Raw genomic sequence first — 72,089 nt, 5'->3', positions numbered from 1 at the left:
ACAATAAAGCATACTGTAGCAGCATACACAAAATAATTTAAAACACATCTAATCCAGCTTTTAAAACAACATAATTTCTTACCCTGTACTGTACTGTATGTATATATCTCTCTAGACATATATACATACATACATACAGTGGCAAGAAATGATATACCACAAAAAAAAAAAATACACATGTTAAAAAACCTATTGAAAAAATTAACAAGTTAAATAAAATACATTTCTTTACTGTAGTTCACTTACCATTACTTGCCCCCACCGACTCCCGTTGCGCAGCTTACTCACGAACCAATCCACGATCAGGAACCCATAAAATAATAAACCACAAAATAATAAACATTAAACTAAAAATCCAAATCAATCCACGGGTCTTCTATCTGTAATCCATCTTCATCTGTGTTCTTCTTTCTTCTATCTCCTTCCAGCGGGGCGGGGCGGGGTCTTCTCCCCGTCTGCGGCCACGCCCTGGTCTTCTTTCTTTCCCGGAGGTCCTTCCTCCGCGGCGTCTGGCTTCAAAATGAGACGACATAGGCTTTTAAAGGCCTATGACGTCACATTTTGCGTCATGGTTCCCACGGTCCTGATTGGACCGTGAAAACCATGTGTTTTGGCCGACAAAAAAAAAATGATGACATCAAATGATCACATGGTATGGTAGCCAATCAGAGCGTGGGAACTCCACCCCTACTCTGATTGGCTACCATACCATGTGAGGGCGGCCATGTGCCTTTTCATGACGTCATCTTAAAGGCAATTGAAGCAAAGCCATTCTGATTGGCTGTGCTTTCATTCCCTTTAAGTGACGTCATCATTTTTTTTTGTTGGCCAAAACACATGGTTTTCACGGTCCAATCAGGACCGTGGGAACCATGACGCAAAATGTGACGTCATAGGCCTTTAAAAGCCTATGTCGTCTCATTTTGAAGCCAGACGCCACGGAGGAAGGACCTCCGGGAAAGAAAGAAGACCAGGGCGTGGCCGCAGATGGGGAGAAGACCCCGCCCCGCCCCGCTGGAAGGAGATAGAAGAAAGAAGAACACAGATGAAGATGGATTACAGATAGAAGACCCGTGGATTGATTTGGATTTTTAGTTTAATGTTTATTATTTTGTGGTTTATTATTTTATGGGTTCCTGATCGTGGATTGGTTCGTGAGTAAGCTGCGCAACGGGAGTCGGTGGGGGCAAGTAATGGTAAGTGAACTACAGTAAAGAAATGTATTTTATTTAACTTGTTAATTTTTTCAAAAGGTTTTTTAACATGTGTATTTTTTTTTTTTTGTGGTATATAATTTCTTGCCACTGTATGTATGTATGTATATATGTCTAGAGAGATATATACATACAGTACAGTACAGGGTAAGAAATTATGTTGTTTTAAAAGCTGGATTAGATGTGTTTTAAATTATTTTGTGTATGCTGCTACAGTATGCTTTATTGTGAGTTTAAAGTATTTTAAAATTAGATAGATGTATTCCTTGGTATTGTATTGTGTGTTTGAGGAAGGTCAGGGATAGGCTTGGTTTGGAAAGGTTGTATTTTTGTCGGTACTTATATTTTTTCAAAGGCTTAATTGTTCTGCTCTAGGCGTGAATTTGTTAATGGTTTTATTGTTCGGGATCTAGTGTGAATTGTTTAGGGATGTAAATAATGATTGCTAATTGAGTTTTGTTTACTTGGTTGATTAATTTGCAGAATTTATATGTGCATAGATATTTAGGCATCATTTATATTGGAATGTAAGTTGTTTAAATGGCTTTTCAGAGGTTTAGTGATGATTTAGATTGAGAGATCAGTTATGAATATTAAAGGAAATTGATTTTAATTTAGTGTGTATATATGGAGAAGTGTTTGGTTGTAGGACAGTGCTTTTGATAACCCTTCTACATTTATTTGTACTGTATATTGGTTTATCATGGGTGTGTATATAACGTGTGTGTATATATATATATATATATATATATATATATATATATATATATATATATATATATACTGTATATATATAGCTCTATCTCTCTCTTTCTCTCTGTCTCTCTGTATATATAGCTTGTCCGGGATGGGAAGGGAGCGAAGATAGCAGGGATACACCATGAAAAATAAAAAATAAATGCATACAATAGTGTAATAAGTTCTTTTCAATCTGGATAAAACATGTATGTCTTGGCTCTATAGCAATGCCTACTTACAGCATGTCAAAAGGTAAAAAGCATTGATCTACACAGCAGGTAGAAAGGTGTCAGGATCTTCAGGAACAACAGCCCAGGTTTACAGCATAAGAAATCAGCACCTCAGCTCAGACGTCAGTAGATGTGAGTGGATCAGAGACATGCAAAAGAAAGGCAGACCATAGTGTCGATCGTGCATAAAATTTATATAAACAAACAACAAATTTTAGGAATTGTACTCACATTGTGTACATAATCATAGTTCACATAAGGCTTTACTTGAGGCAAATGGAGTGCTGGTTCAGTGTGGAGCAGCTCACCGGGGATCTTCTCCTTAGACTCACAACAGACCGGGTGGGAGATGGCGTCTGACGTCACATCCGCTGTTGGGGTGACGGCATCCGGTCTTGGAGGCAAACGGTGGGGGAACTCAGCAACTCTGAAGCCTTCAGTAGAAAGAGCAGCTGCAGCAATGAAAGTGGCTCTACGCGTTTCGTCGTACTAGACAACTTCCTCAGGAGCAATGAATAATTCTCAAATGAGTTGTGGGTTTATATATACTAAACAATTGAACAAATAAGCAATTAACCAATTTAATATAACAATTATATAATTGAAAATTTAAAAGATACACTGGTTCTCCAATAAATAGGTACATAACTCAGTGTTCAAAAACGGCGCAGTGTTAATACAAATAGGCATTTAAAACAACATCTAAGTAAATAAAATATCTAAGTAAATAAAATTCAGGATCTAATCATGATAATATTCTAGGTATTTATAGGGAGCCATAACTAATTGGTTCTTATGTACTCACAGAGCAAAAACGAGGGAGAGAGAGGGGAGAAGAATATAAGAGTGAATTAGTAACATATTAGTAACATATTATGATTGATTAAAATATACACTTATATGTATCAAAAGTAATAAAAATATAAATATACATAAAATATATATAAATATAAAAAAACCTTTGTTCATTTAGTAAGTGACCCAATATTGATAATAAAAGGCACCTGACATATAGCTAATGTCAGTGGGAGAGGTCGCAGAAAGGATATACAAAGATAAGGGGCCCGAGCAGACCGTGCATTAGATAAGAAATGGGATAATCTCAAATTCTGCATTAAGCCCATTTGGCATTAATGTTTTTAATTTGTGTATCCAATACATCTCACGTCTGCTCAGATCTACATCTCTGCTGCGACCCCTCCAGTTTTGTCGCACATGCTCAATGGCAGTGAATTTTAGTCCTTTAGTATTGGAATTGTGGTACTTAGCAAAATGTTTGGACACACTATGCGTTAGTATGCTTCTCCTAATATTGCTGAGGTGTTCTACAATACGTGTTCTGATGGCTCTTTTAGTTTTTCCCACGTATTGTAGTCCACAGGGGCATTCTAATAGGTATATGACATAGTCACTATAACAATTCATATATTGCTTTATTTTAAAGTGTTCTTTGGTTACATTACACATAAAGTTCTTTTTGTCTGTCTGTTTATGTTCACATGCCTTGCACATTGTGCAACCAAAGAAGCCCTCCAGATTCTGAAGCCATCCTTTATTTGTTGTTTCTTTCTTTTTTAGGGCACTTGGAGCGACAATACTCTTCAGATTTTGTGCTTTTTTTAAAATTATTTTTGGGTTCTCTGGGAGTGTGCTATTTAAAATTGGGTCACTCTTTAAAACATGCCAATGTTTTCGAATAATTTTACCACTTTCATTGCTGCAGCTGCTCTTTCTACTGAAGGCTTTGGTTGCACAATGTGCAAGGCATGTGAACATAAACAGACAGACAAAAAGAACTTTATGTGTAATGTAACCAAAGAACACTTTAAAATAAAGCAATATATGAATTGTTATAGTGACTATGTCATATACCTATTAGAATGCCCCTGTGGACTACAATACGTGGGAAAAACTAAAAGAGCCATCAGAACACGTATTGTAGAAAACCTCAGCAATATTAGGAGAAGCATACTAACGCATAGTGTGTCCAAACATTTTGCTAAGTACCACAATTCCAATACTAAAGGACTAAAATTCACTGCCATTGAGCATGTGCGACAACACTGGAGGGGTCGCAGCAGAGATGTAGATCTGAGCAGACGTGAGATGTATTGGATACACAAATTAAAAACATTAATGCCAAATGGGCTTAATGCAGAATTTGAGATTATCCCATTTCTTATCTAATGCACGGTCTGCTCGGGCCCCTTATCTCTGTATATCCTTTCTGCGACCTCTCCCACTGACATTAGCTATATGTCAGGTGCCTTTTATGACAAATCACTTTAAGTTCTCTCTGTATATATATATACAGTATATATATATATAGTTGCATGATGAAGCCACAGTACAAATTCATGGGTGAGGGTGGGTAGCTGGCCTGTGTGGCTTAACCCCTTAATCACCTTTGCGGTTATTATCTGATAAGGTGTTTAAGGGGTTAATTGATATCTGAATGTAATTGCAATGTATTGGCTTTTGATAAACCTTCTACATTTATTTGTACTGTATATTGGTTTATCATGGGTGTGTATATAACGTGTGTATATATATATATATATATATATATATATATATATATATATATACTGTATATATCTCTCTCTCTCTCTCTTTCTCTCGGTCTATATATACAGTATATATATATAGTTGCATGATGAAGCCACAGTACAAATTCATGGGTGAAGGGTGGGTATCGGTCCTGTGTGGCTTAGCCCTTTAATTACCTTTGCGGTTATTATCTGATAAGGTGTTTAAGGGGTTAATTGATATCTGAATGTAATTGCAATGTATTGGCTTTGTATTTGCTATGTATGTTGTGGACAAGACAAGGATTTTGCTGGCAACGGACACTTCGTATTGATGAGGTCAGTAGTACTTTATTTATTTGTATATGCTAGTTAATGTTTTTAATAATGGGCAATTAATCTATTATCCATATCTGGATAATAGTTATTTTGCACATTATTGTACTGTAGGTGTTGGGGGGGAGGGTGTATGTATTGAATGTATAGGCCAGGTTTATTATTTTTACATTCAGGGTTTGATTCCATAGTTTTGCGTGGGGCCTATGGAGACCACCTGTGGGTATCCTCGGGTATCCCAAGGGTATCAGGCTGGTGGTTCCACGGGTGACACATGCGGGGATGATGATGTGTGTTCCCACTTCTGTGGGGGCACCGCGGACCCGTAGGTGCGGGGATGATGATGTGTGGTCCCAATTCTGTGGGGGCACCGCGGACCCGTAGTGAGCACCCGTGAGTTCCCGAGACCCCCGAGGGAACCACCCGAGGCCTCGCAGACACCTGTGGGTTTGACCCGGGGCTCCCAGACATCCTTGGGCCTACCGTGGAGACCCAATTGTGGCCCACGGTGTCCCAAGGAGACCACCTGGGTGCCATGGTGCTGGCAGGATCCACCAGCAGGCCTCCAGAACCTGTGTAAAAAGGGCTGCTGGTAAACTGTAGGTCTGTCCAGGTGCCCTGCCAGCCCACCGGGGACTAGCGTGGGGCTGCATTATGAACCCTGTATGTAAAAGGATAAATCTTGTATTTATGGGGGGGCACAGGGGGTGGGTAATGTATTTAATAAATATAATGCTGTTTATTGTGGGTCATTGTACTGTTTTTATTGTGGGTACTGGGGGTGGGGTGTTTCCCCAACGGTATGTGGGTAGGCCTCCCTTGTGGGTACTGACTGGGTGGTTAGGCCTCACGGGGGGGGGGGGTTGTGTGGGAGGGTATGTAGGCATCCCGAGTGGTGGGTGAGGGTGGGTTAACCCCTTCATGACTGTAGCGGTTAATAACCGCTATGGTGATTAAGGGGTTAGGGGACATTACTTTGTATGTTTTAATTTTTGTGTCTGTTTTGCAGAAGCGGAGGGGCCATGGCCAGGATGGGGGGGTAACGGTATGTGGGTAGGGGGTGAGGGTGGTTAGACCTCACAGTATGCACATTGGGTCCCCCCCACCTCCCCACATTTACATACACTGCACTGACAGCAATGCAAGGAGGGAGATTTACTGGTAACAGAAACATCTCTCTGCCTTCAGTGTAATCTGTTTAAAGACCCTCCCCCCTAATGTGTGTTTCTGTAAAATCTCTCTCCCTTCAGTGTAATCTGTTTAACAGAAACATTAGGGGGGAGGGGGCTTTAGGCCTTTACATCTCTCTCCCTTCAGTGTAATCTGTTTAACAGAAACATTAGGGGGGAGGGGGCTTTAGGCCTTTAGGCCTTTACATCTCTCTGCCTTCAGTGTAATCTGTTTAACAGAAACATTAGGGGGGAGGGGGCTTTAAACAGATTACACTGAAGGCAGGGAGATACAGGGAATGTACTGTATTGTTCATCATGTACATTGCAATGCTGTGTATAATGTACAGCAGCGGCAGCTCTTATTCGAGCAAATGCCGCTGGCTGTATGAGGCTGGGAAGCGGGTAGCCGCGGCGCGTGGCGGGGCACTGTGACGTCACAGTCACAGGCGCGCCCGGCTTCCCCGTCTTCCCCGGCTTCCCCAGGCTTCCCCGACACCCCTGGACATCAAATTAAGGTAAGCGGGGGTGCGGGGAAGCAGAGGGGCAGAGCAGAAGCCAGGCTCGGGGTCCGGAAGGATAGTAAATTGCGCGCGAGGTGGAGGGGGGGTGCGTGTGGGAAACGCGGCGGCGCGCGGATATTACTGGCGGCAGCTGGGGTAGATCCCGGCATGCCGCCGGCATTTAGTGCGATAAAGTATGTCGCTACTGTATAAGATTTTTTACAATTAGATAGATGTAATCCTTGGTATTGTAAGGGTTAGCTTTGGTTTTAAATTGTGTTTTCTGGTTGGTACTTACAGTATATATTGATTTTTGTTTACTTGATTGGTTAAAATAGTTGACTTGTTTGGAAGTGTTTGTATTTACTGGTAGAGTAGCTTGCAATTATATTGTTAACATTCATTTGCAGAATGTATATGGTGCATAGATTTTATGCATCATTTATACAATGTAAATGCAATGTACTGTGTGGATTGGAATGTTATGTTTTATATTGTAAAATCAGTTAGGATTATTAAATGGATTATTATTATTGTCTGTATAGAGAAGCGTTATCTGTAGGACAGTATGATTTTGATAACCATTCTACATGTATTTGTATATTGGTTCATCATCTGTGTGTATATATACTGTATACTGTATATATCTATATATATATCTATATATATATCTATATATATATATATATATATATATATATATATATATATATATATATATATATATATATGTGTATACAGTGTATATATATACACAGTATATACTGTATATGTATAGGGATTGTTATTATATATATACTGTATATATATATCCAGTATATATATACAGTATATATTTATTTCTCTTCATGTATTTATTTATTTATTTAGATTTATTTATTAATTGTGGGGCTGCTGTGCGTGAATTTTTTTTATTGGGGGTGAAGGGGGTGTTTGGCCCTTGGTGTGAGTTTAGGACTTGCAGCAGCAGCACAATTAATAAATAAATCTAAATAAATAAATAAATAAATAAATTAATGAATATAAATAAATACATTTAAAATACATTTTTATTGATAGTGTAGATGTGCAGAGGGTCTCCAGAGCAGAACCGCACTGGTTTCAGGTCTGGGGACCCCCTGCTCCCCGAGATACAGGCCCCTTTAGGGGGTGCCGGTATCCCTCTGCTCTGCTTGGTTTACAGGCCGCGATCACATGGTCGGGCCCTTTAAACCAAGCAGAGGGATACCGGCAGTATCTCGGGGAGCAGGGGGTCGCCAGACCCGAAACCAACGCGATTCAGCTCCGGAGACCCCCTGCACATCTACACTATCAATAAAAATGTATTTCAAATGTATTTATTGTCATTTATTTAGATTTATTTATTTATTTTTTGGCGGCTGCTGTGTGTGTGTATTTTTTTTATTGTGGGTAGCGGGGGTGGGTGAATGGGGTATTAGCCCCAACGGTACTTGTTTAGGGCTTGCGGGGGGGTAGCGGGAGGGCTTAACCCCTTCATGACCGTAGCGGTATTAACTGCTACGGTCGTGAAGGGGTTAAGTGCACCCGCAACCCCCAAGCAAGTCCTAAACTCACACCAAGGGCCAAATACCCCCCTCACCCATCCCCACTATGCACAATAAAGCGGGCACGGTGGGTTAACCCCTTCATTGCCTTAGCGGCTATCCGCTATGGTAATGAAGCAGCATTTCTGTATTTTTAATAATATTGAGCAGGAGCAGGGGGGGTCCCTGAGCATTAATTTCTGGCTCAGGGAACCCCCTGCTCACTGTACAATATTATTAAAATAGAGAAATGCTGCTTCTTTACCATAGCGCATAGCCGCTAAGATAAAGAACGAGTGTTTATTTATACTGTATACTGTATGTGTTTTATTGATACTGTACATGTGCAGAGGGTCTCCAGAGCAGAACCGCACTGGTTTCAGGTCTGGGGACCCCCTGCTCCCCGAGATACGGGCCCCTTTAGGGGGTGCCGGTATCCCTCTGCTCTGCTTGGTTTACAGGCCGCGATCACGTGATCGGGACCTTTAAACCAAGCAGAGGGATACCGGCACCTCATAAAGGGGGCTGTATCTCGGGGAGCAGGGGGTCCCCAGACCTGAAACCAACGCGGTTCAGCTCCGGAGACCCCCTGCACATCTACACTATCAATAAAAATGTATTTAAAATAATTTTTAATGTGCCGATGTTTGCGCAGAGAGAGAGCAGCGGATCTCTCTCTGCTGCAAAGATATCTCGCCCCCGCCGCCCATACAGTAGTATCATTTATGTATGTGCATATACAGTACTGTATGTGTACAGTACTGTATGTTAGGGGTTATAGGGTAGTTGTTATACAGTATATATATATATATACAGTATATATACTGATATACTGCATTACAATTCATTATAGGGGACGGCTTCAAAGAGAACTGCTCGCAAGCGCCACCATGTGTTTTTACACGGCATTGCAGTATTTCAGCCAGCCGGAATAAAATGCTTAAATCCCTGCTGGGAAAATAAAGCAATGCACTCTGGCAGAAAACGATCAGAAACCTGAATACACCCGGGTATACCCGAATTCGCGGGACTAGCCGAGCGAGAATAAAGTGTGTCGCCACTGTATCACCTGAGATCAGACTCCAAACGACTGTTCATGGTCCCAAGTCTCAACAAAGTATCCGGCCGTTCCTCCTTCTCCTACCGTGCACCCCAAAACTGGAACAACCTACCAGAGACTCTCACATTCACCACCAGTTTAAGTTCTTTCAAATCTAAGGCTGTCTCAAATTTTTATCTGGTCTGTAACTGTTTCATACGCCCATAATATATATTTTCTTTAACTGTGCATGCAATGTCTTGTATATAATGTATACCCTGTTCATTTATGTAACTGTATTTGTAACCATGTGTTATTTGTCTTACTCTGTGCCCAGGACATACTTGAAAACGAGAGGTAACTCTCAATGTATTACTTCCTGGTAAAATATTTTATAAATAAATAAATAATAAATAAATAAGTACACCCTTAATGCTTCCATAGGAATTAAGATGCTAAGTAGCAGACAGGTGCTGCTAATCAAATGCCCTTGATTAATTGGTCATCAGCAAGTGTGATCACCTCTATAAAAGCTGACGTTTTAGCAGTTTGCTGGTCTGGAGCATTCAGGTGTGTGTTAGCACAATGCCAAGGAGGAAAGACATCAGCAATGATCTTAGAGAAGCAATTGTTGCTGCCCATCAATTCGGGAAGGGTTATAAGGCCATTTCCAAACAATTTAAAGTCCATCATTCTACAGTGAGAAAGATTATTCAAAAGTGGAAAACATTCAAGACAGTTGCCAATCATCCCAAGAGTGGACATACCAGCAAATTCACCCCAAGATCAGACCATGCAATGCTCAGAGAAATTGCAAAATACCCAAGAGTTACACCTCAGTTAGAATGTTAAAGTTCATGATAGTACAATTAGAAAAAGACTGAACAATTATGGTTTGTTTGGACGGGTTGCCAGGAGAAAGACTCTTCTCTCTAGAAAGAACATGGCAGCACGGCTTAGGTTTGCAAAGTTGCATCTGAACAAACCACAAGACTTCTGGAACAATGTCCTTTGGACAGACAAGACCAAAGTGGAGATGTTTGGCCATAATGCACAGCGCCACGTTTGGCGAAAACCAAGCACAAACACCTCATACCAACTGTCAAGTATGGTGGTGGAGGGGTGATGATTTTGGCATGTTTATGCAGCCACAGGACCTGGGAACCTTGCAGTCATTAAGTTGACCATGCACTCCTCTGTATACCAAAGTATTCTAGAGTCAAATGTGAGTCCATCTCTCTGACAGCTAAAGCTTGGCCGAAATTGGGTCATGCAACAGGACAATGATCCCAAGCACACCAACAAATCTACAACAGAATGACTGAAAAAGAAAAAAAATGTAGGTGTTGCAATGGCCCAGTTAAAGTCCAGACCTCAACCCGATTGAAATGCTGTGGCTGGACCTTAAAAGAGCTGTGCAACGGTGTTAAGAAGAGGGGGCCAAAATTCCTCCACAACGATGTGAGAGACTGATAAAGTAATACAGAAAACAATGACTTCAAGTTATTGCTGCTAAAGGTGGTTCTACAAGCTATTGAATTATAAGGTGTACTTAGTTTTTCACACATGGCTTCTCCATTTTGGCTTTATTTTTGTTAAATAAATCATCACGGTGTAATATGTCATGTGTTGTTGTTCATCTGAGGTTGTATTTAACTAATTTTAAGACCTGCTAAGGAACAGATGATTGTTATTATGCCCTGATATGAAAAACCATGGAATTCAAAGAGGGTGTACTTTCTTTTTCACATGACTGTATATGTATATGTGTCAAAAGGAGTGCTAGTGGGCGTGGCTAAATGTATACAACAAAAAACAGACAAAGATGCCCAAAGCTACTTCCAATGTGACAGAAATACACAATGCAAAACCTATATATTCTCTTGAAAAAAGGGTGATTTAATTTAACCCTTTGGCCAAAGGGTCTTAAGCCTGCTGCCACTTTCAAGGCATGTGCAGCTGGTCTCAACTGCTTTTGGGAGGTTAGTGCCCCCCCCCCCAAGGTTTAAGCTTGCCCCTCCCCACTTTCCCAGTTAGCAGGTCAGTTTAATTTTGCCAGGTTACGACAGATCCAATGTGATCATTCTTCCTGTAATTATACAGGTTAATAAGAATTTTAACCCAGGGAGTGTTAGGACCTGCTTTGGTCATGCCTTGAAAGTGGCAGCAGGCTTAAGACGCTTTGGCCAAAGGGTTAAACTAAATGACCCTTTTTCAAGAGAATATATAAGTATTGCACTGTGTATTTTTGTCACATTGGAAGTAGCTTTGGGCATCTTTGTCTGGTTTTTTTGTATTCATTTAGCCACGCCCACTAGCACTCCTTTTTACACACACACACACACACACACACACACACACACACACACACACACACACACACACACACACATACATTATGTGGTAATGTTAGGGGTTTCTCAAGCTTGTTGGGTATCTGTGTGTTTAGAAGCTATACTTCACAAGATTGCTGTTGGTATTAAAAACAGTGTGTCCCTCATTCCAATGTCTTACTGCTTTATAAACTCACAATCATCATATTTTATGTAATTCCCAGTAAAGAAATTGAAGATCTGTGATCTGAAGCCACAAAAAGTTGAATACGACTAAAAGAGAGGACATAGAAAAATATTTGTGTGCCGGGATCCCTTTTAACCAAGAGTGTTAATTTGACTCTTTATATGCCCAGATCCACAGAGCACCATCAAATGAGTTAACATTATCTTAACCTAAATAAACATCATAGTATGCCTTAATGTGCATCTTCAAAGCTCAAGAACGTTACGTTAAGTCCTGACCCCAGAAAAAGCTGTAGTTACAGTGAAATGTATGTAGGGCAGCATCATTACGTTTAGACGCTCTGATGTAACGAGTCACAGGGTCTGAGATTACCAGGGAATAAATGTTAGTGTACCTGCAGGATGGATTCTCCTTCTGGTATCCGAACAATTTTTTACTGCTACCGGCTCATTTACTACACACAGAGGATGCATCCGTTATCTCCCTGTTTATATGAGATATCCTTGGCACGCCAAGACTTGCCGTGGTTTTTCTGCAGGAGCGAGTTTACTAGTGGTTTTATCACTAGCATAAATTGAGATTTAGCTTTGTCTGCAATACGTCAAGAAACTCAAGTGGGTAATCGCAAGTTATTGTCTTAAAAAGCTAGTTGCAATGCAACCTGTCCTTCATTCCCGTTCATGTGTGAACGATCTGATATCAAACAGATGTTTTGTACATTACTGTACTTTAGTACTGCCGACAATTACATTTATTTTCACGCCTGATTTATACTTGCTTGCTGTAAGTAGGTTTTCACATTTTCCCCCACCGGAGCAGAGTCCACGTCACTACCCCCTGTATATGCTATATTATATTGTGTATGCTTATATTTGATTCATTTAATTAAATTAGTCATGTCTAGTTCATAAAGTGTTGTTTTGTATTACCATAACTGTTGTAGTTGTCTGTTTGAGTTTGTTAAGTGTTTTTTGTGTGTTTGTCTTAACAACAGTTTATCTGGTATATGCTATGATTGCTTGTCTTTTTCTCTTTCATATGTAGCGGTCATGTAAAATGCCTACAGTCATCTCTCCTGCTGGCAGTAAGGCCTGGTAAGTGTGGGCATGCCAGCAGTAATCATGGAGGCTTTCCCTCACACCCTGGTGGGGTGCTCTGTGTATGGCTGGGACTGGTCACATGCTCAGACTCCATGGTTAGTGATGTCAGAGGTGTGTCAGCCTCAGAAGCTTACATAAGGCACAGCACTGTGTTCTAAAGTTAGTTGCTGGAAAGTTCTACCTGAGTTGCTGTCTAGTTCAAGTCCAGTTGAGGAAGAGTTCTGTCAGTTATGATATAGTAACTCCATGGGAGGCTGTGTCCAGGGACCTGGCACAGGACAGTGATTCCTGCGGGAATAGTGAATCCCTGATCTAGGTGCTATACCTATCTAAAGGGAGCACTGGCGAGATGAGCGGCTGAAGATACTCCTTGTGGAGGGCAGCTACCCTGCCGTGTCAATAAAGATGAGTTCAGCCAGAAACCCTCTCGTGTATCTATCTGGAATGAGTGTACAGAGAGGAGCACCACGGAGGAGTTCCTCGCCAGGATCATCCCCTTGCGGACGCAGGGACCCTGGTGAGGTGGAGGCGCTGCACTGGAACTAGGTGAGACTCAGCACACTACCTCAGCTGCCTGTCTGACGGGTCCTCCCCACACACCATCATGCGGGAGACTCAGGAGTCCTGTAGCCAACAGGTGCACCATCAGGCATATCTACACTGTAATGGGGTCCGGTTAGACCACAGGGGCCAATGTGAGATTGGGTGGGTCAGGCCGGGCCAGAAATACCGTTACACATATATTGTGGTGCCATCTGCGAGATACATCTGAAGGACTTCAGGTTTACAAGATTGGACTTTTTATATGGTCAGATAAAATCTGTCACTGTATTTAGATTTAGAATTGTTTATGCGCATGATTATTTGTTTGTATTAGTCAAGAATGAAATGTTTTATTTGCACATGATAATCAAGTTAAAAAGAATAATACAAAACTAGAAAGTCGCATCTTGTTCCAAATTTAAAATGTTTATTCTGCGCATGTGTGTGTCAGTATGGAACTTTGTTGAAACGCACATGCGTGTAACTATGGAGCCGCTTGAACGCATAGGCGTGTCATCGCATTTCTGTGCATGTATGTGTGTCACTCTGGAACCTTATTGAAACTCGCATGCGTGTAACTAGATGTCTAGTACTACTGTCAGTGTACTGTATCTAAACAGTAAATTAGGTTTTCTAGAATTATACAGTATATACAGTATGTCAAAGCGATATGAATATATATTTCATTTACTTTAGTACTTTATGTATACAGTACTGTAGCACTATTGTCAGTGTATCTAAACAGTAAAAACAAATGATATCTTCTAGATTTAAATGTCAAAGCGATATGAATATATATTTCCTTTACTTTAGTACTTTATGTATAGTACTACTGTAAATGTGTCTACACAGTAAACGCAACTTCACACAAAAAAGTATTTTTAAAGAATAAAATGTTTTATTTGTACAGGATAATACATTTTAAATGCATAATACAAAAATACAATGGTACCTCATCTTCCAAATTTACAATCTTCTTGTCTTTTTCTTCTTCACATTGGCTGGCTCTTCTATGACATCTTGGTCGGTAAAGAAAGAGAAAATATTCAATATTAACAATCTCACCTTACTGTACATTATGCAATCCTGAGATTTTGGGGGTTTGGGGAGAAAGGACATGGCATGGGATACATTACTTTACATTATGACTATAGTATGACTACACATTGCTACACATGAAAATCATTATGAAACCATGAGTACATTATTAAATCCTCAGGTTTTTGGGGATTGGGGGAAAAACAGCATGCATGGTCATGTGGTATAGCACTTTATATTAGAACTAGGGGTTTACATTAGGTTTGCAGGGGTTATTCTGCCAAACAATGTGATCCAATTGTTCCAAGAGATCGCTACTGTCCCTAATGTAGGATGGTAGTTCTTTTACAAAACTCTGTAAATAATAATCTACATATCTTGATACACCATCTCCCAAAGATACTATACTAGAGACAATTGGCCTCCCAGGTGGGGAGACCAATGTCTTGTGGATCTTTGGGAGATGGTGGAAGATAGGAATAGTGGAGTAAGGTTGAAACAAAAATTCTAACTCCTTATGATCCAATACCCCCTGATGGCCTCAACTCTGATTGGGATCTGGCACCGTATTTACGCTAATTGACAATCAGCATATTGATGTTTAAATGTCATGTTTAGAACCAATGTTTAGAACTTAAACTGATGTTTCAACTCCCTATATATTTTTGGAAAGATTATCAAAAGTATAATTTAGAACTTTTGTTATACAACTGGAGGGACTGTTTATGATCATGACCTATATGTATTATCTCAAAGTTCTTTTCTATTTTGAACTCCCCATTATTATAATACACTTCTGTATTCACAAGTATTGTCTACACTTAAACACCTCTGATTATGTATTTTTCAATTTTAGTTGAATTTATTGCTTAGTTAAAGGGGTTTTCTTTCAATTTCTATTAGCAATGTGATTAATTATTTATTATCATATACATACATACATACATTAATATCTATAATTAATTAATAGATTTAGTTTTCATCTCCTTAGTATACAGCTAATTATGGGAAAAAAGAGTATACCGGCGCCACAGATAATAAAGTGAAAAAAACAAACCAAATAGTGTAAAGTCCAAATGGAGTCCTAATAGAGCTGGTGATGAAGGATTCTCACATCAACGGAGTGCAATATGTGGAAAAAGAAAAAGAACAAATTATGGTGCAGTATGTCAGTCACTGGGACTAAAAACATAGACAGACTAAAAACACAAAACAACAAGACAAACAGAGGAAAACACACTAGCAAGGCTTAATATTAATAACGAAGCTAATTTATTACTGGGTGTGGAGGGTTAAAAATGACACGCATCCGGAGGGGTAAAAATGAAACCCTACTCACAAGACGCTAGACAAATGCAGGCAACAAGCTGGAATCATGCTGCTGGGCTTCCAAGATGGCGACCGGAGCACTCTCACTGGCGTCCTCACGTGACAGAGGTGGAAGGTGAGTCACACGAATGACGGGATTTCCGGGCGGATGTGACGTCACGCCACACTAAAGTCCCACCGCAGATGTTCCTCCTTCACTGATTCTCCGCAATTACACCACGGCTCCACTTGCTGAACTGCAAGCTACTCCACAAGCCAGGACAAGGCTCTAAAAACACTCAAATCTTCCCAACGCGTTGCGTGCGCATGCACGCACTTCTTAAAGGGATGTGCCAACCCCTTGGACTCTATGGTACTGCTGCGACACACTTTATTCGAGCAAATACCCAGTATGTACCTGGCAGATACCTGGAATGCGCCGCTCCTCACCTCTGACAAGCCCCGTTGCATTTGCCTTCCCAGCCTGGGTTCATGCCTGGCTGATGGGCGGCTGATCTGTTAAATGATAATGATTAGGATTTAATAGGCTGCAATGCTTCGCGTGTCTACCAGATGGCATAAATTCATGAATTGTAATGCAGTATATATATATATATACTGTGCAGTATTGCAGCCAATGGGAATAAAATGCTTCAATCCCTGCCTGGAAAATAACTCAATGCACTCGGGCAGAAAACAGTCACAAACCTCAATACACCCGGGTATACCCGAATTCGTGGGACTAGCCGAGCTCGAATAAAGTGTGTCGCCAGTGTATAAATACCGTCAGTCCTTAGCTCCAATTGGTTGATTAATGATTGCAATATGTTAACCCCATGTTGGACATGTTCAGGGCGGCACATAGGATGGGCCAATGCTAGATAAGACAAGTATACAAACACAAAAACACTGAACAACATTAAAACAATGATACATTCAATACATAAAATCGTTAAAAAATAAATAAATAAATATTAAGAGGCAGGTTCAATACAATGATTCACAGAAAAGCCTTAAGTTCAAAGTCTATATTCATCCCTCTTGGGGAGAGGGTTTTTAATTCATATATCCAATATGCTTCACGCATACTAGCCTGCTGTAGTTTACTCCCCCCTCTTGGATTGGCATCAACTAGCTCAATAGCCTGACAACATAGACCCTTAGGGTTTTTATCATGACACAAGAGAAAATGATGTGAGACACTATGTGTCACCAAACCCCTTTTAATATTGTAAATATGCTCATAAATACGTCTCTGGAACGTTCTCCCTGTTCTGCCTACATACTGCAAGCCACAGGAGCATTGCAGTAGGTATATAACAAACATTGAATGGCAGTTAATGAATTTTTGTATGGGGTAGCTCCTATTGGTGATGTTATATGTAAACTGGCTGGCATTCTTACTATAGGAGCATGCTACACACTTCGCACAGGTAAAAAAACCTTTTAGGCTCCCTAATTGTCTCTGTTTTTGTTGTTTGACCGGACAGCTAGGAGCTAGCTTGGATTTAAGGTTATTGGCCTTAGAGAATATGATGTTAGGTTTTTTTGGAAGAATATCCACTAACACATCATCTTGTAACAAAATGGGCCAATATTTATTTATAATTTGTTTTATTTTAGGCGCCATCTCATTATATTGAGTGATGAAAGCAACCTTCTTATTACATCTTTCTAATGTGTCCTTTCTTTTAGCATTATATTGGAGTAAAGTGTCCCAATGCATCTTATTAACTTGATTAAAAGCTTCATCTAGATCAGACTCTAAATATTTTCTACTAATAAATTTATGTTTTAAGTCTTCCGCTTGTGTCCTAAAGGTCTCTTCTTCAGAGCAATTACGTTTAAGACGCACCAGTTGGCCCTTTGGGATATTTCACAGCCACTGTGGATTATGCTGACTATCTGCGCGCGCAAGAGTATACCGGCGCCACAGATAATAAAGTGAAAAAACCAAACCAAATAGTGTACAGTCCAAATGGAGTCCTAATAGAGCTGGTGATGAAGGATTCTCACATCAACAGAGTGCAATATGTGGAAAAAGAAAAATAACAAATTATGGTGCAGTATGTCAGTCACTGGGACTAAAAACATAGACAGACTAACAACACAAAACAACAAGACAAACAGACGAAAACACACTAGCAAGGCATATTATATTAATAACAAAGCTAATTTATTACTGGGTGTGGAGGGTTGGGAAGAGGAGTTTATTTGGAACAACTGTCCTCTAGGAGCAAACCTGGTGCTCTGGCGGCGCTACATTGACGATGTGTTTTTTGTGTGGTCGGGCACCCAGGATTCCCTGGATATTTTTTGCACATATCTTAACCTTAATCACCTTAATCTTAAATTCACTTGTAGTTTTAGCACTGAGCACATTGATTTTTTGGACCTTCACATATATGTCAAAAATGAAACACTGCATACTAAGACCTTCTTCAAGCCAGTACAGGCTAATAACTATGTGCGCGTAGCTCTCACCATGAGGTCAGGGAGCCGTACAACACTGTGTGTTGCTGCGCTCACCACAAACAGGACTAGACAGCGGGCTGAGGTGAGGATGTATATAACCGCTGCACAACAACCACGGTGCCGGGTCCGAAGTGCGTAGACTGAGGACTCTATGCAGTAAGCGCCGAAAAAGTCCTCTCGCCAAGTGTTCCTTATCGGCATGATGTTGCCGATTTTCCCTTGCCGTATGCAATAAGTGCCGAATCCCTTCCGAATCAAGCCGAAAACATTTGTTTCCACTCTGGCGATGATTTGCCGATCACACACAGGTTTATCGGCGTGCATGGCGAGGTGGTGTTAGGTTCGCCAATGAAACTTCTTTCTGAATCTGCCGAAGCAAGCATGTTTTTGATTGAGCGGCCCATTTAAAGGCAGCGTGTATTTTTATTCATTCTCTGTGTTGTTGGGAGAGAGAGAGAGACACACAGAGCTGGGCGATTTGCATATTTCATATTGACAGAGAGAGTTGCTGTGTATTGTGATAGGTTTGTCCTGTGTTGTTTTGTTAACATCTTTGTGTTGTTTTCAGTTTGTAAGTGTTCAGTGCGATTGTGTTTAAATTTCTTTTCTGTTCTTTGTGAGTGCTATAGGTATGGCCGAAAGGCGTGGGAGGAGTGATGCTGGTGTGAGTGGTATTGGTAGTCGTGTGAGTACGCGTCTGAGTGAATGTAGGATTCAGGGGAGTGCTGTTGCTACAAGTGTGACTGGTGTTGCTGGGAGTGCGAGTGGTGTTGCTGTGAGTGCGAGTGCTTGTGGTGGCTCTGTTGCTGGTGCTGATGGGGTGTCTGTTGCTGGTGCTGCTGGGGTGTCTGTTGCTGGTGCTGCTGGGGTGTCCGTTGCTGGTGGTGCTGTGATGTCTCGTGGTGGGGTGGTTGGTGGGGGGTCGCTTTTGGAGTCTCTTCCATTGGAAGAAGGAGAGTCCAGTCAGCAGCAGCCAAGCTATGTGGCTGCACGTGGTCAGAAGAAACATGTGCAGCGGCCACGTTATCCTCGTTTCAATGATGAGGAAAACAGAGTTCTTGTCACAGGGATTTTGGAGCACTATGACTCTCTGTATGGGCATTTAGTAGGTAAGTCAATCTTTGCATTGATTGTTCAAAACATTTTATCCTATCTCATGTGACGTGTTAATATCAAACTATTAATCTCTAATAACTATCAATTAAAGTTAATTGTTACACACATAATCCTTCATGCTTTATAACGACCATAACAATCAGTCAAAAAAGTTTGCCAAAGTTCATACAATAATCCTGCAAGCTTCCTTAGATTTGTATGTTTCCACGTAAATGCTCATGTGCTACACATATTCAACCTAAACCAGCATGTTTGGTATCTCTTGGAACAGGTAGCACTTTTGTAAAATGTTCGTCTTTCTATTTATTAGTAAGGTCATATATTTTGTATGTATTTCAAGGGCGGACAAGTTCAGCCTCAAAAAAAGAAATGTGGGAGCAAATAACATTGGCTATGTCTGCGTGTGGGAATCATGTCAGGGCCCGCAAGAATTGTCGGAAGAGATTTGATGATATCAAATGATAAGGCGAATTTAAAGAAAAAAATCCAAGCACAACGGATGCATGCTTCTGCACTGAAGGTGGGCCGCCAGCAAAAGCTCTAATGTTAACTCCATTGGAGGAGCAGATGCGTGAAAAATTTCTTCCTGTCGTCGTGGAGGGTTTGCCAGGGGACAGAGATATCGGAATTTATTAATCTCAATTTCAACAAGGTGACAAATGTTACTGTACTACGCGTGTCGTATGTTACAGTTCTTATCTATATTTCCGCTGCAACTTATAGTTTTTTCCAAATATAAGCATACTGTACCTACATATATATCTGTATATATGTCTCTCTCTCTCTCTCTCTCTCTCTCTCTCTCTCTCTCTCTCTCTCTCTCTCTCTCTCTTTATATATATATATATATATATATATATATATATATATATATTTATATATAGTTGTCCAAAAAGGTAAAAAACAAAAATTATATATATATATATATATATATATATATATATATATATATATATATATAAAGCAGAAAGTAGCCGTGTTAGTCCAGTTGCGATAGTGCAGAATAAATGAGTTCTTCAGTATTAGGTGATACCTTTTTTATTGGACTAACAATTTATGTCATAGGACAAGCTTTCGAGAGTTCTCCTCTCTTCCTCAGGTCAGCAATACTGATTTACACAGGAATCAATGCTAAAACAGTGTAGAGAGAAAAAAACAAAAAAAAACCCAGATATTTACTGTAGATAAGGTCGGGTGTTAAGTGTTTGAAGCCAGGGGACAGTGTCAAAGAAAGGTGGGGAGGGGAAGGGATGGGGGGGGGGGAGAAAGTGTGGATAAGAATAGAGGCAAGCAGGATAATTACAGACAATTTTGGTAGGGTGTGAGAAAACCCATGTCCACATTAAGTCCTTTGGTTTTGGTGTCAAAGAGTCTTATGAGCTCAGAATGATAAGACTCTTTGATACCAAAACCAAAGGACTTAATGTGGACATGGGTTTTCTCACATTCTATCAAAATTGTCTGTAATTATCCTGCTTGCCTCTATTCTTATCCACACTTTCTCCCCCCCCCCACCCCTTCCCCACCTTTCTTTGACACTGTCCCCTGGCTTCAAACACTTAACACCCGACCTTATCTACAGTAAATATCTGTTTTTTTTTCTTTCTTTCTCTCTACACTGTTTTAGTACTATATATATATATATATATATATATATATATATATAAATAAATAAATATATATATATATATATATATATATATATATATATATACAGTGTTCGACAAACCTATACATTTGCTCGCCCCGGGCGAGTGGATTTAACCCCTGGGCGAGTAAATATTGGCCCAAGCAGCACACATTTGGTACTAGGTGGCGAGTGGATTTTTTTGTGTGGCTTACATCATTATGAGTCAACATACACCACTTGACCTGCATGCAGGGATTCTGTGTAATGATCTTCCAAATAACACACACTTTGATAAAGCGCCTCCACGGCGGGAAACGCGTCAGAGTTTTAATCTTGTGTGTTTGTTTTTTTTGGCCATTATGCCCAATAAATAATCTTTAAACATAATTTTTTTTGCCCCAGTCTTTAATTTAATTTTTGGCAGTGCTCCGCTTTTTTCTTTTTTTCTCTATCCTGCTCAAGTGGTGTTGCAGCACGCCCCGGCACCAATCTCTGCAGATCAGCTGATGCTATCAGAGGATTTCCTCCAGGAGCTGCAGAGAGGATCCGGTCTTGGAACCTGTGTGCGGTCTACACCCTTATCCTTCACCTGCCTCAGGACGGACTACAGCTGATGGGGACAAGCGGCCACGGCCCTGGATTGCTCCCCGTTTCTCCTACATTGACCACCACCCCCCAGACTCCGTTGGATGTGACATCGCGGCATCTCCATCGTGCACCCGGTAAGGCGGCGGGAGACTCTGCTTGCAGAGGTCTCTACTACCAACAGCCAGTCCTGTTAACCGGGGAGCCAGTACCGCAGTCCCAAAGTGAGGAGTTTTGTTTTTATCATCTCGGGGGGTGGGGACCATCGGTTATGCAGGTTGTTATCCTGACATCTTACAGGTGAAGCGGGTGTTTCATAGACCCACACATCACATCTGGTTCATTACGGGACACTCAATACTTTATTTATTTATCTCCATGCCGGTTCATATGATTCTTTGAACACACAGCACTTGCCATATTTGCAGCTTCCACGTGGGGATTTTCCCCGTTTTTCTACAAATAACACACACTGCAACCTTCTACTTTACAAAGCATTCAACATCTTTCCCCTATAGTTGAAAGCTGAATGTATGTTCTAATCTTTTTACAAACAATGGGTTAACATGCATAACCACAAAGCACACCCGCAGTCATTCTTTGTCACAGTAATGTTTAACATCACTGTGTTCTTCGTTATACTGTGTCTGTGCACACAAATGCATAATTCACTATTTCATGTATGTGTCGATCCATATATACATATAATATATATATATATATTTGTGATAATCTATGTTACACCTATAAACAGGCCCTTACTGCGTAATAAAGTCTTGCATGGAATATTGTCAATTGAAAGGCGAACATGAATCATTTTCACAAACAAATTCCATTATGTATTATGAAAGCTCTTTTTTCGCTTCATGTAGAATAATGTGAGCATAAATAGGAACGTGTACCATATGGTATTTAATTGTGTTCATACTGTATGTAGCTCACTTCATATTTGTATTTCGCTCATGTACCGGTGTGTGAAACCAGCTGCAATTAATATGTAATCACAGCATAGAGGTGAACAGAGGGGGTGGTGTCGGGCAGAGAGCCAGATCACAGGGTGATGGTAGGGTCAAGTCTTGTGGGAGGGCTTACAGGTGGTAGAAGCAGCTAAGAGGTCATGGTGGTGTCAAGTGTTGGGGGAGGGACTACAGTTGTTAGAAGCTGATAAGGGGAACAGAAGTTCATCACATTCATTAGAAATGGTAATTATCTTACTACTTTCAACCACCAGTCCACAATATATTAAAACGTACGTTAGTCATTCGTTCAGTTATATATTATTGTAACGTTATAGATACGCCACCTTCTCACACCAGTACCATCTGTGAGCGACACACTGCATGTTTTGCTGAGTGTCAGCACATTGAGCGCTACACCTGCTTCTCTTAAATGTTCTGACAGATCACTAAAAACATTCATTCACATTTCCACAATTAGGTGCTGAAGTATAAGCAGAGTCAACTTTGCTTTCATGGTAGTGATGTACATTATTGTAACTATATTAATACCCAATATATGCAGTGTATGTACAACAGACCAGCTAATTTTATAACGCATTCCTGCATGAACATTGTATGTATGTTGTATGGTGTTTAAAAGAAATGTGACGATTAGTTTCACATGTACATTTATGTTAAGATGGATAATATACAGATTGCCCTAACCATAGAATTGTGATTTCGTTACGGGATGCTGATATTTAGCCATACATTGGCGACACACTTTATTCGAGCTCGGCTAGTCCCACGAATTCGGGTATACCCGGGTGTATTGAGGTTTGTGACTGTTTTCTGCCCGAGTGCATTGGGTTATTTTCCAGGCAGGGATTGAAGCATTTTATTCCCGCTGGCTGCAATACTGCACAGTATATATATATATATATACTGCATTACAATTCATGAATTTATGCCATCTGGTAGACACGCGAAGCATTGCAGCCTATTAAATCCTAATCATTATCATTTAACAGATCAGTCGCCCGTCAGCCAGGCATGAACCCAGGCTGGGAAGGCAAATGCAACGGGGCTTGTCAGAGGTGAGGAGCGGCGCATTCCAGGTATCTGCCAGGTACATACTGGGTATTTGCTCGAATAAAGTGTGTCGGTGCAGTAAGTACTCCCACTATAGATACTTAATGTTAATTATGTACACATGACAATGAAATTCTGATGTTATTCTTCTATATAGTTGGTCCGGCAGCTCCTGTGTCACCTGTGGCACGTGACACGGAACACGTCTTGTCACCTGTCTCATCAAGGTCATCATCAAGAATGGAAGGTGAGTGTATGAGGTGCAGCCCATATAATGTGAACATTGGAAGCATTTCATTTGCCATGCAAAATAAATGCCTTTCACATGTAATGAACTTCAGATCAGTTATTGACACAGGAGATGTAGTGTTTCATGACAACATGTATTGTGTCTGTTTTCAAGTATCACCTAGGAGTTGTGATGTTACAACAAACTTTATTTCATTCTTCTTTCACACTGAGTCTAAACTTCATTGTTGCTTCAAGCATCATCTTTTAATTGGACACAAATAATTAATTATGGAAACATGGTATGTGTTCCACTTGAGAACAACTATCATTATAGTAAAAAAAAAGTGAAAGTTCCATGTCAGTTCATAATGTCTTTATTTATTTGTAGAACCAGATGTTGCCGCTCAAGGACAAATTCACTCAAGTGACCATGAAGATGTTGACACTCCTGGATTAACACAGCATTCAAGTCCTCCTGCTCGTGACACCTACTCAGCTATTGCAGCTTCTGAAGAACGAATCTTGGGTGAAGAAAATCGTCGCCATTCAGAGATGATGTGAATGCATGAAAGGATGATGTCACTGCATGAAAGGATGCATGAAAGGTCAATCTCAGAAATGTCACATTTAAAAATGTCATCATCCAAGTTCCTAAAAAATGCAAAATCTAAACAGGACATTACAAGCACTAGTTCTGAATGTAAGCCAAGCCAATCAGTTTCGGAGTACAGCAAGAGAACAACAATTCCACTTTACCCCATCAGAGGATGGATCTTTACATGCTGCTAATTTTTCTCCAGAGTCATCACTTCTTCATTCCCCACTTCAGGATGATACCGGTACAGTAGGTGCAAGTTCTGTGCAGGTCCCTGCCAACATCCAACCACTTACATCATCTGTTCAAAATATAGAACCGACACCTACAAATGAGACATGCAAAAGAAAGTTTGGGCAACAATTACTAATCACCAGCTTTTGGAAGAAGACAAAAACATAAACACAAGAAAGTGCTCCACCACCACTGTTGCAATGTTTCTCAAGTGTTTCACAACTGCCACAGCCCACACCCAGTGCCCCTGAAGTGCCACAGCCCACACTCAGTGCCCCTGAAGTGCCACAGGCCACACCCAGTGCCCCTGAAGTGGCACAGCCCACACTTAGTGCCCCTGAAGTGCCACAGGCCACACCCAGTGCACCTGAAGTGCCACAGCCCACACTTAGTGCCCCTGAAGTGCCACAGGCCACACCCAGTGCCCCTGAAGTGCCACAGGCCACACCCAGTGCCTCTGAAGTGCCAAAGCCCACACTTAGTGCCCCTGAAGTGCCACAGCCCACACCCAGTGCCCCATAGGTGCCACAGCCCACACTTAGTGCCCCTGAAGTGCCACAGCCCACACCCAGTGCCCCTGAAGTGCCACAGCCCACACTTAGTGCCCCCCAAGTGCCACAGCCCACACCCAGTGCCCTTGAAGTGCCACAGCCCACAACCAGTGTCCCAGAACTGCCACAGGCAAGTACAAGTGCTACAGTTAAGGTGAGAGTACTTGGCACAGGGAAAAGGTGAACACAACAGCCAACAAGCAGGCATGTGACTCGCTCTCAAAAGGATAAACAAAAATAAATAAGCACACTCACTAAATTATTTTGTGTAGTGGTGTTGTTTACTGCAGACTCTTTCATGCATAGTGTATGTATGATCATGTACAGATGCTTGCAAACATTCAAGTATGTCCTTGTACACATGAATGTTTATAAATGCTCATTCACTGAATGAGTGAAGGCATATTTTATAACATATGAATATCTATTAATCATTAGTTGATGAATGTTAATACATTATGACACACTTTGCATGTAAATGGAAGATGACATTCACTTAGCTCTTGTACAGTATTAGATGTTTCAGGTGTATTATTGTAATTTAGATTGTCATCTCATGCTAATATTATGTACATACAAATTAATGTAATTACCCATGTAATTACCCATTTTAATGTACTGTTTACTTGTGTCTTCACTCTGTAAGACATTACTTACCTTAATCTTCATTCATAGTTCATCATGTTGGCATGTGATCATGTATGATTTGTGGTTACAATAACAGATATGTATGTGTGTATGAATATATCTGTAGTCTATCTCTGTATCTCTATCTATATATGTATACACACAAACATTGTCTATCTTTGTGTGTGTGTGTGTGTGTGTGTATACACTGGCGACACACTTTATTCGAGCTTGGCTAGTCCCACGAATTCGGGTATACCCGGGTGTATTGAGGTTTGTGACTGTTTTCTGCCCGAGTACATTGAGTTATTTTTCAGGCAGGGATTGAAGCATTTTATTCCCGCTGGCTGCAATACTGCACAGTATATATATATACACTGCATTACAATTCATGAATTTATGCCATCTGGTAGACACGCGAAGCATTGCAGCCTATTAAATCCTAATCATCCTCATTTAACAGATCAGCCGCCCATCAGCCAGGCATGAACCCAGGCTGGGAAGGCAAATGCAACGGGGCTTGTCAGAGGTGAGGAGCGGCGCATTCCAGGTATCTGCCAGGTACATACCGGGTATTTGCTCGAATAAAGTGTGTCGGTGCAGTATTTTTAATGATATATAGAGATATATATATCTCTGCCAGTGTTGTCTGCAAACAGCCCTTGTGTTAATGATATACAAATATTAGGACACTTGCTACAATTATTGTATCAGTATGAGTGAGCCCCTAATTCAGTCAGCTGTATTAAACTTTGAATATGATTACAACAAGGCCTGCTTACATCCATCAATGCCTTTAGTTTTGCACTCTATATAATATATATATATAATCAGAATCAGACCAACATTACAGGCCTTAATGGCTGCAAAGAGGCCTTGTTTGCTGTTAAATACAACTTCTACACAGCTGACTCAATTAGGCCCTCAAGCATACTGACCCAGTAATGTTATACACTTTAATGAACTTTGAAGATAATTACAACAAGGCCTGTTTGCACACATCAAGGCCTTGAATTTAGCAGTATATATATAGAAAAAGAACAAAAAGCACTCCATAATAATAGTCACTTGTGTGGGTGCAGATCCTATAATGAAGAATAAGCAATACAATACCGTTTGGAAACTTTTGTTATCAAGCGTCAAGCGACGAGCGTCTCAGGGCGAATTTCCCTGATAGCAAAAGTGCCTGCTCTCTATCTATGGCGATTCATATTATATGGCCTTACAGGTAATGGGGGAGGGGACACGGAGCACAGCTATGTTGAATACCATGTCTGATTGCATGTTGGTGATTGGTTCCCTTTGTTTGCACTTTACTATGGGTGGGGGTATATATGTTTGGTCACTTGCACTTGTGGGTTGCACGGCCCTGAGGAAGGTCTCTCTGTGAGACCGAAACGTCGGCTTACGTGTGTTTTATGTCGTGAATACATACTTTTGGATTAACCCCGTGCAGTTTGCTGTCTCTTTACTGGTCCCCAGATTGGTTCGTATGTTATGTGCTCTTTATGGGACTAGCATCTGCTTTTTTTCTCTGTTTTTCACTACAGTGTGCTGACTGAATTGCTTGTGGTATATATATATATATATATATATATATATATATATATATATATATATATATATAGAACACACAAGAGGAGAAGTTGCTCAACACATAATATATAAGGTTAACTCAAGCCCTTTAATAAAACTAACTATAAGGGTAAAATAAAATATATACCCCAATTAAAGTCAGTATATAAATTAAATAGAACCTGATGGTGCTAGGGGATAGTGAAAACTATATAAGACACACAGATGAAAAGAACATAGACAATCCCCTTAGTAGCACTCTAAATTACACCTAAACTAATCTATAAGATAAAGATGGTTAAAAAGAAACAGATGCTCCGCCAATTCAGAAAAAATGAACAAGATTTTATTAATTAAACAACAAGACACACTAACTTAAAAACATAAAAATACTAAAGACAGCCTATGAAAATATATATGTATCAAAAATATAAAGAGAGGACTACTAATCAAACACTTTCAGTATTACAAAGAGAAAAAAGAAAAACTAAAATGTGTCTAAATAAAGTTTAAATAATGACAACAAAGTTGTTTAGTCTAACATAATAGGCAATACAAAATATATTCCCACTGACATATGCATGAAAGAATAATAAATCATTGCGTTGGAAAAAGTATATAGTCAATGACCCAGTATATAGCCAGGAAAAATTAGTATGTATACCAAAAACAGAGGGGGGGAAAAGAAATAAAGCAACCAGGGAAAAATAATATAACAATAATAATAGTTATACCCTGAACAGCATTTCCCCAAAATGAAATCAATGAGAACTGATGCAGCAAATAAAGAAAAATATGACTAATAAAGACATATTAGCAAACAGAGTCATACATATTGAAAACACCACAAAGTGCACTGCACTGCAAGGACAGGTAATGCCCAAACAGTAAGAGGAGGGTAATACTCAGCTGCAGCTAGATTGTGTAGAGTTTGTGTCCATATTGATTGTACAGGATGTGTTTCCAAAGTCTGCTTATAACAGGAACAAAAAATAAAGTCCAAAATGCTGCATCAGATCCATCAAAAGTCCCTCAAAATAGAAGATTACATAAAGGCTGTAGTAAAGTAAACACTCAACATGTTTCACCCTGAGTGGGCTTCTTCCTGGACTTTATTGGCCTGGACTTTATTTTTTGTTCCTGTTATAAGCAGACTTTGGAAACACATCCTGTACAATCAATATGGACACAAACTCTACACAATCTAGCTGCAGCTGAGTATTACCCTCCTCTTACTGTTTGGGCATTACCTGTCCTTGCAGTGCAGTGCACTTTGTGGTGTTTTCAATATGTATGACTCTGTTTGCTAATATGTCTTTATTAGTCATATTTTTCTTTATTTGCTGCATCAGTTCTCATTGATTTCATTTTGGGGAAATGCTGTTCAGGGTATAACTATTATTATTGTTATATTATTTTTCCCTGGTTGCTTTATTTCTTTTTTCCCCCTCTGTTTTTGGTATACATACTAATTTTTCCTGGCTATATACTGGGTCATTGACTATATACTTTTTCCAACGCAATGATTTATTATTCTTTCATGCATATGTCAGTGGGAATATATTTTGTATTGCCTATTATGTTAGACTAAACTACTTTGTTGTCATTATTTAAACTTTATTTAGACACATTTTAGTTTTTCTTTTTTCTCTTTGTAATACTGAAAGTGTTTGATTAGTAGTCCTCTCTTTATATTTTTGATACATATATATTTTCATAGGCTGTCTTTAGTATTTTTATGTTTTTAAGTTAGTGTGTCTTGTTGTTTAATTAATAAAATCTTGTTCATTTTTTCTGAATTGGTGGAGCATCTGTTTCTTTTTAACCATCTTTATCTTATAGATTAGTTGAGGTGTAATTTAGAGTGCTACTAAGGGGATTGTCTATGTTCTTTTCATCTGTGTGTCTTATATATATATATATATATATATATATATATATATATATATATATATATATATATATATATATATATATATATATATATATATATATATACAGTGTTCGACAATTGTATACATTTACTCGCCCGGGGCGGGTGGATTTAACCCCCGGGCGAGTAAATATTGGCACAAGCAGCACACGTGTATTTTTTAAATTTCCCGCCGCTCGCGCTGCTGTTTTTCCCGCGCTCGCGCTGGAGAAAAAAAAAAAAAAGCCGGCTCTCTGATCACTGCCTTCGCTCCTCCCCGCCTCTCAGCAACTTCCCCTCCTCAGCTCTTCCACTCCTCCCCCTTCCGCCAGCCAGCTCCTTCCACGCCAGTCTGCCTCAGACCCCTGCAGGGCCATCTGTCACCCCCCCTCCCTCCCATCGGGCCATCCGCAATCGGGCCATCCGCCCCCCCCTCCCTCCCATCGGGCCATCCGCCCCCCCCTCCCTCCCATCGGGCCACCCGCCCCCCCCTCCCTCCCATCGGGCCATCCGCCCCCCCCTCCCTCCCATCGGGCCATCCGCCCCCCCCTCCCTCCCATCGGGCCATCCGCCCCCCCTCGCATCGGCCATCCACCACCCCCTCGCATCGGCCATCCACCACCCCCTCCCATCGGGCCATCCACCACCCCCTCCCATCGGGCCATCCACCCCCCCCCCTCACCCCAATCTCTCCCGGCCTCCGTGCCCCCCTGCCTCTGCCTGCTCTAAGCAGGGGAAATCCCCTCACCGGAGCCTCTCCCGGAAATCCCCTCACCGGAGCCTCTCTCTGCTCTATGCATGGGAAATCCCCTCACAGGGGCCTCTGTCTGCTCTAAGCAGGAGAAATCCCCTCACCGGGGCCTCTGCCTGCTCTAAGCAGGGGAAATCCCCTCACCGGAGCCTCTCCCGGAAATCCCCTCACCGGAGCCTCTCTCTGCTCTAAGCAAGGGAAATCCCCTCACAGGGGCCTCTGCCTGCTCTAAGCAGGGGAAATCCCCTCACCGGGGCCTCTGCCTGCTCTAAGCAGGGGAAATCCCCTCACCGGGGCCTCTGCCTGCTCTAAGCAGGGGAAATCCCCTCACCGGGGCCTCTGCCTGCTCTAAGCAGGGGAAATCCCCTCACCGGAGCCTCACCCTGCTCGGTCTAAGCAGGATACTGCGGTGTCGGCGTCCCCCTCTGGAGGGGGCACGGCCCCTTGCAGAGGCCCTCCTGCCGTGCGGAGGCCCCCGCTGCCATGTGCGACCCCCCTGCCTTGCAGAGGCCCTCCTGCCGTGTGGAGGCCCCCGCTGCCATGTGCGACCCCCTGCCTTGCGGGTGAGTGTTTGTGTGTGTGAGTGACAGACTGTGTGTGTGTGTGTGTGAGTTTGTCTGAGTGAGAGTGGGTGTCTGTGTCTGTGAGTGTGTCACCCTCTCTCCCTCTCCCTGTCACCCTCTCCCTGTGTCACCCTCACCCTGTGTCACCCTCTCCCTCTGTCACCCTCTCCCTGTGTCACCCTCTCTATCCCTCCCTCTCCCTGTGTCACCCTCTCTATCCCTCCCTCTCCCTGTGTCACCCTCTCTATCCCTCCCTCTCCCTGTGTCACCCTCACCCTCTCCATATGTCACCCTCTCCATGTGTCACCCTCTCCCTGTGTCACCCTCTCCCTGTGTCACCCTCTCCGTGTCACCCTCCCTCTCCGTATCACCCTCTCCCTGTGTCACCCTCTCCCTCCCTCCCTGTGTCACCCTCTCCCTGTGTCACCCTCCCTCTCCCTGTGTCACCCTCCCTCTCCCTGTGTCACCCTCTCCCTCTCCCTGTGTCACCCTCTCCCTGTGTCACCCTCTCCCTGTGTCACCCTCTCCCTGTCTCTGTGTCACCCTCTCCCTCTCCGTGTCACCCTCTCCCTCTCCGTGTCACCCTCCCTGTCCCTGTCACCCTCCCTGTCCCTGTGTCACCCTCCCTCTCCCTGTGTCACCCTCCCTCTCCCTGTGTCACCCTCCCTCTCCCTGTGTCACCCTCCCTCTCCCTGTGTCACCCACCCTCTCCCTGTGTCACCCACCCTCTCCCTGTGTCACCCACCCTCTCCCTGTGTCACCCACCCTCTCCCTGTGTCACCCTCTCCCTGTGTCACCCTCTCCCTGTGTCACCCTCTCCGTGTCACCCTCTCCGTGTCACCCTCTCCGTGTCACCCTCCCTCTCCCTGTGTCACCCTCCCTCTCCCTGTGTCACCCTCCCTCTCCCTGTGTCACCCTCCCTCTCCCTGTGTCACCCTCCCTCTCCCCGTGTCACCCTCCCTCTCCCCGTGTCACCCTCTCTCTCCCTGTGTCACCCTCTCTCTCCCTCTCCCTGTGTCACCCTCTCTCTCCCTCTCCCTGTGTCACCCTCTCTCTCCCTGTCCCTGTGTCACCCTCTCCCTGTCCCTGTGCCACCCTCTCCCTGTCCCTGTGTCACCCTCTCCCTGTCCCTGTGTCACCCTCTCCCTCTCCCTGTGTCACCCTCTCCCTGTGTCACCCTCTCTCTCCCTGTGTCACCCTCTCTCTCCCTCTCCCTGTGTCACCCTCTCTCTCCCTGTCCCTGTGTCACCCTCTCCCTGTCCCTGTGCCACCCTCTCCCTGTCCCTGTGTCACCCTCTCCCTGTCCCTGTGTCACCCTCTCCCTCTCCCTGTGTCACCCTCTCCCTGTGTCACCCTCTCCCTCTCCCTGTGTCACCCTCTCCCTCTCCCTGTGTCACCCTCTCCCTGTGTCACCCACCCTCTCCCTGTGTCACCCTCTCCCTGTGTCGCCCTCTCCCTCTCTCTGTCACCCTCTCTCTGTCACCCTCTCCCTCTCTCTGTCACCCTCTCCCTCTCTCTGTCGCACTCTCTCTTTGTCTCTCATTCTCTCACTGTGTGTGTCTCTCATTCTCTCTCTTTCTCTGTGTGTCTCTTTCTCTGTGTGTCTCTCTTTCTCTCTGTGTGGGTGTGCCGCTCTCTGTGTGTGTGTGGGTGTCTGTCTGTCTGTCTCTCTCTGTCTCTCTGTGAAGCGCCGACGTCCAGACACTGGTTAAGGGGTTCAGGAAACTAGTCATTCACATCTGGCTTTTATTTCTAGATCCGACATTGACACACACACACACACGACTAATTGTAGTATAATGTAATACAATAAATACATTTATGTCAAAAACGAATGTTGTTCTGACTAGGAATTTATTAAATGTATTTTATTTATATATTTTATTTTAAAGCAGGGTTGGGGGCGGGACTAGGGGCGGAGTTGGGGGTGGGACTAGGGCGGAGTTGGGGGCGGGACTAGGTGGCGAGTAGATTTTTTGGTTGGGCGAGTAGATTTTTGGGTGATTTGTCGAACACTGTATATATATATATATACACTTAAATACACTGTGTGTGTGTGTGTGTATATATAGAGTTAATATATTCAAAATGGACGCTCTTTACCTGCTGATACTATGGATGCATGTCACATAGGCAGGTGAGGCTAATTAACTGTGATTGGTTTTGTTGAATTGCACTGGGGTTTGGGGTATATATATATGTATTGTGCACTGCATTCAATTGCACCACCTTGAGAAAGGTCCCACTGGGGGACCGAAACGTCGTTTTTTGTGTCTTCCATCAAATATAGAACATTTTTGATTTACTTACCTGCGTGCTGTCCCTTGATGTCGTGTTGCAACCGGTATCGTATGGTCTATATTTATATATATATACACACTTACATACACTGTGAGTGTATGTATATATATATATATATATATATATATATATATATATATATAAAGAGAGAGAAAAAGAGAGAGAAAAAGAGAGAGAGAAAGAGAGAGAAAAAGAGAGAGAAAAAGAGAGAGAGAAAGAGAGAGAGAAAGAGAGAGAGAAAGAGAGAGAAAAAGAGAGAGAGAAAGAGAGAGAGAGAGAGAGAGAGAGAGAGAAAGAGAGAGAGAGAGAGAGAGAGAGAGAGAGAGAGAGAGAGAGAGAGAGAGAGAAAGAGAGAGAGAAAGAGAGAGAGAGAGAGAAAAAGAAAGAAAGAGAGAGAAAGAAAAAGAGAGAGAGAAAGAGAGAGAGAAAGAGAGAGGTGTATGTTGAAATCTGTTCATCATAGCACAGTTGATGATTTCACACACATTGTTATTGAAATTAAAAGAGTAAACTTGTTTTTCACATTTTGATTGCCTATGCAGAAAGTAAAGTTTTGATTCCTGTGAAAAGAGTATCTTAGACAAAGAATCTAAGCCAATTATTGTAACAAATTTCTTGTGGGAGAAAAACTAGGCGTATAAATGTTCGGTTGTATTCTAACCTTGGAAAATACCGCAAAGATAACATGTAACTATTCACACATTCATCAGACATCCTTATGCGTTCAACTTAGACACTGTACACTTGAAGAGAGAAGAAATGGCAGGAGCTTCCACATTGTACAGCCATCCACGTAAATCATACAAATTTATGATTTATGAAGCAATCGAGTCAACACCACAGAAAAAGGCTACCGTTGGGGAAATCTATGACTTGATCCAAAACAAATATCCATACTACCAAGAAACAGCCAATCAAAGAAATTTTAAAACTTCTGTACGTTTCACTTTATCTGCAAATGAATGTTTTGAGCGTGTCCCTCATCGTCAAGGTCAACGATACGGCTGCTGGCAGGTTGCTTCATCATTTAAACTTACCATGGAACATGGAACATATCTTCTGATAAATAGCATATTTTTGCCTAATACCAGTTACATTGAAGCCTCACAGACTGTCGCGTCTGCTGATATACCTGCACCGTCCATTCATGAAGACGAGATGCAAGATGGACATAACTACTATGATATGTCTCCAAACTTTTATGGCCAATACGAATGTGGAGGTGAAAACAACCAACAACTGTACGTACCTTCGGATGTCTTGTTTCAAGAAGCCACTGCAGATCCATATGCCGGCCTCACAGAGATGTGTCTGAATCAGGATTCAACGGTTGGCTCAACCATGGATGATACTGTTTTGCCTTCCTGGAGCGATTTGTTTCAGGCAAATCAGTTTTGACTTCTACAATAATGGTAAATACACATTTCGTTATGCCTTTACTCAAATTATATATGTCACAAATTTTACAACATAATCTGCATAATATACACAATTTGTTAGCCAAATGAGTGGATACAGCGTAACATTGCAGACAGCCTTACATGGAGCATTCACAAATAGATTATTTCCTATAACAATAGACTACATGACGAACCAGGAGTACACATTGGTGACGGAGTCCTAAATCATTAATTATTATCGATTTTAAACCATCTTTTCTAAATGTTACACTAACTGTAACACACACACCTCATTGTTTTGTATTCAACATATAAAAACAATGTGTCGCCCACATGTGACGTGGGAACGTGGTCATGTCCCAAGGCGTCCTTAAAAAGGTTACCGATGCAAGCCCCCACCCCCAACCGACGTGCGCATGTGAAACAGTATTGGCTGTGCCCATAGCTTATTGTTACGGTCAGTGCAGTGTGTCATGCGCGCGCGTCGGTGGGGCGGTGCGTGCACAGCGCTGGAGGCCAATGTTCATTCAGTGGGAGGGGTGTTTGCGTGCATTTCATGTTGCCTTCACATGACGTCACACGTATTTTGTTCGCTCATTGGCTCATCGACCGTTTTGGTCGTGGGCACACGTCCGTTTACAAAGTTTAGATATGTACGTTGGAAGAAGTGAATTTGTTTCGCTTCCATATCATAACTTTCAGCCATTATATGCGTACTGCTAGCAGCACCATGGAGGGACATGTTTTGAACGCACAGCGTACACATCGTTTTGCGCATGCGCTAAGACTTAGTCCACACATTATTATGTATGCAGACACCGGAACAAACATATCAGTAGTAATACGAACACCGGCATTTGAAACATGAGATAGTTCTGTATCTTTAGTTTGATCCTTGCAGTTTAAACATATACGTTACTTATGCGTGAATATCCACAATCATATAGAGATGTGTTAAGCGTTGTCATGCTGAAACATAGATAAATGTACAATCTTTGAACATCATGTGTTTGCTGTATTTCACAGATGTCGAGGATGAATACATGGGACCAATGTATGATTTCAGATGGGCAAATCGTTATATTAGATGATTGTGACGACTAGCGAACAATAATTATAATAAATATGTAACAATGCTTGCAATGATTGGTGCGCAGATTAACAATCACTACATAATGTTATCCTATTGTGCAAATATTTACTATGCACTTAATTATCATAATGATGTTGCTAAGCACTGAAGTTAGAACTTATATTGATATTTTTTTCTTTTCTACTAACATTATATGTATTGTCATGTGATATATGCAACCAACATTATCACTCAGCAAACACATTAATCTACTATATATTATAATCTCACGTGTGACTTGTCAAAGAATGTAAATGCTACATAACAACTCATAGACATTGTATCTGAACGTACACAATAACAATAGGGAGGTGATAGAAACTTTTTAGTCGTGTGAATGTTATATTATCACCTAGGTTGTAGTGCTAACCTAACATGCATGAGCTAATGAATGTTATGTACAGATTATTAAACCATGGACATTTGTGTGTACATTTCATTCACACGATTTACTATATTTTAGTGTTATTATTACACGTTAAACACATACATAGCTAAGTAACGCCGATTATAAAATCAACATTATTATGTAGGTTAATATTATTTCTGGTAGAAATACATGCATCACAGAAAAACACACACACACACACACACACACACACTATGTTGATGAAATGTGTGCGTATGTAAATGTATACTTCATTTATGTTCATATGTTGACAGTTGTTATAAAGGATCATGATCATTATTAATAAGTAACGTGAATGAAATAAAAAATTTCTTAGGAACATTGTCATTGTGTTGAATGATTGTGAACAAAATGTGAATCCAAAGAACTATACTTTGGAATGGTGTTAACATTTTGACAAATGTAACATGTACGTCAAATCAACACACATCTTTCACTTATACATACACATGTGACAATGTATTAATCAACATGAAGATGAATTGAGAGAATAAATAATGACATACATTGCAATGTTAATGATGTTTATCACATTTGGGTCATTTCATACAAACATGGATTGAGTGTTAACATCGATCATGTGCATGAATGGATGTTGTTACGTTGTAATAATGACATGTTATGTAATGTAGGTAATTATTTTTAAACACACTGTACAATAACCACAAAGTGTAGATAAACGCACGGACACAATACAGAAAGGACATATTTCAATTGTCACCACTTGTTCATTACGTTCTCTTTAAACATCCTCTAACTATACCTGTATCGAGGTTTGCACATCTTATTACAGATGTGAATTCAAATACATACCATGAGCAATCCTTGGAGTGATATACCTTGAAAAAGAAAACATCAATGAATAAAAATCATTGTCATGACATGTTAATTAAGGTAAGCAACACACAGAAGTGACACTTTTCTATGTGATATTAAACAAAATATAGAAAACGTCAAATATGATCTGAAATACACAATAGGCTACACATCATTGTGACACACATGTCACACTCCAAATGAACATTTCTATGTAACCATATTGCACTAGCTATTGGCTATCAACATAGTAGGTTTATTGTTTATGCATAACCAAAAATAGCATGTACAGAAAAGATTTATTTTGTACACATTATTCCCTCACGTACACACAAAACGTTTTAGTGGTAAGAAGTATAATACAACCTGTTGATGAATGACATACCGGTGGGTGCCACATGCATTTGTCCACACAGCAGAGAACAGAAAGGTGGGAGAACCATATTCATCTGTTTCCTAAGTGAATGATATTTGGACACATGTATTTATCATTACAATGAATTAATACATCTATGTAGTACTATGAACATATAGGTAGTTGCTTACATGAAAAATATGTGTTAATCACATTACGACATGTCTCCACACCACAGGCTGTTTGCTCAGTGTCAGCTGCTAAATGTACGGAATGCTCCTCCTCCAAGCCCTGACGTATGTCGGTTTCTAAATTATGGCGGAGTGCCAGATTGTGCAAAATGCAACAAGCAATTACAATATCTGACACTTTAGCAGGCTTATATTGAAGTGCCCCACCAGTTCGATCTAAACACCGGAGTCTTGTTTAAAGTAGGCCAAATGTCCTCTCGATGACAGATCTTGTAGATATATGTGCAACATTATACCTCTCCTCTGCTTCAGATTGAGGGTTTGGCACCGGGGTCAACAGCTACTGCCTAATTCCGCATCCTGAGTCACCTATAATCCATCATGCACAAATATGAAACAATTTGTGTAAACATTATTACATACACTGGCGACACACTTTATTCGAGCTCGGCTAGTCCCACGAATTCGGGTATACCCGGGTGTATTGAGGTTTGTGACTGTTTTCTGCCCGAGTGCATTGAGGTATTTTCCAGGCAGGGATTGAAGCATTTTATTCCCGCTGGCTGCAATACTGCTCAGTATATATATATATACTGCATTACAATTCATGAATTTATGCCATCTGGTAGACACGCGAAGCATTGCAGCCTATTAAATCCTAATCATTATCATTTAACAGATCAGCCGCCCGTCAGCCAGGCATGAACCCAGGCTGGGAAGGCAAATGCAACGGGGCTTGTCAGAGGTGAGGAGCGGCGCATTCCAGGTATCTGCCAGGTACATACTGGGTATTTGCTCGAATAAAGTGTGTCGGTGCAGTACAACATTTCATAGAAAAACAAGAGTTGTTTGTGAACACATAATATGTACTCACCCACCAGCCAACCAGGTCCAAAATAGCCTTGTTCAAAAGCATAGAACACTGATGAGTTTCTCAGGATAGAGGAATCGTGGCTGGAACCAGGGAATTTGGCTACCACATGCATAATCTTCATTGTGGCATCGCATAACACCTGTACATTCAGGGAATGGTAGTGCTTACGATTGCGGTAAGCATGCTCACTCTGACTAGGCGGGATCAAGGCAATATGGATGCAATCTATTGCACCCATCACACATGGTATCCCGGCTATGGTATAAAAGCCATTCCTCACTTCCAGCCACTCTGTGTGCTCTGTAGGAAAATTAATATTATTCCTAGCGCGTCTATTGAGTGCACATAGAAACTGGGTAAAGGCCCGCGAGAATATAGATTGCGAGACCCCACCCACTATGCCCACAGTTGTCTGGAATGACACGGAAGCAAGATAATGTAATGAGCACAGCATTTTAACAAGCCCAGGGACTGCACGACCTCTGGCTGTCACAAAATCTAAATCTACTCGTATCTCTTCATAAAGAGATAAGATTGCTGCTGAACTCAAACGATACCGACTTATGATCTCCTCCTCACTCATCCCATCTAACATGGTTCTCTCCCTGTACAAACGTGGACGAGGCACAACTTCCCTCCTCTCATCTCCTTGACCTCTCCCTCTCTCTCTCCACTCCGCATCCCTGTCCCTGTCCCTTCCTTGCCCTGTGACATCTTGTCCCTCAGCTAGCCTCTCCTCCAATAGAATCTTCCTCCGTCTCATGAACAATCGTATCATCTTCAGGTCTGTAGCTGTCAATGCGCAGGTAATTGCCCTCCTTTAAATACCTATGTGATGATGTCACGTGACTTGATGAAGTGCAAGGTGTTAAATAAACATATCCAAGTTGTGAACTCCAAACGGGTATACAGTACGAATTATACGGATTATTTATGTGTGTTCACCAGGCAATCATGATATTTGACTATGATGTTACGTTAAGCTTTGTACAACAATTTATTTGCAAGTATTTATGGAATGTGTAATGCATGTACCACTTATGAACGCAACACTCAGTCATCTCATTAGGATACAACCATGACATTGATGTTGAAAAACTACGTTGCAACATGTATAATTTGGCATGTTATTGTCACATGTTCACATGAACTAATTATAATGTGCATATGCATTATTTAATTCCATCAGGATACTTACTATTGATTATGTTTCAATCGTCTAAAAATGAGTAACTATTATAGATCTGTGTATAACTTAGCATGAACTGATTATAATGCATCGTGTACAATGTAAACATGCAATGTTATTGAGTGTCCAGTTGCGGACGTCATAAAAAGAGGGAGGTCACAAACTACATGTAAACATGAAAAAAAAACAGCTACATTTACATTAGATCATGCGTTACACATTCAAAGCATTCTATAATGTATACCAACATTACTATACGCTGGATCTGTTAGATGTGTGAAATCTGTTACATCATATAATAAATTGAAGCACACTTAAGTAACATGTTTCATATTATGTGACCTCTTCCTTTAAGCGTTTATTATAGGAGTTTCCCTTGACACATCATAACATTAAGACTAATGTGACACACAAAACATCATAACATAGACAAGTACAATGTTCTGCCAATAATAAACGTAAGCGGTGACACAATGAAGTGAATCACTGTAATGCCAAGCACATTTTTATTAGGAGCAATAAAACGTAAACACTCCTATAAAGTTATAAGTCCCCGCTCCATTGACTCCATTGATGTAGAGATGAGCTATTTTTTCTAAGTGCAGTCCCGGCTACCTTGCCGATCCTTCTCCCCTCCAACTTGCTAACTTTAGTTGGCGGGACAAATTGCCGTAGAAATCTCAATTTTAGAGTGCCGATCTGCACCGATAAGCTGATCGGGGCTACTAGAATACAGCCGATTTCAGAAAGTGGCGAAAGTGCCGATAAGTGGGTTATCGCCAGCCGCTAGCCGATAATTTTTTTTTGGGAAGACAAAATGCTGATTTTGGCCACTTATCGGCACTTACTGAATTGCAAATGCAATTTTGGCGGGAAAATGCTGACAAAAGCCTTACCGGCGCTTACTGCATGAGGCCCTGAGTCGTGAAGCTGGGTCAGGGTAGGAGAGTTCGAGTATGTTGTGGTACTTACCGTGGCCCGGGGTTGGAGAGAGAAAAATGGTCGATATCCATAAGCCATGGTCAGGGAGAGGAGAGAGCAGGAATCCAAAGACAAGCCGAAGTTCAGGATTAGAGAAGAGACTGGTCCGGGTACCAGCAAGGGTCAAGGCACAGGTTCAGACATAGCACTGGAATAGACAGACTTCAAGCAGTCAGCACAGCACATAAACCTTAGTTTATGCTCAGTAAATTGAAAGGGAAACAGGAAGGCATTTAAAGGGGAAAGCACCAATCAGGAGGAGTAGACAGAATTACATCATCAGATAGCAGGAGACAGCTAGGAGGAGCCAGGATTGGACTCAGGTGAGAGGTAGCCAATGATCCTCCTCTGTTTGGTTGTCACAATTCGTGCGCGGGTAGGTGGTGCACAGCGTGAAGTGGGCATGTCATTGATGGATGTGGATGCAGCACGACCGTGCCAGGGGTGCGCCTCCATGGATGTGCTCCTCTGCTCGCATAGAGGTGACGGCGTGAAGGAGGAGTGAGCCACAGATAAGAGGAGAGAGGGGGACAATGAATGGTGGGGCAGAGAAAGACTTAGGGGTAGGAGAATAAATAAAGGACGTGTGAGTCCGAAGAGGTGAGATAAAGAGAGGGATGGGGCTGTAAAAGAAAGTTAGTGAAGGTTGACAGGGCCTCCGAACATGGAGTGGGGCATGTAGAAACTCTAGTTCTGGGCCCCGGCAAAGCTGATGTCGGCCCTGCCCACTCCACACAGACTTCCATCGTCCACCGCTGCTGCCCTTCTACTGCCATCCCTGTGACAGCGACGGGGAGGGATGTGGCCCCCAGAATTATTTTGCCCAGTTATTGGCCCACGTGTGAAAAAGGTTTTCTGCGCTTGGTTTAGAAAATTAATATGTTATAAAACAAAAAGGGAAGTCCTCTTTAAAATACTTCCATGTAAAAAAAAAAGTTTTGTCAATAGAAAAAGTAGTGGTACTCTAGACTTGTAAATACAAATAAAAGCTGTTACTCTGTATCTACAACAACCCTCACATTTTCACTATAGTATACTAGAAAAGGAGAATCCAACCAATTTAGACCACAGCTACTGCACCGACACACTTTATTCGAGCAAATACCCGGTATGTACCTGGCAGATACCTGGAATGCGCCACTCCTCACCTCTGACAAGCCCCGTTGCATTTGCCTTCCCAGCCTGGGTTCATGCCTGGCTGATGGGCGGCTGATCTGTTAAATGATAATGATTAGGATTTAATAGGCTGCAATGCTTCGCGTGTCTACCAGATGGCATCAATTCATGAATTGTAATGCAGTATATATATATATATACTGTGCAGTATTGCAGCCAGCGGGAATAAAATGCTTCAATCCCTGCTTGGAAAATAACTCAATGCACTCGGGCAGAAAACAGTCACAAACCTCAATACACCCGGGTATACCCGAATTCGTGGGACTAGCCAAGCTCGAATAAAGTGTGTCACCAGTGTACAATATACAGTACTGGCACTATATTGACCTGACATTTTAAGTAAGTCATGCTGTAAGTTGTTTAATGGAGTAGCACTGCTTATTAAATAGGACCATAACTGATCAAATATAGCAAACATTCAATTAATTTCTCTATATTAAATAACCTACATGTACTGTAAAATATAGATACTCAAACAGCAATATTATATAGAGCATATATTTATAAATATACAAGGGGCAACAGTCACATGAAAATAAAGTTTGTATTCAACTTTTGCACTCTAGTTCACGAATTAGCATATATATATAATATATGTATATATTAATGCATGAACTAGAGTGCAAAAGTTGAATAAAGTTGAATACAAACTTTATTTACCTGTGCCTGTTGCCCCTGGTATATTTAAAAATATATGCTCTATATAATATTGCTGTTTGAGTATAATAATCCTATAAACATTAAATACAAAGTAAATTTGTATGCACATCCCACACCTTGTTAATGCAGCTCATAAATATTGTGAAACTGGGGGAGGCTGCAAACCAGACACAAGATATCAAATCAATAATTGAAGACTCCAAGGGACAGTGCTATTTTTCCTCAGAGAGGGTAAAGTTACATCACAGATACTGCGAATGTGGCCTCACTTGAATGCTGTGTTTTAGAAACCACAAGTTGAAAAAGTAGCCCTCAAGTTGGAAAATTGCTGTTCTTGATAATACTTCAGTGCAACCAAATGACTTGTACCGGCGCTAATAGACACCTTATTGTAATTAAGTGCAATAACTGAATGCAATACTTAAGAGTGGTGTGTATCCCAGAAGAACACACTTCTCCACCTTCCAAGGAATATGTACAGATTCCTTACATAAGTAGTCTTGATCCAAGGGGGGGGGGAGGGAAGGGAGCGGTATTCTCAGGAACACACCCAAAAAATAAAAAAATATACACAATAATGGTGCAGTATATTAAGGCAAAAGGGAATGGGTGAATATTGGCTCTAATGCAATTCCTACTTACAGCAGGTAAGATTTAAGCAGGCAGTGGTCTGACTCTGTCAGGATGATGTAGGTGTAGGGTTAACACAGAGAGGGGAACTTGATAGTAGATAACTTCATGCGGGATACTCTCAAGGTATAACAGCTCAGATTCACGCAGAATAACATAGGAAAGAGAGACGGACCATAGTATAGATCATAAAGTACAGATTTTATCCCATCAAGCAAGGTGCACAAACGTACTTACAATAAGTACTTGAAAGATATTCAAGTAGCAGTTTCGTGAGACAGTAGAGGGCTTTTTTGGCGATGGTGAGCTGGCTGGCTGGATGTCTTCCCCTAGCTTCTACCTCCCCGTCGCGGTATGGCATCTGATGTCACTTCCGGCAGCACGGGTGATGACATCCGGTGGAGAGCAGGGGAGATGAGGAAGCTGTTTGAGAACAGCGAAACGCGTTGAGCCAAGCCTTTAGTCCACCACAGTCCTGCTGTACGTGAAGACGTGTGAGGTGCCTGCTGTTTACACCAGCGATCGGCTGAGACTCATCTCCCCTGCTCTCCACCGGATGTCATCACCCGTGCTGCCGGAAGTGACGTCAGACGCCATACCGCGACGGGGAGGTAGAAGCTAAGGGAAGACATCCAGCCAGCCAGCTCACCATCGCCAAAAAAGCCCTCTACTGTCTCACGAAACTGCTACGTGAATATCTTTCAAATACTTATTGTAAGTACGTTTGTGCACCTTGCTTGATGGGATAAAATCTGTACTTTATGATCTATACTATGGTCCGTCTCTCTTTCCTATGTTATTCTGCGTGAATCTGAGCTGTTATACCTTGAGAGTATCCCGCATGAAGTTATCTACTATCAAGTTCCCCTCTCTGTGTTAACCCTACACCTACATCCTCCTAACAGAGTCAGACCACTGCCTGCTTAAATCTTACCTGCTGTAAGTAGGAATTGCAATAGAGCCAAGATTCACCCATTCCCTTTTGCCTTAATATACTGCACCATTATTGTGTATATTTTTTTTTTTTGGGTGTGTTCCTGAGAATACCGCTCCCTTCCCCCACCCCCCCCCGTGGATCAAGACTTGATAATACTTCAAACAATTAATTGTTAGTAGCATACTGTAAGAATTAAACCAGCAGTGTTTTTAGTAGTTGTAGCAGCAGCTGGCTGCCTGAGGTTATGAGTGTCAGTGAGTCTAAACACATACTATATGTTTTGATAATGCCAAAAATATTTATGATGCCATCTTTGATATATATTTGATTGGGACCAGGATTAGGACTGGCAACAGAAAATGAAAAAAAAAATGTTACAAGCTTATCACTGGTTATCTAAAGTAGCACTTAAAAAATAAACCCTTTAGTGGTTCAAGTGGCTAAAAAAAATGTGCGATACTACAGTATACCTAATTGAAAATAATTCCAAATGTATTTAAAATTCGTGAAAAGCTATTTCAACCATATTTAAAAAGAATGTTGGAAATATTTATAATTGGAAAGCAGAAAGAGAGAGATAATGCCTAAAATAAATGCATTTTTCATTCATTTGAAAGTGAGATTACTGAATCAGTGTGACAGTAACAAAGTAGTGGTGCTCTGAAGTTGTAAATAAAAAGGTAGTGCTACTCCATACCACCTAGCACCATCACCCTTCCATCACTGAAACCTTTACACTGACATTAAAGAATGCAGAAATTCCTGGTTCAGATCCCTGTCTTGTATAAGCACTAAGGAGATACATAGATACATTGGAGGCTTTGCATAACACATCACCATGTCAGGAAGAAGTCAAAAGCCGATGCTAGCACCTCGCCATTGCTTGGTACTTCATGAAACATTTTAAAGACATCACAAAGTCAGGTTCTTGACCATTTACTGTATTAATAACTTTAATATAGTAGGTGAAAGTAATGACGTAGTTTATTAGAACAGCTAAACAGTTTTTGGCCCCAGTGAAATTCTTAGAATGAGAATCTTGTGAACAGTATTCTTAGTCATGGGTGGGAACCACTTGATAAAAATATAGAGCTTAGTGCTTTCTGATTTTCAAGAATGTCAAGGGAATGAGAATGAGACACCGCCTGCGCATAAATCATACTACACACTGCATGTTAGGAATGCTACTTGAGGGATTAACTTGCTAAACCTTTTTGTCTTGAAATTACTCTTACTCCGCAAAGTTTTGGCAGCTGGGATCCAGGTGTTCAGTAAACAGACTGTAAACAGGTCTTCTTTTCTTTCACATCATAATAAGTGTGCCCGGTTTTAGTGCATTAATTACAGAGATTTAATTTGTTATAATATGTATGACATGTTGGATTTTTTTTTTTTACCCGGTGAGTTTTGAATCACAAGGACTGTACCGTGGTCTGGCTGTCGTACGTGATCGCAGCCAAGAGAACAGTAAGTCTGGCTACATCTGTATCAGCTCCCCACGAAACCAAAGATAGCTAGTGAAGACCTGAAATGCCAATTGATCTCTGTGGCTTAGATGGATCATCAATGTTAAATTGAATAGATGACGAAGCCCAAAAAACTATAATTATAAGCCATGGGGATACTACTGTAAGTTTGAGATGCATTTACTGTAAAACACATTTGAGTCAAATTGAAGGGTTGATGCATAATCACTGCATTTAATTTGTCCATGTGACTGAGTGTATACTCTGAAGAATGAAAGCACACATTTTACCTGACAAGTGAAGTTGTGTATATATATATATATATATACATAAATTGTCCTGAAACTAATATTTTCAGGACAATTTATTCTTTACAACTCCAAGTTAAAAAGGTTAGGATTTGTAGGGCGAGAAATGCACTAACATTTCCTCTGCTTTTACTTGCATATGGAGTGGGAGGGGAAATAGTCGTTGTTAGTACTGTAGTTCTTGTATAGGGGCAGAGGGAAATTATGAGGATACAAGTATTTAATGTTTTTGTTTCAAAATATATTATTTACAGGAAATAAGGTTTTTACTCTTTGAAATAGATTTCCCCCCCAGAAAACATTACCTATCTACTGAAGTTGTATTCAACCTAACAGCATTTAATTAGAAACCAACTGCATGGATTCTGTATGTCCTTTGGCAAGTAAGTAATATTTGCTATGTATTGTAAAATTTCTATTTATGCTTCGCAAGAAAAGTGTCTTTGTGTGTTTCACACGGACAGGAAACGTGATAGTCATTTAACTTTGTAAGAACAATGTATTGTACATGAGTATAGGAAACATGTATTTTGTTCTACAGTATACACTGTACTGAATTCCCAAGATAGACAAGATAGACATTTGCTCTTACCATCCCTAAATTAGAAATCTGGTTTTGAATTAGAAAGAGTTGGAATTTGTATGATGAGTAAGTAAAGGCTGCATAAAAAAGTTACATGGAACTAGATTCACTAAGCTTCATTAAATCAGGGCTATAATTTGACGTTACCTAAAACAGGAATATACAGGAATATACAGTATGTTATTTTCCTTGAGGCAATGCCTTTCTCACACCCAGATGGCCTCTCGCTCTCTCTTTTGGATAAACATTATTAAGGATGTAATGAGCTAATTTGCATATCATTTAGAATAACTACAAGCTTTTACAGTTCGGCCCTTCTCGCTTTACGAGTTGTGCAGGCCTGGTATATGGTGTTAACAGCATTAATGGCTTAACTGTGTGGGATCATTCGGGTTACTCCCCTCACCCTCATGTGATGCAGGATGACTATGCAGAAAGGGATAGCCCCTCCTTTGTATGTCTTATGACCATTGAAGTCACTATATGGAGGTAGAAGGGTATAAGTAGATCCTCTCTATGTTCTAGAAACAGGTTCCTCAGACTTCAGACTAAAGCCTCACCGTGTGTCCTGTAAATAGGGTTGTGTGTATAGTTATGTGTATTAGGATGTTCTGTCACCATTTATTGTTTTCAGTTAAAGAACGGGATCACATAGTTAGCCCCTATAGTAATGGCCCAAGATTGTTCTCAATCGGGAACAGGTGTGAGCATGTGCTTAATAGAAGTTCTCAGAGCAATAGCTCCGGAGCATAATCGGATCAGCATTATCAACGGATGTGAATAAAGCTTCTTTTTTTTTCTTCGATAAAAGTTCCCAACATTATTTGATCTGCATATCAGCGCTCAGCGTGCACGGATCCAGTGCCCTGAAAATGTATGATTATTGCCATGTATATGTTTATCAAACTTGATGAAAACTCATTTAGAGTCAGGAAAGGAGTGTTACACATAGTAGATGAGATGAGGTTAAAAAAATGCAAACAACAAGGTAAAAAAAATTGGTGCTCCCACAGAACCTCCATGGAAAGTATAAAGTGAATTAAGTGACAAATATATATGTGGTTACTATATGTATAACAAAGTGAACCAGTGAATAATAATAGTGACTTGTGAAAAAATAAAGATACAAATGGTACCGACTACCTGATTCCCACATATACTGTAAGAACTACACTGCCCATGATGAAACTTGGTTTGCCGAGTGAAACGCGTAGGGTTCACTAGTTTGTGCTGCTACCCTTTTCCAAAGGAGATACAAGGTCTTTTGGAGGACTTGGCAAACCGCTAGTTTTTGATGCGTGGCACATGACGTCAGACGCTGCAACATTGCTGTGACGGAGAACCCGGAAGTGCAAAGAGAAGTAAGGATGCCGGGAGCCCTGTTGTTGCTTGCAGCAGCATTCGTTCTACAGGCGCCTCTCAATGGGACTTCCCCAGGTTATATTTTCACAGCGGCGACAGTTTACCTCCACACCCTCATGTACCCTCTGATGCTGCAGAATCAAAACTTAATATGTACTGTAAGTGTGAATTGGGGCTTGTTGCCCACAATATATTATTGCATCTTTAAGCAAGGATTGTGCTTGTTTTCTTTTTTACAAATATATATGTGATGACTTTATGTATAACAAAGTGAACCAGTGAATAATAATAGTGACTTGTGAAAAAATAAAGATACAAATGTAAAGTTGTAACCCCCTGCTCTGACCCTCTGATACCAACTAACTGATTCCCACATATAAGAACTACACTACCACAGTTTGGGATTTGCCTGTATTGTATGTCTTTATTTGTATAGCGCCATAAATGTACATAGCGGTTCACAGTAGTAATACACACGGTAATCATATCAATAACAAATAATATAAATAACAGGTCATGGGAATAAGTACTTCTGACACAGAGACGTAACATTTAGGAAGAGGAGTCCTTGCTCGAGGGGCTTACAATCTAATTGGTATGTAGTAGGAACGTACAGAGACAGTAGGAAGGCCTTTTGGTAAGTGCTTCTGCAGGGGGCCAAGCTTTATGTATCATGTGTCAAATAATATCTACGGTGCTAATCATATGCTTCTTTAAGCAAGTGTGTCTTAAGGTGGGTCTTAAAAACTGTGAGTATGCATCACATAAGAGCCACGTTATTCCTGTACTCCATAATTTCAAGACACCTACACTTACATATTTTTTCTGTTCTTTTCTTGGTTGATTTCCTCCAATGCTCCCCCTGGATTTCGAAGTACTTGAGGTTGAAAAAAGACACACTGTACGTCCATCAAGTTCAACCTATGCTTCATTTAGACGACACATATCCTATATTTATAGTATATTGATCCAGAGGAAGGAAAACAAAAAACCCCAGTGAAATATCATCTAATGATATCGCATAAGGGCAAAATAAAATTCCTTTCTGACTCGAAACAATTGGCAATCAGATGACTCTTTGGATCAACATCTTTCCCATGTTTATGTATTTGGTATAGCCCTTTATACCTTTCCTTTCTAAAAAAGATGTCCAACCGTTGTTTTTGAAGATATCTATAGTATATGCCATTACAGTCTCCATGGGTAATGAATTTCACATTTTAACTGCCCTTACTGTAATGAACACTTTCCTTTGTTGCTGGTGAAATTTCCTTCTCTCCAACCTTAGGGGATGACCCTGTGTCCTTTGTACTGCCCTTGGGAAGTATAGTTATTTTGAAAGCTCCATGTACTGTCCCCCAATATGTTTGTACATAGTTATCATATCCCCTCTCAGACACCCTTTTCTAATGTAAACACATCTAATTTAGCTAGCCTCTATATCATAAATCATATTATCCATCCCTTTTATTAATTTGGTGTCTCTTTTGCGCACTTTTTGTAGTTCATAATGTATTTTTTTATGGAATGGTGTAAAACTGTACTCCATATTCAAAGTGTGGCAATACTAATGTTTTCTAGAGGGGCATAATTATGTTTAATTCCCTTCCATCTTATTCCCCATTTAATGCAAGATAAGATCTTGTTTGCATTTGCAGCTACTGCATGACTTTGGGCACAATTGCTAAGCCTGCTGTCTACAAGCACTCCTAAATCTTTCTCAATCAAGGATTCTCCTAATGGATCACCATTTCATTTGTAATTTGCTTGTATAGTCTTGTTTCCCAAATACATAACATTGCATTTATCTGAAATAAACCTCATCTGACATTTACCTGCCCAAGTTTCCAGTCTATCCAAGTCTCTATGGAGAGAAATTACATCTTGCTCTGATTCTACTACCGTACACAAATTAGTGTCATCAGCAAAGATGGAGACTTTGCTCTCTGTGCCAACCTCAAGGTCACTAATAAACAAGTTAAAAAGCAGGGTTCCCAGAACCGATCCCTGAGGTACTCCACTCACAAATTTAGCGCAACCTGAAAAAGTTCCATTTATGACAACTCTCTGTTGTCTATCCTTCAACCAGTTTTCAATCCTGTTGCAAATATATTTACAGAGTCCAATTTGCTTTATTTTGTACAGTAACCTCATGTGGAACCGTATCAAAAAGCCTTTCCAAAATCTAAGTAGACCACATCAACTGCATTACCCTGGTCTAAATTCCTTCTCAAAGAAACTAATAAAGTTAGTTTGAATATTTGTTATTACTTCTACATTGTTTGATATCACTAAATCCAGTATTGCTCCTCTCCTGCTTGGTACCCCAATTATTTAGGTCATGTATTGTCTTTAAGCACCACCCAAAAACCTGTTTCCTTTCATTGTAATGCTAATTTTATTGCCCCAGTCTCTGGATAATTAAAATAATCCATTATGCAAACATGACCTAATGTAGTTTTGATGCCTTCTTCATTCGCAAAAGCATTTTGGCTTCCTCAATCTCACAGATATTTGGTTGTTTATGCATATACACTGCTAATTTCTATCCACAAGGTCTCTGTATTTTGAACTTTCCCTTCATAAACATCTTCCTTTATAATACTCAAGGTTTCAGATCCGGTTTAACATATAAACATACTCCACCTCTTCTATTTGTTCTATCCTTATTCTATTTACACTACCGACCAACTTTATTCTTACTTGGCTAGCTACGCGAATTTCGGAATATCCCGGTGATGTGCGGTTTTGTATATATATATATATATATATATATATATATATATATATATATATATATATATATATATATACTGTATATATAGTTGCATGATGAAGCCACTCTTCAAATTCATGGGTGAAGGGTGGGTATCGGGCCAGTGTGGCTTAACCCCTTAATTACCTTTGCGGTTATTATCCGATAAGGTGTTTAAGGGGTTAATTGATATCTGAATGTAATTGCAATGTATTGGCTTTGTTTTGGCAATGTATTTTGTGGACAAGACAAGGATGTTGCTGGCGACGGACACTTCGTAATGATGAGGTCAGTAGTACTTTATTTATTTGAATATGTTAGTTAATGTTTTTAATAATGGGCATATCTGGATAATAGTTATTTTGCACATTATTGTACTGTAGGTGTTGGGGGGGGGGTATATGTATTGAATGTATAGGCCAGGTTTATTTTTTTTACATTCAGGGTTTGTTCCGTGGTTCTGCGTGGGACCTCTGGAGACCACCTGTGGTTTCCTCGGGTATCCCACGGGTACCAGGCTGGTGGTTCCACGGGTGACACATGCGGGGATGAAGCTGTGTGGTCCCACTTCTGTGGGGGCACCGCCGACCCGTAGGTGCGGGGATGATGATGTGTGGTCCCACTTCTGTGGGGGCACCGCGGACCCGTAGTGAGCACCCGTGAGTTCCCCAGACCCCCGTAGGAACCACCCGAGGCCCCGCAGACACCTGTGGGTCTGACCCGGGGCTCCCAGACATCCTTGGGGACCCAATTTTGGCCCACGGTGACCCAAGGAGACCACCTGGGAGCCATGGTGCTGGCGGGACCCACCAGCAGGCCTCCAGAACCTGTTTAAAAAGGGCTGCTGGTACCCTGTAGGTCTGTCCAGGTGCCCCGCCAGCCCACCCGGGACTCGCATGGGGCTGCGTTATGAACACTGTATGTAAAAAAATAAATCATGTATTTATGGGGGGGCACAGGGGGTGGGTAATGTATTTAATAAATAGAATGATGTGTATTATGGGTCACTGTGTTGTTTTTATTGTGGGTACTGGGGGTGGGGGGGGTGTTTCCCCAATGGTATGTGGGTAGGCCTCCCTTGTGGGTACTGGGTGAGGGTGGTTAGGCCTCACGGGAGGGGGGGGTTAGTGTGGGAGGGTATATAGGCATCCCGAGTGGTGGGTGAGGGTGGGTTAACCCCTTAATGACTGTAGCGGTTAATAACCGCTATGGTGATTAAGGGGTTAGAGGACATTACTTTGGATGTTTTCATTTTTGTGTCTGTTTTGCAGAAGCGGAGGGGCGATGGCCAGGATGGGGGGGGGGGTAACGGTATGTGGGTAGGGGGTGAGGGTGGTGAGACCTCACAGTATGCACATCGGGTCCCCCCGCCCTCCCCACATTTACATACACTGCACGCACAGCAACACAGGCAGGGAGATTTAACAGAAACATTAGGGGGGAGGGGGCTTTAAACAGATTACACTGAAGGCAGAGAGATTTAACAGAAACATTAGGGGGAGGGGGCTTTACACAGATTACACTCAAGGCAGGGAGATACAGGGGATGTATTGTACTTTATGTTGTTTATTGCAATGCTTCAATGTGTGTACAGTATAATGTTTTTTACAATTAGATAGATGTAATCCTTGGTATTGTAAGGGTTAGCGTTGGTTTAAATGTTGTATTCTGGTTGGTACTTATATATTGATTTTTGTTTACTTGATTGGTTAAAATAGTTGACTTGTTTGGAGTTATCGGTATTTTGCTTGCAATGATATTGTTCACATTCATTTGCAGAATGTATATGGTGCATAGATTTTATGCATCATAAATACAATGTAATTGCAATATATTGATTGGAATGTGAGTTTTTTCTTTGTCATTTGATGATTTAGATTGTAAGATCAGTTAGGATTATTAAAGGAAATTCATTGTAATGTAGTGTGTCTGTATGGAGTAGTGTTATTTGTAGGACAGTATGGTTCATCATGTGTGTGTATATACTGTATATATATATAGATAGATAGATAGATAGATAGATAGATAGATAGATAGATAGATAGATATATGTATAGGGATTGTTGATTGATATATATATATATATATATATATATGTTTATCTTCATGTATTTATTTATTTATTTAGATTTATTTATTAATTGTGGGGCTGCTGAGCGTGAATTTTTTTTATTGTGCGTTAAGGGGGTATTTGGCCCTTGGTGTGAGTTTAGGACTTGTAGGGGGGTAGCGGGTGCACTTAACCCCTTCACGACCGTAGCAGTTCTACACTATGAATAAAAATGTATTTTAAATGTATTTATTTATATTCATGTATTTATTTATTTATTTATTTAGATTTATTTATTTATTGTGCTGCTGCTGTGTGTGATTTTTTTTATTGTGGGTAGTGGGTAGTGGGTGTGGGTGTGGGTGTGGTTATTTACACGGGATCCCCCTCCCCACATTTACAGTACATACAGTACACTGCACTCAGAAACACAGGCAGGTAGATTTAACCGACACAATAGGGGGAGGGGGGCTTACACAGATAAGTCAAAGCAGGGAAGCTTAGCAGACACAATAGGGGGAGGGGTTTTTACATAGATTACAGTCAAGGCAGGGAAGTTTAACACACACAATAGGGGGAGGGTTTTTTACATAGATTAGTCAAGGCAGGGCACGGTGGGTTAACCCCTTCATTGCCTTAGCGGCTATCATCTATGGTAATGAAGCAGCATTTCTGTATTTTAATAATATTGTGCAGGAGCAGGGGGTCCCCTGAGCATTAATTTCTGGCTCAGGGAACCCCCTGCTCACTGTACAATATTATTAAAATACAGAAATGCTACTTCGTTACCATAGCACATAGCCGCTAAGGTAAGGAACGAGTGTTTATTTATATATGTGTTTTATTTATACTGTACAAGTGCAGAGGGTCTCCGGAGCAGAAACGTTTTTGTTTTAGGTCCGGGGACCCCCTGCTCCCCGAGATACAGGCCCCTTTAGGGGGTGCCGTATCCCTCTGCTTTGTTTACATGCCGCGGTCACGTGATCGGGACCTTTAAATGCAGAGGGATACCGGCACCTCATAAAGGGGCCTGTATCTCGGGGAGCAGGGGGTCCCCGGACCTGAAACCAAGGCGGTTCAGCTCTGGAGACCCCCTGCACATCTACACTATGAATAAAAATGTATTTTAAATAATTTTTAATTTGCTGATGTTTGCGCAGAGAGAGCAGCGGATCTCTCTCTGCTGCAAACACATCTCGCCCCCGCCGGCCTACAGTATCATTGATGTGCATATACAGTACTGTATGTTAGGGGTTATAGAGGTTGTTGTTATACAGTATATATATATATATATATATATATATATATATATATATATATATATATATATACATACATATATATACTGCATTACAATTCATAAATTTATGCCATCTGGCGGACACGCGAAACATTGCAGCCTAGTAAATCCTGAACCATTATCAATTAACACATCAACCGCGCGTCAGCCGGGCATGCGCCTGCTGGGAAGGCAAAAGGAGCCCGGCATGCTCCAGGTGAACAGCGTGGCATTCCAGGAACATGCTTGGTAAAAGCCGGTGATTAGTAAGAATAAAAGCTGCCACAGCAGTAGTTCATTATCTGTTTCTTGTCCCTACCTTCAATCTTTTTAACATCCTACCCACTAGCACAAAAGATCCCTCTTTATTAAGTGCAATCCATCCCTAATAGAAAGATTGCACCTCTCACAAAAGGAATCCCAGTTCTTTAAAAACCCCAAACTGTCTCCCTAGTGGAGCACATGGCACTGGTAGTATTTTTGAAAATACTACCTTGGAGATTCTCATGGGACTCCAGGAGCAGGTAGGACCTCGACGGCTGGAACAACAGGTAAGGAAAGGATTATTGGAGTCACGGGCTGAGGTTGGTGGCAGGCGGCAAGCAGGATCATCAGGGTTCAGGCAGGGGTCAAGGGCAGGCGACAAGCAAGGATCATCAGGGTCCAGGCAGGGGTCGGCAGGAGGAAGGCAGGAACAAGGCAGGGGAGTAGGAACTGAGTCTAGGGAGCAGGTACTAAGACCAGGGACTCACAAGCAGGAAGCAAACGGGGACAAACCAGAACACTAGCAAGGGCCTTTAATATGTATCAGGACTCCACAAGGAACAGAAGCAGAAGATGAAGCATGGGCATGGGCATAAGGAGTCAGGACACAAAACAAAGGCAAGGCAGGAAAAAGAAACAGGAAACTATAAGGACAGAGGACAGTAGCAACAAGAGAAGACAAACCCCAGAGCAGACAGAAAAAAGCAGCACACCCAGTGGACAGACAAGGAACAGAAGGGAAGAGGGAGAACTAGAAAACTATTTCAGGGCTATTCCTGATAGAGATCCTTGACTTAAGCTTGCGGCCTAGATCCCCAAATCATTTTTTAGGATCTTCTTTCTTCTCTAACTTTTGTCAACTGTTTGGTTCATGCGATCCTTGGATACCTTCTTTATAATGGAGTCCCCTACCACTACAATCTTTCTTGGTGTCTGAGCATCCTGAGTCCCTTCTGTGCTGAGGAACTATTCCCTGGCTGCTAGAGGAATCAGTCTCACCCAACCTTACCATTCCTGTCCTGACAGATCAGCAATTGGAGACTCCAAAGACACCACTGGCTAACACTTCCCACAGCAATATGCTCCCTCGAACAGCTGCTCCAAGTTCACATACAGTACATGTGGCAAGATGTGCATTGAGTGGCATTCTCAATCCTGCTCATTGTTGCAACTTTGAACTATAAGGGCTAACAATTTACTGTACTTCAATATACAATATCATGTTTCACACCTTCGTTGTTCCAACTCTTTATGGTTTTTACTCCACACAATACAAACAGCACTTGCAATCAAACAGTAATTCAATCACACAGATCAGGAAACACAAACATTGTATGGTTGATAAAATCTGTATGTATTTATGTGGACCAGATTGACATTTTTATAACCATTCACACAAAAATGAGTATTCTGAAAGTGGTACACTAAAGACAGTATACTTTTAGTGCAATTTATTTGTAAATGTGCAACTACTGTTAGCTCATAAAATATTAACGATAATTGTATTGGTGCTGTCATGTCATATAACGTATGTCATATAAAAATACATGTATGCCAAACTGCAGGAGGAATAAAAATGCAGCAAAAGTTAAATACAACATGCTTACCAAAAAAATAGATTGTTTTTTCAAACCAAATACTTTAAAAGGCTACTTTGGGGGAACGTAGAGGGGATTTTTAATTAAAATCCTTTTTTTCTTTAAAATAATGGCAAATTGATAATAATCCCTTGTCCTAGCTAAAGCAAATATCCTTGGTGTTAGAACAAGAGGCTCTATAAAAAAAAACAAATAAGCAGTGCCATGATATCAAGCAGAGATAAAGGAAGAAATGTCTGGGAACAGGTGGTGGAGTACCATCGAAATTCGATTTACCACAGATGGAGCAATGTATAATAAAGATATTTAAACTGGAATCAATCAATTTCATTGGGATCTCTTGAAACTGCAGCTGGGAATCCTGTTTTGTCTGCCAGAAAATTTAAACAAAAAATACAGTACATTAAAGCTATTTTTGTTAAAGTTTATTTCACACAATATGTAACAATTAACACCATCATAAATAATAATGATAAGGTGACATGAGGATGTGAAAATTGCTGAAACTGGATGTGTGCAGATGTAGTTACTGTAGCTTCATTTTCCCTTGTGGTACACCATAGGGGGATTGTCATGATATCTTGCACCATCACTATCATTGCATCCTAGTAGAATTCTATGATATTATTAGTAATTTTACCACAATGGGTTATATGGATCAACTCCCAGAAAAACTTGTTTTGACAAGCTGCTCCAGAATGGTGTCAAATTGACCAAACTTTACTGTTCCGGTTTCTTACATAAAGGTGCAGGGTTTTACGTAACAATGTTAATGTCACCTCAGACCTGGCGGATATTTTGGCCGCAGATTGATGGAGAAAAAGTGATATGCAGAGGTGCAGAATTTTTATAAATCTCATTACAAATCTGTGCATCATGTAACTTCTTCTATTGACACTACCTAAAAAAAAAAAAGGCAACATACATGGTGCAAATAGAGCAAAGTCCTTGATACATTGACGTAAAGAGGCACAGCACACAAATTATGCAATTTGCAACAATTCTGCTATAAAATTGCCCTACTACATACAGCATGTCCCAATATGTTGTGTTATCACTAGGAATAATAATACTGTCTTCATCGCTATTTCAAAGCTACATTTTATTTTTCTTTGCCAATGTGCAGACAGCAATCCAATGTAAATTGTTATAGCATCAGTCTGATGACAATTATGGTTGCAGAGCAAGTGATGCCCAAACACGAAGCACATACAGTACAAGAGATACAAGAATTAGCTGATAGCAGCAGTTGTAAATGTCCAATTTATGTTGAAGTTTCAAATGTAGCCAGACTTACAGTTCCTGTGACCACGCAATTAATTGCATGCCGTGGCTGCAATGCAGATGTCCAGTGGTGTCTTGTGGCTTCTGTAGTTCATGTAGTTAATAATAGGTTATGCCAGTGTGTAGGCAAGCTATTCTGTATTCTGAGGCTATTGCTACAGTACAGTGACTGAATGTATTAGATAAGTGCAAGTTGTTTTTTACCCCCCCATAACCATCTCTTCTCATACACTCTTTCATGCTAGAAAACTAAAGACACCAGACACAGTCATTGCAATTTATGACACATTTATTAAAATAAAGCACAACAAAATAATTTTCAATGCAAAACGATGAGTGGTATTGTTGTAAAGAGGGATTGTATTTGCTGGCTCGGTGAAGGTGTTACAACAATATTTATTAAAGTATACATAGAATCGAATGCTTAAAACAGCAACAACAACAAGAACAACAACAACAAAACAATCTTCCACCAACTGGCTTTGGCTGTCTCTTGTGAAGTTCCACATGTAAGGGAATTAGCAGATAGATGTGTTAATTAAATACTGGGCTGTACTGTAGATAAACTAGTACAGGGCTCTGAAAATGTAACATTCCCTACTGAACACCCCCCCCCCCTCCACCCCCTGAACTTTACAGTTGCTTACAGCTCCCTAAGCAGCCGTGTTTCTTCTCCTGTCTAAAAACTCACATTAGATACTGCAATAAATAAGTTGATTGTTTACCCTACATTAACATGTCACTTACAGTACAGATAGGATTACTCTGAACACTGAACAATAAAAAAAACTCTACAGGCCACATGTTCAGGCAAGTTTGACCTCCTACACCAGCTCAGGTTTTGTGTCTAAGTGTAAATGAAAATATATATATTATATTATTACAAGGTGTGGGTCATCAAGTGAGCACCTGCATCTGGCATGTTTCTGTAGTTACATCGCTGCACATGCATGCTCTATGCACATGTGTTCCATTGAATTGTTTTGCATGCACATACACTACCGACACACTTTATCACACTGCGGCCAGATCCGCAAGCCGGGAGATTTCCCGGCTTGCTAGTGGCCACCCCTCGGCGTGCCGCGCGTCATAGACGCGCGGTCACGCGTCTTCGGGAGTGTGCGCCCCCTGCACGCGCGTCCAGGGGCTCCCCGAGGGAGCCCTGGTGTCCCGCGATCGCGGGACAGCGGCAGGGGGTTCCGGGGGACCCGGCGGACCCGGCAGCGGTAGGGAGAGCGCCCCGATCGGAGGGCGCTCTTCCGCTGCTTCGGCGCGCGCCCGTCACTCTCGGGCGCGCGCCAGGCTACTGCTGCGGCCAAGAACGGGCAAATGCTCGAATAAACTTGGCCGCAGCAGTAGGATCTACAATGGTAAGAAATACGGAAGAGGCAGGTGTTATCTTAATTATACAGTACTGCTGTCTTGTGCTACTGGATGTGTTTAAAACATGAAGAAGGTGCTGAGCTGGAGAACATGGATAAAAACAAGGAAATATGTACAGCAATGCATGAAACCAACATTATTTACTAAACAATTCACCCAAACCACTGTAGTTATGTACAATAGAGTTGAACTGTGCCTGCAGGAGGAAGTCACAACCTCTATATTAATGCACAGTTGGTTAACTGAGGAAAACGTTCATAGGTGGCTTGATAAAATTAAAGTAAATAAGGCACATGGCACCAATGGCATACTGTAAATCCAAGAGTTCTTAAGGAGTTAAAATCAGTAATAGCCAAACCATTACATTTAATATTCAAGGAATCAAATTCCACAGGCTCAGAACCACAAGATTAGCGTAAAGCAGATGTGGTGCCTATATTTAAAAAGGGAGCTAGATCACAACCGGAGAATTACAGACCTGTAAGCCTGACATCAATAGTGGTAAGATACTTGAAGGTTTAGTACGGGATAATATTCAGTAATACCTAAAGAAAAACAAAATTATTAGTAATAGTCAGCATGGATTAATGAAGGATAGGTCATGCCAAACTAACCTTCTTAGTTTCTTTGCGGAAGTAGGAATTTAGACCAGGGTAATGCGGTTGATGCTGTCTACTTAGATTTTGCAAAGGCTTTTGATACGGTTCCACACAAGACGTTAGTACACAAAATAAAGCAAATTGGACTCGGTTACAATATTTGCACCTGGATTGAAAACTGGTTAAAGGATAGACAACAGAGAGTTGTCATAAATGGAACTTTTTCACGTTGAGCTAAAGTTGTGAATTTAGTACCTCAGGGATCGGTACTGGAACCCCTGCTTTTTTACTTGTTTATTAATTACCTTGAGGTTGGCATAGAGAACAAAGTCTCCATCTTTAATGATGGCACTACATTTTGTAAGGTAGTAGAATCAGAGCAGGATGTAATGTCTCTTCCGAAGGACTTGGGGAGGCTGGAAACGTGGGCAGGTAAATGGCAGATGAGGTTTAATACAGATAAATGTAAGGTTATGCCTTTGGGAAAGAAAAATAAACAGGCAACTTACAAATGAAATGGGAATAAATGAGGGGAATCCTTGATGGAGAAGGATTTAGGAGTACTTGTAGACAGCAGACTTAGCAATAGTGCCCAAAGTCAAGCAGTTCAGTAGCTGCAAAGTGCAAACAAGATATTATCTTGCATTAAACGAGCAATGGAAGGAAGGGAAGTAAACATAATTATGCCCCTTTATAAAGCATTAGTAAGCCCAAACCTTGAATATGGAGTACAATTTTGTGCATCACTCCTTAGAAAGACATTATGGAACTAGAGAAAGTGCAGAGAAGAGCCACCAAATTAATAAAGGGGGGTGGATAATCTAATTTATAAGGAGAGGCTAGCTAAATTACCTTTGTTTACATTAGAAGAGGCATCTAAGAAGCGATATAATAACTATATACAAATATATTTGGGGACAGTACAAGGAGCTTTCAAAATAATTTTTCATCCCAAGGGCAGTACAAAGGACTTGGGGTCATCCCTCAAGGTTGGAGGAAAGGAGATTTCACCACCAACAATGGAAAGGGTTCTTTACAGTAAGGGCAGTTAAAATGTGGAATTCAGCAAAAAAAGAGAAGTAAATCTCCATATGGGTGCTTCTAAAACCAAAAACGATGGCAGCAATATAGCTGATAATCAGGATATATAAATGACCATAACCCCCAAATATTGTGTGTATGAGGAAAATATTGCTCTCGATAAAGCCTAATAAAATAGACCTAATATTATAAATGGGGAACTACTTGAACCCAGGAATACGGAAGTGAGCCCACATATAGGTAAACCAACCCCATAAACCAGGTCAGAAGCCCCTAGGTCTATAGGCTAGAGCACTACAAAATCGTCACAAACACAATAAAAAGAATAAAGGGGCAAGGAAAATGAGTAAACTCACATATAAACTCCTTGAGGGTCTCCAACAATCCCAATGCTGGCGTGCGTCGATCCAAATAGTAACAACAGGAAAAAAAAGAGAAAATGATAGCGCACTGCAAAATGAAGGGCTGGAGGCCAAAAGTAGAAAAGTAAAAATGCTTTAATTAAGAAGCATAATAGCCTAAGCTAAAGGGGAACAAAAAAGAAAAAGGATATCCCTAACGCGTTTCACGCCTTAGTGGCGCTTTATCAAAGGGTATCCTCCGTTTAAAATTGCTTACCTTAAGTAATAGCCCCAATGCGGAAGTTCCTTCACGCCAAAAACCATCCGTGACGTCAGATGGTATGAGATCGGATAGTGAGCTACGGAAGCCCAGGAGGGCAAAAGTACCTCCGCATTGGAACGCAAAGCAAGGGAAACATTACGACATAAAAAATACAAGAAAATTAATAAATCATAACCTAAATATAATAATAACATAAATATAATGGTTAAACAAGAAAAAAGAAAAAGAGATAACATAGAAATGCATAAAAAAATAAAATGTAATATAAAGAAAAAACGAAACAAACAGTAACTTTGGTGATCAAATCCTAAAGACATATAAACAAATAACGAATAACAACAATATTGATATAAAGCAGAAAATGTAATAATGAAAACGCCTTTATTAATTTCCTAGTTTATAGACATAGTAATTAAGTTAAAACAATTGTTGAAAAGATTGGAATTTATTATTTCTAGATCCCAATTTATGAGAATATGTTGAATCTGGTCCATGATTTGTCTTCCGACGAGTCAAAACTTCTGCCAAATATATTTTTCCAAGTTACAGTATGCATGTTCTCTTCCTACTAAATCCCAGGGGGCATTACATATGTGGACACTGTGAGGCGTGTCCCTTTACGAAAACTTCCACTTCCATTTTTTTTTTCCTTGAGATTTTCTAAGAGATTTCACCAAATTAATTTATAAAATGTAATACTAATTTTGTACAGTAATGTACTTATCATGTGGATGTGGGATGCGATATGTGGGAAGAACGACCACATCTCTCAAAATACCCATTATGGAGCATTTCAGATTGTGAAAAACTGGGGATAACCAGCATCCAGTGTCAAGACATTTTTTGAAGTGTAACTTTGGAAATGTAAATACTTTCTGATTTCTGGGTGTTGAGCACATCTCAGTTAAAGAACGAGGTGGAGACATAATTAATGTTCTGGATCTGAAGCATTTTGGATCTTTGTATTAAAGAACCGGTCTCCTACAGGTTTAAATACTGATATTATATAGAGCAGTGATTCCCAACCTTTTTTGTTTGGAGGAACCCTTTAAGTATTTCGTAAAATTTCGGGGAACCTCTATCTGCATGACACATGTTCGACAGGGGTAAATCACAAAATAGACGTGTAAAGCAGTAGGGGTAATAAATAATAATGAACTTATACTTTTGAATAAAACATGTGCACATATTTTGTAATGATTTTGGTTTAAACATTTCACCCCCCCTTTATCTTACATCACCCCCCCTGCAACTCACATCACACCCCCCTCACATCACCCGCCACGGATCGATCGATCTCTCTCCTCCTCCCCTATCACTCTACCCCCCTCTCTCTCTCCTTCTCCTCCTTCCTCTCTCCTTCCTCTCCCCCTCTCCCCTCTCTCTCCCTCCTTCTCTCTCTCTCCCTCCTTCTCTCTCTCTCCCTCCTTCTCTCTATCTCCCTCCTCTCTCTCTCCCTCCTTCTCTCTCTCTCCCTTCTCTCCACACACACACACACACACACACACACACACACACACACACACACACACACACACACACACACACACACACACACTGTCAAACACACAAAGATTGCAGCATTAGAGCCTCTCCTCCCCCGTAGCCCCGTAGCTCACATGCAAAGTTTGAAGAAACAGCCTCTCCTCAACCCCCCCCCCCTTCCTGTAGCTCACAAGCAAAGATCTCCTTCTCCCATCTCATATGCTACCTCAGGCAACTTGAAGTGGCGAGGTCTGCACGGGAGAAGAGGGGTGGAGAGCAGAGGGAAGGGAGCCAAGGGCAGTAGTGAGTGCGGGCGGCCAGGTGGAACCCCTGGGACTACTCCACGGAGCCCCAGGGTTCTGCGGACTCTCGGTTGAGAAACACTGATATAGAGGAACAGCTGACTGCGGGTCAGCAGAAGATCTGTAACAGAGTGCTCACCACAAACAGGGCCGTGAGGCCGAGGTGGCGATTTGATATACACCAACCCACAGCCGCATGGGCATCTGGAGTGTAGATTGGTCGAGGTAGCCGGGTTGAGGTAGAAGAGGTCTGGGTGGTCAGTAATACTTGCCGAGGTCAGTGTTGGAGAGTAGCGGATCATAGGAGGTACTTAGTCATTGTCTGGATTGGAGAGAGGCTGATCGTCGTGGTACTTTGCCGAGGTCAGTATTGGAGAGGAGCGGATCATTGAGGAGCTAGCCGGAGTCGGATGGAGAGGTGCGGATGGTCATAGGTAGCCGAGGTCAGGTGAACAGAAGAGCAAAATCTGGAGGAAAAGCTAAGGTCAGGAGCAAGGATCTCTAAGCATGACAAGACTGTGGAGGCAAGACAGCAGTGAACACTTCGGTAGTAGGAAGGTTTATGCTCAGCCGATGAACCAGAGGAACGGCTGAGCATATAAGGCATACTGGGATCAATGAGGACAAGGCGAGAGGGGGCACATCAGGAGCGCCTGCACAGATTGGTTACGAGGTACAGGAGACAGGTGTGGGAGGGCTTACAGGCGGAGGCCCGTGATGCGGTACCTGCACGCGCAGAGCGCATGTCCCGCACGTACGTGATGTGTTGATGATGCCCTCGCACGGGCGCAACACGAAGGCGGGGCCAGAGGAGTCCGTATTAATACTCGCGCGTGACACGTGCGTGCCTGTAGACTGGCGGCTGGTAGAAGGCCCAGGTGACGTGCTGCAGGAGGGGGGGGAAGCGGAGCACCTGATAGCGGGCCGAGGTAAGAGAGAAGCATGCTGAGGGTAGTGGGACTCACTAAACAAAGTACATTTAATGGTGCACAACAGGGCTATTAAATGATGAAATAATAAGAAAACTACACATGCTGAGTGACAATGTGTGAATATATAAAATAATAAAATCACAAGAGGTGTGGCTGACTCAGTTGATGTCTGCTGGAAGAGACTTAGAAATCACTTTTCCTGAAGAGCTAGGTGAAAACAAATCGACCAAAATGTGGTGGGGTAGATATGTAAGTAACACCCGTTCCCTCAATGCTGGTTATAAATAGTAAACCAGTATGCTGTACTTTTATCCGCTGTATTAGTGCGCATCCAGTTCGCCACTTCTATAATTTTATAGTGGCTAAACAGTTTGTGAGTGGCTGTGTAAATAAACCGCAATTACTCCAGGAAAGCTTATAAACCATGAAACCCCAAAGAAGCACTATAAATGGTCACAGTGCATTGCCATATCATCATAATAGAGCATATGTAAACAGTAGAATTGATAACCGATCAAGCTGTGTGAATCACAGCGCAACCCTAACTTCAATAAACCTCTGGTTTCTCTCCGCTTTTTCTTTTTCTTCTTAATGGAGATGCAATTTTGGAAATCTATCTCAGTGGAGATAATCTGTTTGAATGGAGCCACAGATTCTTTGGCAGTTCTTTTTGCCTTTGACCAGGCCTTGTCCGTGGACTCCTTTTCCTCTAAAAAAAGAGAATCAGAAAGGTATCTGTGTCTCCTTTCTTGGGATATGAATGGTTCCAAGGGTTCTTGTGGTCTATATCGATGCCCATAATTTATGGGGGCCCTGGGTACATAGTCTCTCCATTTCTCATATTTCTGTTTTTGATGAAATTTTTTCTAGTTCCCTCTATAATTAAAACCAGAGACAGAACATAAAACACAGACAGAGCTCAGTGCACATCCAGTGAAACTCATACACGGTACAGTGCCTAAATATAGTGTATAGATATCTATTAAATAAAATGGTCTTTTAGTTTAACATTTTGGCCAAATTGTTGTAAGCCCCTGAGCCACTACACGGCAGACCACATCTCAAGGGTCCCTAACACTAATATAAATTCTTAATAACCTGTGCATTACCAGGAAGAATGATTTATAATACATCTGTTAAAATTAGTTGCATAGTTCTAAGTCTGACTGAAGCTTTTATTAACCTGTACATTACCAGGAAAAGCACTCGGTATTAGATTTGTCACAATCAAACTTCAAGCAAGCAAGTTCCCCTGAGAGTGGGAGATGCTATGAAGTGAGCTTTTAACCATTTATGGGAGGGGTGAGCTTAAATTAGGTAGGAGGTTGCCACCCTCCAATCAACTAAGACTAACTGAAAAAGAATTATGTTCAGTCTCTGGTTTTAAATATATATTACCATGCTCAGTAGCACTCCTCTGTGACACTTATATGCTTATATATATGTTGTGGTTATTTTGGGGGTTCAATATGAGCTAGTAGGTGTCCTGTATGTTTCACAATTCTTGTTCAGTTAGTCTTAGCTGATAGGTAGGAGGTTGCCACCCTCCAAATTTAAGCTCACCCCTCCCACATTTAAATGGTTAAATGCTAACTCCATAGCATCTCCCACTCTCAGGGGCACTTGCTTGCAGTTTGATTGTGACAAATCTAATACAGAGTGCTTTTCCTGGTAATGTACAGGTTAATTAAAGCTTCAGTCAGACTTAGAACTATGCAACAAATTTTAACAGATTTATTATAAATCATTCTTCCTGGTAATGCACAGGTTATTAAGAATTTATATTAGTGTTAGGGACCCTTGAGATGTGGTCTGCCGTGTAGTGGCTCAGGGGCGTACAACAATTTGGCCAAAATGTTAAACTAAAAGACCATTTTATTTAATTGATATCTATACATATATATTTAGGCACTGTACCGTGTATGAGTTTCACAGGATGAGCACTGAGCTCTGTCTGTGTTTTATGTTCTGTCTCTGGTTTTAAATATATATTGCCATGCTCAGTAGCACTCCTCTGTGACACTTATATGCTTATATATATGTTGTGGTTATTTTGGGGGTTCAATATGAGCTTGTAGGTGTCCTGTATGTTTCACAATTCTTGTTCAGTTAGTCTTAGCTGATTGGAGGGTAGCAACCTCCTACCTAATTTAAGCTCACCCCTCCCACATTTAAATGGTTAAAAGCTCACTCCATAGCATCTCCCACTCTCAGGGGAACTTGCTTGCTTGCAGTTTGATTGTGACAAATATAATACAGAGTGCTTTTCCTAGTAATGTACAGGTTAATAAAAGCTTCAGTCAGACTTAGAACTTTGCAACTAATTTTAACAGATTTATTATAAATCATTCTTCCTGGTAATGCACAGGTTATTAAGAATTTATATTTGTGTTATGGACCCTTCAGATGTGGTCTGCCGTGTAGTGGCTCAGGGGCTTACAACAATTTGGCCAAAATGTTAAACTAAAAGACCATTTTATTTAATAGATATCTATACATATATATTTAGGCACTGTACCGTATATGAGTTTCACTGGATGAGCACTGAGCTCTGTCTGTGTTTTATGTTCTGTCTCTGGTTTTAAATATATATTGCCATGCTCAGTAGCACTCCTCTGTGACACGTATATGCTTATATATACACGTTGTGATTATTTTGGGGGTTCAATATGAGCTTGTAGGTGTCCTGTATGTTCCCTCTATAATTATTAGTATTCCAGTATAGAGCTGGATAATGGTTATAATGTTGAGGATTGCAGGAGAAACATTTAGCCCAATTTTCATTCCCTGTTCTTTTATGCAATTCCCTATCTGCATAACGATTATAATTAAAATTCTGATGTTGAAAGTGTTGGTGTTTACATTTTTGTTGCCTCGTAGTGGATAGTGAACTTTAGGCATGGGAATCTTTAAATCATAAAGCCTATCTCTGCGCTCAACATTATTTGGGCTATGGTATGATTCTAAACGTGCAGAACCAACCTCATTTATTGTCAGTGATGGCTTACGATCCGATTCCTTCTATTCCAATTTTGCATTCGGCCAATTCCTAACCTGGTCTTTAATGTAGTCCTCCTTGTCTCTTTTAAATTTCTTTTGTTTAGTACTGATCACTGAATCTTCTAATTTATCAATTTGTGCTTGCGTTTCTTTGTCTTTAACTTTAAATTCAGGTAGATGCTCATACGGTTCTAGTAAATCTTTTAATTAATTTTCCTGAACATTAACACTAAAGCAATAGAGAATAAATAAGATAGTAGATTACCCCCTTGGAGCGGCAGTTCAAGAATTGTACAGTGGTGTATCTTAAACTATTGTATTCCCTTGCTGTCAGAAAAAATAGAAGTCTGCCATACAAATTTGCAGGCAGAACAGCCACTACATTTGAAAGAATCCTTCTTGTCGAATGAAGACAAAAAGGTAGGATTCGTATGTGCAATGTAGTGGCTGTGGACCAGCTTATCTCTAAGGTTAGGGGACCGCCTACTAGTCAAGTCTTCTCTCGGCCCTAAAATTTCTTTTAAATCAGGGTCCATCACGAGGATCGGCCAGTGTTGCTGCAAAATACTTCTCAAATTATTCCATTGTTGGTTAAATGTCCCAATAAACCTTATTTTATTTGGAGAATTTTTATCCTTAATCTTAAGTTTTAGCAAGGAGGCCCTACTCATGTTTTTGCTATATTCATAGCCTTGTTTTATTACAGATTTGCTGTACCCTCTTGATTTAAACCATCTCTGCTGCTCTTAACTCAAAGGTTCCAGGATTAGAGCAATTTCGCTTTAGGCGAATAAATTCGCCAACAGGAACTCCCTGCATTTGGTGTCTGGATGGGAGCTAGAAGCATGTAGGATTGCATTAGTGGCAGTTTCCTTCCTAAAAATATCAGTATTCAGCTGTCCATTGACGTCAATACTGATCCACAGATCTAGAAAATCAATAGAACTAGAACTGTGTTTTGATGTTAATTTTATATTCAGATTGTTGTGGTTGAGAATATCGACGAACATCCCAAAATCCTCCGCACTGCCCTGCCAGAGGATTAGGATGTCATCGATGTATCTCAACCACAACAAAACCCGATCCGTCATATCCCTATTTTCTTCAATAAAGACTACCTCCCGCTCCCACCAACCTAAAAAAAGATTAGCGTACGAGGGAGCACAAGCAGCTCCCATGGCAGTACCTCTTGACTGAAGATAAAATTTGTTCTTAAAAACAAAATAGTTGTGTGTTAAGATAAAAGACATCAACTCCATCAAAAAATCTACTAAGTTGCGTGATAAATTCGTCATGGATAAAAAAAATGGGACGCTCTGAGGCCATCCTGATGATGGATGGAGGTATATAGAGCCTCCATTCCCTTTAAATCTCTCTCCTTGATGATCGTGCAGTCTTCTATTGCGCACGACAAAATTGTTACGCCGATGCTCGCCACAAACCGGGACCGGACCGCGGGGCTGAGGTGGGGTTATATAATCACCGACCTGAGTCCACGCAGACTGATCCGGAGTGCGCAGTTCGTAGTCGTACATCGCAGGGTCAGGATTGGAGAAGGCAGCATCGTCGTTATGGAAGCAGGAGTTCGGCAACAGGTAGTCAGGATTTCCCCGCTTCAGCTTAGGAGCGTGAGCGCGGGGGTGGCTTCTGCGCGAGGAGCGGCCTCGGCCCATGACGCCGATCTCAGCAGGAGGAGACAGCAGGCTGGCCGAAGTTCACCGCAGGGCAGCGTCGGGAAGAACCAACGCTTCAGCGCAGAAGTCCAAGGCAGGTCACTGCAAGAGGATCGCAGCAAGCCGCAGGAAAGGAAGGGTAGCCACTGCTAGGAGGGAATGCAGCAGGTACCGGTGCTGGCAACACGCTTCAGCACAGACGTCCCGGGTAGGCCACTGCAGGAGAATAGCAGCAGGCCAGTGCTGGCATCAACGCTTCAGCACAGACGTCCAGGGCAGGCCACTGCAAGGAGATAGCAGCAGGCCGCAGGAAAGGAAGGGTAGCCACTGCTAGGAGGGAATGCAGCTGTACCAGTGCTGGCATCAACGCTTCAGCACAGACGTCCAGGATAGGCCACTACAGGAGAATAGCGGCAGGCCACAGGACAGGAAGGGTAGCTACTGCTAGGAGGGAATGCAGCAGTACCAGTGCTGGCATCAACGCTTCAGCACAGACGTCCAGGGTAGGCCACTGCAAGGAGATAGCAGCAGGCCAGTGCTGGCAACAACGCTTCAGCACAGACGTCCAGGACCAGGCCTCTGGATACTCAGGAACTTGGAAGGTAAGAACGCTAGGAGAGAGGCCTGGGGTGGTTTGTGGCAGAGACAGTAACATAGAGGTAGGAATAGTTATGCTCGGCCCTGGTTCAGAGCCAACGCCTAGAATATAAAGGGCGGAGATCCAATCACAGGAGGAGGGTGTGTGAGAATTCCTCCAATGAAGTAGCACAGGGCAGAAGCTGCAATGAGAGGCAGCACCTGTGCCATTGATTGCCAGAGGAAGCCTGCAACTGCACAGGTCTGCAAGGCAAAAGTCAAAGCCAGTAGTGGATTCCTTACAGTACCCCCCCCTTCAGGTGAGACCTCCGGACGAACAAGATCCATCACAGATTTGGGGGACATGGAATTGTTCCTAAACCTCCTTAGGCGAGAGGTGGCGTTGAAAGCCCATAGTTTGTTGGGATTCCTTACAGTACCCCCACCACTGGGTGAGAAGCCTGGGTGAACAGGACCATTCATAGGTCTGGGAGACATTGAGTTGTTCCTGAAGTGTCTCCGGCGAGAATTAGGTCCACAATCCAGATGTACATTGGCGAGTGCCATGAAAGACAGCGGTGGTACTGCAGTTCTTGGTACATGGACAATGGGACCTGAGGGCTCCGGAATGGGAACATCGGAAGGACAGTAGCCAGGTGTCCGGTGCATAGTAATAGTCCAAGAGTACGGGACACAGGACACAGATTGTCGGACAAAAATGGCAGAGGGACCTTCAGAGAAGGCAATGTCTTTGGTGAAATCAGCACGGAGGAAGTTGCGAGAGTCTTTAGCTTCCAAGGAATTCCGGGTGGTGGTTAGCAAGGGAATGGGGCGGGAGGGTTCACTACACACTATTGCAGCGGTACTTTTGATACCAAGCAGGGTTGCTATCCCAAGCAATTTGCGAGAGTCTGTAGCAGTGTGTATGCAACTCTTGGTCATGGTACTGGCAGTTGAAGAAGGATCCGCTTCCTTTGGTTTGTGATCTTTAGAGAGAATGAAATCCGAATTTGTGGCTTTGGCGAAGGACATAATAAGCATGTCTATACCCATAGTGGAACCATAGAGAACAGGAACGGACGCTTCAGGTAAAGCGACGAGGTCCAGTAAGGGTGTCTTCGTCTTAGGGAGAGGCCAATTGCCATACAGAACGGGCACTTTGGGCACCGCACAGAGACCTGCGAGTAAGGAGTCTGTTTGAAAGGTGAGAAAACAGATTTTATCCAAAAAACAAGGCAGGCGGTTACGCGGTGCATCAACCTTAGGGAAAAAAGTCTTGGGGTTAAAGCTGGGTGCCTCCAACACAGAGAAAGAAGACAGAGAACTAGAGCTTGGCTTCGGAGTGGAGGTCCCAGGTACCCAGGTCTCACATGATACTGTGGGAGAAGCAATGCAAATTGTTACTGTTTTAAACATAGGGTCTTTAACATCGGTAGCTCCAGGCACCTTTTTGAGAGGTAACCCTAGTTTTGGGACAGGACAGTCAATAGCAAGTACCCCAAGTATTGTGGAAGACACAGAGAAAAATAAGTCCATTTTAAAGACGGGATCTTTTGAAAAAAGGGAATGTTCCAAATGCGATACCCCTGAGTTCGTGGTAGTAGACATACAGTCAGTAGTGGATACCCCGAATACTGTGGGCGAATCAGCGTGAAACAGTATTATTACAGGAATGGGCATCCCAGACTTTAAGTCATTTTTAATCATCCCGGAGGCTGTGGCATGATCCGTGAGAGAAACTGGGGTAAACTCTCCAACAGACACAAGGGATATCTTGCTTGTTACAGAATTGGGTCCCTGAGAATCCCTAGTGAGGGCATCAGACTCCATGGGAGACTTAGTGACAGGGGTTTTGGAACTGATTAAAGGAATTGCAGGTATCACAGATTTAATAGGAGAAATACCTTGCAAAACAGAAATTTTAGTAAAGGTGATAGGCATCACAGATAGGACAGACAGAAGTAAGCTAGGCAAGGTTGCTTCTATAACAGAAGATTTGGCAGCGGCAAAGCTTAACTCAGCGGCTGCTGGAGAACTTTTAACTACAGTGAGAAGGGACTGCAGATTTACAAAGTCAGGGATAAAGGGAGTCTCAAACTTGAAAGCCTGATCCTTCAAAAAGAAGGGCCCTAACTTTAATGGTACTGAGGGAGCAACAGCAGATACGCTGATCTCAGTAGGGGTCACTTGGAAAGGAGCATAATATGTACTGTTCGCTTTAAACCCTAGGATTTGAGAAGAGGAGAACTCAGACAGTGCAAGTGGGGTAACCACGCCTGTGCTGGTCTCTGAAGTGGGTATTTGGGAAGGAGTGTCTGGGACATCAGAAACGACAACAGATTCCACGAAAAGGGGTCTATGCTCAGAAGCAGGGGTCTCAGCTCTCTGAGTGACAGACGGGGTGAGTGAAATACCTAGGAGTAGGGATTCTGCGAACAGGTTTAGAGAAACAAACGGCTCCAGAGTACTTTTTACTGGAGCCAGTATTATTGCCGAAAGTTCAGGGGGCATAACCCCGAGAATTTTAGCCGAGTCAGAGGACAAAAGGGGTTGATCCTCTGAGGCTAAGGAGGTATCCCTGACTGACGAACTAAAGGGATCTACCAAGGAAGATTCACAGGGCTGACCTGCAGGGGTTAACATAGGAAAAACCCCAAGGGTTAAATTACTCTGTACCTGAGAATCAGAGAAATAGAAGCTAGTCTCCGAGAGTGGGGTCATAGGGGGTTCTGCCTCTTGCCCTAGGGACCTATCATTAGACTGCGGAATACTAGGGTTAACAGTAGGAACCTCACAGAGCAGACTTGCAGGGGTTAATACAGAAAAAACCTCGGAAACAGAGCTTAGAATTTTTGGTTTAGGAAAAGAGGGCAAACAGGACTCATTCTCTGGTGCTAGGGAAGACACACTGACCTGGGGACTGCAGGGATTTACAGTGGGGAACGCATAAGCCTGACTAGCAGGGGTTAAGACCGAAATAACCTCAGGGACAGAACTTAGGGAGGTTAACTCAGGATTAGGGAGCGTGGCAGCTTCTTCCTTAGCGGGCAGCGACAGAGAAATGGTTTGACCATTCTTAGGAGAGAGAGGTAACCCCACAGGTTTAGTAACAGGACTGGTAGCACAGAGAATCTGCCAAGCAGCAGCATAGCTGGCAAGGAGGGGATCCTGTTCTATTATGTGAGTGTCTAGTGTTGAGGAAAATACATGGAGTGTATCTTGAGACTGAGCCAACATGAGGAGGGCGCTCTGTTCTACTAGATGAATGTCCAGTGATGAGGCCAGGGCATAGATTGCCTCTTGGGCGTCGGCCAGTTCCAAAGGGTTCACATTATCCCAGGTTAAAGGGGAATCAGGGGAGCGAATACAAGCGGCTAGAGACTGTTTTAAGTTCAGGATGCAGTAAGCCTTAATAAAGAGATCACAACGGCATTGTCTTTGCAAAGGGGTTAAACCTTCATACGTCCACAGTTCATCAACCAGGGTTAGTACTTCACACAAATACTGGCCTTCATAGTGGGACTGATACACAGGACGGGACATAACTTCAGTTGGAAAATTGCCATCCCCCGCCACGGCGCGGTCCGGTTTTAACGGGCCGAGCATACTGTTACGCCGATGCTCGCCACAAACCGGGACCGGACCGCGGGGCTGAGGTGGGGTTATATAATCACCGACCTGAGTCCACGCAGACTGATCCGGAGTGCGCAGTTCGTAGTCGTACATCGCAGGGTCAGGATTGGAGAAGGCAGCATCGTCGTTATGGAAGCAGGAGTTCGGCAACAGGTA

Source organism: Ascaphus truei, chromosome 4 (assembly GCF_040206685.1).
Source record: "Ascaphus truei isolate aAscTru1 chromosome 4, aAscTru1.hap1, whole genome shotgun sequence".
In the NCBI taxonomy this organism is placed as follows: domain Eukaryota; kingdom Metazoa; phylum Chordata; class Amphibia; order Anura; family Ascaphidae; genus Ascaphus; species Ascaphus truei.
Note: the sequence above shows the minus strand (reverse complement) of the source record.